At 32.8% G+C, this 58,526-nt stretch overlaps 3 protein-coding genes across 3 annotated transcripts; 1 reads left to right on the forward strand and 2 right to left on the reverse strand.

The window, feature by feature from the left end:
* Positions 1-7,262: 7,262 nt before the first annotated feature.
* LOC133331729 (uncharacterized) lies at positions 7,263-8,429 on the forward strand. The gene has a single exon (XM_061540106.1). The coding sequence runs from the start codon at positions 7,263-7,265 to the stop codon at positions 8,427-8,429; it is 1,167 nt and encodes a 388-aa protein (XP_061396090.1).
* A 168-nt stretch (positions 8,430-8,597) lies between these two features.
* Positions 8,598-12,024, reverse strand: LOC133331730 (uncharacterized). Its single transcript, XM_061540107.1, has 2 exons — positions 11,438-12,024; positions 8,598-11,376 (listed from the first exon to the last, which is right to left on the reverse strand). The coding sequence occupies exons 1-2, from the start codon at positions 12,022-12,024 to the stop codon at positions 9,465-9,467; spliced, it is 2,499 nt and encodes an 832-aa protein (XP_061396091.1). The 3' UTR covers positions 8,598-9,464.
* A 16,745-nt stretch (positions 12,025-28,769) lies between these two features.
* Positions 28,770-51,834, reverse strand: LOC133331728 (homeobox protein Nkx-6.1). Its single transcript, XM_061540105.1, has 4 exons — positions 50,810-51,834; positions 45,909-46,094; positions 35,617-35,813; positions 28,770-28,981 (listed from the first exon to the last, which is right to left on the reverse strand). The coding sequence occupies exons 1-4, from the start codon at positions 51,729-51,731 to the stop codon at positions 28,778-28,780; spliced, it is 1,509 nt and encodes a 502-aa protein (XP_061396089.1). The 5' UTR covers positions 51,732-51,834; the 3' UTR covers positions 28,770-28,777.
* Between the last annotated feature and the right edge of the window lie 6,692 nt (positions 51,835-58,526).

Raw genomic sequence — 58,526 nt, forward strand, 5'->3', positions numbered from 1 at the left:
TACATTCCTTATCAGAAGGATTTTAATGTAAACATTTAAAGGCTTTAAAACGGGCTGAGGCTTGAAGAAATTATTCAGTTTCAGCCAAACTTTTTAAATAATAAAATGGAGTCATCTTTAATAAAGGAACTTAGAAAGCTTGAAAGCTCTGGAGAAAATCAATTTTTATTTAAAGTTACTGCTATCAGTGAAGAAAGGTATGCCAAGGATGGCATCCGGGAAATTCATATTCAACGGGACGATACCATGGACTTTTTCCTGGACGACGTCGACGATGATATTTTTATAACGGCAGGAGAAAATTTTGATAGTATGATGATTAATAGAATTCGGGAAAATTTTCCCGATCAACCAACAATACTTTCTGTTGAAGTAATACATAATCCCGAATTACTAGAAATAATTCGAGATATTGATAAACACATTGAAGAAAATATAGAAACATATTTAAGAATAGTTTCTAAATTCGATAATTGTGAAGATAATAAAAAATTAAAACATTTATAAAGAATAAAGACTAAATAAAAAATAAAAAAATATATTTGTTTTATTCTTTTTTTTTAATTTGGTTGATAGTTGATGATTGAGTAATGGTTGTGGGATAAATGTAATTACTATTATTTTCCAGAGAGAGTGGGAGAGTAAAAATGGAAGAAAAATACAAATTGAATTTATGGGGTAAGGTTTTTGTATAAATAGTGACAAATTTTCATATGAAAATTAGTCTGGAATAAATACTTAAGCAATAATGTCAAATACAAATTTAGTAAACTTGTTCAACTCCTTCAACTACAAAAAAATTATGAGGGTGAAGGAGATGGATGACAGCCAGGAATATATAATTAATGGAGCCTACAGGACACATACGAAATATGGAGAAAGGATTGTCCTGAAATTGGATGACACAATACTATACTTGCCATCGAGGTTTCTATCTTTGGGGGATGAAGAGGTCAAGGAATTGGGATGTGGTGGATATTCCATAACAAAATTACCATTGCGTGATGAATGTGAAAATTCTGCCTACAAATTGGAATTGAAACAAATAAATCAATCCAAATATTTTTATCCACCCTACTTAGCATAAAATTTTTTAAAAAATAAATATTTGGAAAATATTTTTAGAGTTGTTTCATTTAATATGTATTAAGTTTGCTTCAGATCATAATATAGTTTGGTGGAATAACTTGAGAGGGAAAGATGTGTCTACTTAATAGAGAAGACGAACGTTTAAAAACTTTTAACTGTTGGCCATTATCGTACCCAGATCCTAAGATAATGGCAGCGGTTGGACTTTATTATACTGGAGTAGGAGATGTAACTAGATGTTACTTTTGTAAAGTTGCTATCCTTCATTGGGAGAGAACTGATAGTCCAGTTGTAGAACATTTAAGATGGTCATATGGCTGCCCCTTGATGAGAAGGCGAATCACAAACAATGTGCCAATTAAACCCAAAATATTGGATTTATTGATTCCTGAATTGGTTCCAGATGTTTGTGGTAATAGAAGCGTGAATAACATTTCAGCATTATTCATGTTAATATTTACATTTATAACCTTTCATTCTGTAAATAAAATATTCAAAAAATGAAATGCATTTTTTTTTTTTGTTTATGTTTTTATTGAATTATATATTAAGTCTCCAACATTATTCCATTTTTTTCTATGAATACAAATAATTTGAATATATTATTTATGGCACACTTAAAATTACTATTTAAATGTATGAAGCAGTTTGTAGAATAGTTCTGGCATGACTTTAAACTCATTTTATTCTCTAAATTTATAATAGTAGAATCAAGATATTTCTGCAAAAATTTCTTCTTTTCTTTTCCAACGACAAATATATATTTGTAATCGTTTAATGGTTTGAGAACATCTTCGACATCATTGTAGTCAATATTTCCATCCATCCAGTCAAGACCATTTACATATTTCTTGCAATAAGCATTTGTTTTGCGTGCTTCCACTGTCAATTCTCTTGCATTGAAAGGTGGTCGAAAGAAGAAATTATTTGGAACGACAGATGCACCACACATATATGATAGTTCTTTAATAAATATGCTCTTGTGATTTCCGTGACAATACTGAAAATCCACCAGTGCTATATCAGTTCGATCAATATCGTGCATCTTCTTGGGTGTGTAAATTTTTACTGGATGAGTTTCTTTTCTAAATATTATATTTATTCAAAAATGTTCACTCATTTTCAACAAAAACTTTAAACAAAGGTGGCCACAATTGTAGGTAGAATATTGATCTCTTCTATAATTATAAGTTACATTTGTTCCCAAGTAGTCTAATATTTCTTTTGGAGGTTGCAGATTTCCGAAACTATCATAATATTCAATCATATTTTTGTTTTTGTAATATGCCACCCAATGAGTTCCAGCTCCACTATAAACATCTAAATTTATAATTCCACATTCTTTTATATATGGTTTTTTTGGTAATCTATCACGCATAAAAACACCTCTAAAATGAGGTATATATTTTTTTCCAAAGTCATATACATCTATGTCAGTGAGTGGAGCTTTAGGCAGCAGTTTTATTAGTTTTTTGATGAGTGATCCACATATATACCATATCCCTTCTTGTAAGGTTTAAGATAGAGGCCTTTACCCATTGCTATGGCTTCTATGGTTCTATTATGTCTAGTTTGCTCTTCCAGTTGTTGTTTTCCTTTCTTAGCATTCATAACAGCATTTGCAATTGCTGAACTACCTGATGCAAGGGCACCCAAAGCTCCAAGCCCTGTTAGAATTGGTATAAGTGGAAGAAATCCTCCTTTTTTTGGAACCCTTATCACTCTAGGTATAACCACCTTTGATTTATTTCCATGAAATGACTTTTGAATTTCTTTCTTTGCTACTTTTATAGCTGCATTAAGGTCATTGGGTTTTATAGTTTTTAAAGTTGATGTTGCATTTCTAACAGCGTTTTTAAAAATCTGTTGACCTGATAGTTTTTTAGATTTTTTATTATCCAAACCCAGACCAAGCTTTGTTTTTGCCTTCATAGTGCTCGTAACGAGATATGCACTAAGTTTCTCTCCAATACTACTATCTTTTGCTTTTACTCGTTCCCAGGCCCTTTCAGCTAGTTCTCGATCAGCAATATGTCGTTGTTCAAGATTTGTGTTTTGTGAATAAGCAATATCGTGTTTTCTACACGCTGAATCCAATGGATTAATACCTTTATCTCCCCTCTCCAATCGTTTCATAAGCTTCGTTCCGGGTCCACAAAATTGATAACCTGGTAGATGAAGCTCCACTGGTAAATTGTTTATAAATTTATTTACCAACCCTCCTCCTTTAACAGTTTTATCTCTAATAATCCTCATTTTGTTATAAACAATCATTTTATACTTTTTTTTGCTAAACAAATAAAAAGAATATATAGCCATTGTTTATATAATAATTTGTCAGTTTTAAAATGCGATTAGTTGAGCAACAGACTAAAATTTCCGTACAAAATGCGGATTTTACACAAAGGAAGATACCCAGACATAGTACTTTATTACCTAACACTATACGAGCCTTAATTGTTGGACCATCAAATTGTGGGAAGACTAATGTGATGCTTAGCTTGATAGAAAGTCCTAATGGATTAAAGTTTCACAATATTTACATTTATTCAAAATCCCTATATCAACCGAAATATGAATATCTGAAGAAACTTATTTCATTCGTAAATGGTATGGGATTGTATACTTTTAGTAGTAATGATGATGTTATGAAACCTGAAGAGATCAAGCCAAACTCAGTTATGATATTTGATGATGTGGCTTGCGATAAGCAAAATAATATAAAAATCTACTTTAGTATGGGTCGGCATAAACATGTTGACTCCTTTTACCTATGTCAAACATATACACGCATTCCAAAGCATTTGGTGCGGGACAATGCTAATATGATTATTATGTTTAAGCAAGATGATTTGAATTTGAAACATATATACAATGATCATGTTGGAAGTGATATGAATATTGATGACTTCAAAGAAATGTGTCGCGAGTGTTGGAAAGAAAAATATGGATTTCTAACAATAAGCAAAGATGATGAAATTGACTCTGGGAGGTATAGGAAAGGATTTGATATATTTATACAACCATAATGGTAGTTAAAATGTTCCTATTATAAGTAAATCCTGTTAGTATATTTGAAACCATGGAAGAAGAAATGTTGAAACGCCTTGTTCACTCGCGAAATGTATTGAAAAGAAAGTTTCAAAGCATTAAAATGGGTGAGCAGGATAAGGCCGACGAATTGAAGAACACATTTAAACCTATTACAGAACCAATAGAGAAGCTACTAAAATTATCAAATGAAAAGGGATCGACAAACAATACTCATAAAAAAGAATACATGAATCCTTATAAAGATTCTATTATGACTAGTACTCCTAATAAAAAATATAAACCAGATATGCAACTAGAGTCAAATATTTCCAAAGATGTTAAACACGAAAAAGACTTTCAACCAGATTACAGTTATGAGTCAAATGATGACACATTTTTTTCTGAGAATAATGATGAGGATACAATTAACCTTTCTATCTTGAACAATAACAAAAAATTAGATACAATTTATGGGCCACATAAAGCTAATGGAGAATGGAAATTTGGGAATAAATCACTAAAAATTAGCGATCAGAAAATCACTATTGGAAATCAAAGTTGGGCGTTTACACCTGGCCTGTTTGAACTTTTGTTTTATAAAAAACCCTCCAACTACGACTCATCAGAATTAGATATATATAAAAAAATTTTGTTGGACTCCAACGCACATAAGATAAACTACAATGCTGATGAAAGAATTAAATCCAACAAAGGATATAAATACAAACACATTATTAGGAAATTAATGAATGTTACTCACACTGGTAAAGGTCTAATGAGAGTAAATCAAGTTAAATCGAACTATATATACTGGGACGATCCAAATGAATTGATAGAACGATTAAGGCTGTTGATAGCATCGCAACAAGCTGGAAACAATAATCATACGAATGAGATTGTTTCCATTATCGAAGAACTACGTGAGGGAAAAATAATATACTAACTAATTAAACAGCTAATTCATGACAGTTGACAAATTTGGACATCATTATAATCAAAAGTACACCTCGATAGCATTAAGAGGACATGTTTCAAGAATACTTGGAATCAATATTGACAATGATAACAATATTGACATACAAAATAAAAAGATTAAGAACTTGGCTCCCCCATCGGAAGGGACGGATGCAGTCAACCAATCATACGTACATTCACAAAACCAGCACTTACAAGAAATATTAAAAAATGGCATATTTAATGAATGTAGTAATATAAGAGAAGAAATATCACAACTAAAAAAATCCCAAAACGAAATTTTTAAAATCTTATCTCAGCACCCGTTTAATTCACCTGCCCTAATATACCATATAGATTGAAACATGGAAAAAAGAAAAGTAGTAAATGAACTTCACACTCAAGCACGAAAAAATTTTAAAAGACGAAGAGTCATTACGAAAGGCATCGATGATCTATGGCAAGCTGATTTAGTAGAAATGGGTAACTACTCTAAAGCAAACAAGGGATATAGATTTATGCTTACAGTTATCGATACATTTTCCAAATATGCATGGGGTGAAGCACTCAAATCCAAAAATGCCTCGGATGTTTATAGAGCTTTTGAAACAATCTTAAAAGCTGGAAGAATTCCCAAGAATTTACAAACTGATGATGGAAAAGAATTTTTCAACAAGGAATTCTCCAAATTAATGCGAAAATATTCAATTAATCACTACTCCACTTACAGCGTATTGAAAGCTTCAATTGTTGAACGTTTCAACAGAACATTGAAGGGAATGATGTGGAAAGAGTTTAGTTATAATGGCAATTATCAATGGATTAATGTTTATAAAGATTTAATTAAACAATACAATAGAAGACCACATCGAACTATACATATGGCACCTGTCCAAGTTAATTCTACAAATGAGAAAGCTTTGCTTAAATCTGCTTATAATCACATAAAAATTTTTAAGAAACCCAATCTGCGTGTGGGTACTTATGTACGTATCAGCAAATATAAACATCAATTCGAAAAAGGTTATACACCAAACTGGACGACAGAAATTTTTAAAATAAAATCAATACGCATAACAAACCCAACAACATATTTACTAGAAGACTATGAAGGGAATCCAATACAAGGATGTTTCTACAGGGAAGAACTTTTACCTACAAAATATTCAAACATATACTTGATAGAAAGAATTATAAAATCTAAGGGAGATAAAGTTTATGTTAAATGGTTGGGGTTTTCCAACCAACACAATTCATGGATTGATAAAAAGTATATATTATAATATGATAAATAATTTTAAATAAACTATATAAAATATGTATACTCTGTGTTCTTATTTATTCTAAAAGGGGATCTCACAATGTCAAGAACATTTACTTTGACTGGCAATACATCCAATTTACGTTCATATTATTCACCACCAATAGAATTAGGGGATGTTGAATATGAATGTTGTTTAATTGATTTTCAAACGTATAATTCAATACCTAATGTGGATAATGATAATAATTTGTTTCATATTGGTGATAGCGTCATAAAAATACCTGTAGGATCGTATGAGCTGCAAGACATTGCCGACTATTTAGAAGCCGAGTATAAAAGTAGACATACAGGCAAAAGCATTAACATTAAAGCAAACAATAATACATTACAAATAGAAATAGAATCATCTCATGATTCTATATTTTTTAATAAAGATAAGTCTATTTCAAAACTATTTGGTTTCACCGAAAAAATTTTAGAGCCTGGGAAGAAACATATTTCCAACCTCCCAGTAAATATTTTAAAGGTTAATGTCATACAAATACACTGCAATATTGTAGCAGGATCCTTTATGAATAATTCCCCAGCTCACATACTACATGAATTTGCATTGGATGTCCCTCCAGGCTATAAATTAGCCGAGAGACCGTTGAATCTCATTTATTTGCCTGTAAACGTCAAAGAAATAAGTTGTATTGAAGTACAGATATTAGATCAAGAAGGTCGCCTAATAAATTTTCGAGGAGAGGAAATCACACTTCGAATTCATATTAAATCAAGGAAATAATGCTTATTTATAATAAATACAATTATAAACAAATTCCAAAAAACATTTCACAACAGGTTGTTAGACCGACAAGACCTCAACTAACTAAAAAAAGTAGAGAATTTTTAAAACTACTCAAATTAAAAGTAAAGCCAAATGTCGGAAATTCTAAATATTAATGAACGTCCATTCTCAGATGAGAATATTATAAAGAGAGACTATCATAGCTATGTTCCCTATATTCAATCATTTAAAAATAATGATGAGATTCGCATAAGTATACAAAACCAAGACCTTTACATTCTACCATCGGAAAGCTATCTTTATATTGAAGGTTATTTAAGAAAAGCAAATGGCGAAGTTTCTTCAAATGCTAGACTAAGAAATAACTGCGTGGGTTACATGTTTGATGAAATTCGATATGAACTTAATGGAATTGAAATTGATCGCACACGTTATCTGGGTCTGACTACTAAGGTTAAAAATTGGATTTCTCTAAGTGAACCTGAAAGCAAATTTATGAGTAATGCTGGATGGAATGTAGATGATGTGTCAACCAATACCTTCAATTTCTGTTTACCACTGAATCGTTTGCTTGGATTTGCAGAAGACTTTAAAAAAGTAATTTGCAATAGCAAACATGATTTGATTCTATTGCGAAGTTCCAATGATGCAAGTGTCTGTTATTCTACAGACTCAAAAGAAGATATCCGTCTTACCATTACAAACATCGTGTGGAGAGTACAACATATTAATTTGTCTGACTATAGAAAAATTAGTTTCCTTAAAACAATAAAGGATGGAAGGTCATTGCCAATAGCATTTCGTAGTTGGGATTGCTATTTTAACCCCACATTTGTTGGCGGAAGACAACATAGCTGGAATGTCAAATTGTCTGCAAATCATGAAAGGCCACGATATGTAGCTTTTGTATTTGAAAAAGATAACAAATTGTTGCATTGTGATCTTCAAAACATTAAAGTACATTTGAATTCTGAAACGTATCCCTACGATGATCTAAACCTTAAGTTTGGAGAAAATCGTTATGCGGTACTCTACGATATGTATGCCAAGTTTCAAGAAACATATTATATGCGAGAACCACAACCACTTCTTTCCTACATAAGTTTTAAGGGTAATCCAATCGCTGTCATTGATATAAGCAATCAAAATGAAGCCGTGAAGAATGGACCGATTGATTTGAAAATACAATTTGAAACCAACACACCAATACCTCAAAACACCTCAGCATATTGTCTAATAATCCATGATCGTCTGGTGGAATACATACCTTTGACTGGAATTGTTCGAAAAGTAGTATAAGATATTTATACTTACATATTATATTAAACATTGAATTTATTTAAATGAAATAAAACACATTTTTACAATGAAATAATTTACATTGGTTTATTTTTTATTTACATTATATATATTGTTTATTTACAATGGAAACTTAATTCAAATAAACATTCAATTCATCGTTGTCTATAGATGGAAAATCTAAATCCATTGGAATGGAAAAGTTAAAGTTTATATTATTCAAATAGTCTTCATCAATATTTAAGTACCTATCTAGCTCATCATCATTAATACTACTACTAGATAAATCTAATTCCATATCCAATGGTATAGAAAAATCAAAGTTTATACTATTCAAATATTCATTTTCAATATTCTTATGCCCCCACGCATAAGTATGTATTTTATCAGCTTTGATTTTTCTTTTAGTGTCTTTACAACTTAAAACTATCTTAGACATTTTATTTGTATATACTTGATGCATCTTAGATCTAAAATTAATCATAACATCCCTACTTATTTTTTCATTTAGTAAACATTCTTTATAGTCATTTATAGAGTATTTTGAAATAACACACTTTTTAACGCCCTTTGCTTTCTTAATTTCTTCGCCATCTTCTACCTGGAAGGAATACATTTTGGGTCCTAATCCAATAAACATAGTCATAATTTTCCCACAGTTCTCATCCTTCATCATTCCAATTATTTTCTTATTTTTTCTCGGAATTTTATATATGTTATCTTCTGGATAATCGGACGTATCAAATTGTAAATCAATATCAGATTTTATATCTTCGTACACATCGTCCGTTTCTATATCTAAAATAAATGAATCTGTATCTGTATAGCAAAGAGTAGCACGATTGCCATATTTTTTTTTAATGTATCCGTAAAAGAAATCATACATTCTATATTTTGAAAGTTCTAAAATACAAAAACCTAAATAAATAGGTTTATTATATGTGACGTTTGTTTTATTCATTTGAATTGCCCATAATTCATCATCAAATTGAGTTGCACTATGAAAATTTGGTTTTGATATCAGTTTTTGAGCACCTATTCTACGTCTATCTCTATAATCCCAATGATTAATTTAATGTTCTTCCGTTTATCGACATTTTCCATGGTTTTCCCAAAAACAGAATTATTATACAGTTTATATAAATCTTTAAGAAATGAATTAGATGCCTTTTGTCGTTCAGATGTATTTTTATCTATATATGGTGCTAACCATGGCGATTGTCGAAATGAAATTACAAAATGAACTTTTGCCAATTTTAGCCCATTTTCCAAACACTGTTTTAAAACCATGTAATGTATTGCATAGTTTTTCTTTGGGCTAAAATCAGCAATAAGCTTCTCATATTTTGAATCCCCAACCTTTTTATTTTCTGCACAAAAGGGTAAATCATTGTGTAGATCATGCAATTCTTCCGGATACTCAAGGTCTACTACGTATATGTATCCAATGGTAGAATTATGCATGAATTTAAGAATTTCTTCAACATCTGTTATTGCCTCTTCAGGTTGCAACCATTTAAAATCTCCTTCTGGAAGATACTGTTTCATTGCCCAACCATACAAATTATTGGCATCTAAATATAATAAATAGTGTGATGGTGAATTTTTATCATAGTCCTTCATATACTTGTTATTTGCTTTAGCTAATCTTTTGGTACATTGAACTAATCCTCCCCTGATACCTTTTTTAATAACATTGAACATGTTCAAATCTCTTAGAAGATCAAGTGTTATTTTTGTAAAACGCAGCATCGCATCAAAAGACAATCCTGGTGCAGTATAGTACTGACATGGATCAAGTTTATGAACCCTTTTACAAGATTTTCTAAAATTTTCAAATACATCTGTTAATAGGAGCACATCTGTCTTCAAATATAGCTCCATATAGTCTTTTAATGACTGACAATTAAATGTCTCCCACACACGTTTTGCATGCTCATAATCATCTATACTACAACTGGTATTATATAAATTACTATAAAATTTTTCAATGGGTGGAAGAATTGTATCATTTAGTTTATCAAAACTGTCTAAATATTCATAGCAAAATATTCCTTTCCGCCTCATTAAATTGAATTGATTATCAATGGGGAAATGTGCTCTAACTGATTTCAAATCCGCATCTTCCAAATTGTTGGCTAAGGTTTCTAAACTTGCCGCCATGAATCTGAAAGAATCTAAAAACCTGTATTCAAGTTCCCTACCATTACCCATATCAACAACATGTGATACTGAAATATATAATTCTTTATTTTGTGGAATTATATTAGTTTTCTTACTAGGGATGTATTTAATTAGTTCTTTTATAAAAAGATGGCAATCGTATCCAGAAAAATTGTGGAATAAAATTGGAATGAATGTTGGAACTGTATAATTTATATTGCACTCTTTGTGTGCAGCTCCCCTATACCGACCCGTTATATGACAATGATCATGAACCTTATCACTACCCAATTCTTTGTCGCAAATATGACAAATTTTTGCATTTTCAAATTCTAAAATTTGAGATGGCGTTAATGGCGTCATTGGTTTTTTAACACTCAAATACGTATTAAAAATTTCCCTACACTTAGAATTTAACATTTCAACAAATTTTTCTGCTGCATCCCTACCTGTATATATAAATAATTCATCTAAGTTACTATCAAAATTACATTTTACATTAAAACTAAAGGCACAAGGTAAATGCTTATTAATAACCATATCTAAATTGTCTACCTTTTTTAAAACACACTCAAAATCAGCATATATAACAAATGGAACATTCATTTGTTTATGAAAGTTCTTAAATGACAACGTTGATTTACCTTCTTCGGGCATTTTTGCAATAACTTTACTACACAAATCCCGATGACGCTCCATAAAATCATATTTGCTGGTGTAATATAAACACTGATTGCAAATGTGTAAACGCCTTCTGCAATTCGTTAACTGATTATTTACCAACCTAAAATAAAAAAATAATTAGTATAATATTTAAAAATTGTTTATTTAAATGTAAAACTCACCTAGATAAAGATTTGATTAGAATGTAGTGAGATTTTCCATCGTTTTCTAATAGCAGCAAGTTAACATGTTTGTCCTTTTCTTGTTTCGTAATATAATAAGGTCCAACGACTGATTTTGAAGAATACTCATAACCAAAAACGTTTACACTAATGTTGGGATTTTTTTCTTCAAACAATTTTATATACTTTAGTTCCATCGGAAATTCTATTCCTTCAAAGTTTAGTGTTAAACCATTTTGCAACGTAATAATAGATGAATTAATATTATCTATGGCGTATGAAGAACATTTTGATGGATTTAATGGTTGTGAAGTTTCCAATGCCGCTATCAAACACCATTTGAAACAGTAAATGTCTCCATTATAAATATTGATACAGGCTCTTTTATTTTTTAGTTCTTTAGGTGTGGGTATATATTGGGAACCTCTTATGGGTGAATGCTTGTTAATGTTGATTTTCAAACTGAAAACCTTTAACAGGGCCCAACCGGAATCCCGTTCTTGGAACTCGGACATCTTCGTTTTTATGTAATCAAAATGATCATTTAATATATTGTCAATGTTATCAGCTCTTTCAAGTTCCATCATTTTTGAGTTGTGGTATATTTTTTTAATTATTATGTTCTCGTTACAAGGTTTAACATATTCTCCACCCAACTCTAAATTAAATTTGATTCTGTAATGACGATTTAGTGCTTCTTGAAGTTGATTAATAAGGGATGCTTTTGCCCCCTGAAATATTAAATCAACTTCTATTGTATCTTCTGTTATTTTATATTGAAAGGTTTGGATTCTATTATTGAATCCACTCCTTACTAGCATCATATCGCTATTTACACCAGAAGTCGTTCCTTGTTTCATGCCTTCAATTTTATTTTGTTGTTGGTTTGATTGTTGTATCTGTTGGTGTCTCTGCCATGTTCCTGAAGGTAGTTGATTCACAGCTTCATTTTGCAGTTGATAAAAATTTGGGTGATACACTTCATAATGTAATTTTAAAGCCCACTTGTTTGCCAACATTTTCTTACATATTTCACAAACTTTATGTAACATCAAATGCTTTTTAAGTGCAGCTTTAGAACTCAACGCTTTTGAGCAGAAATTGCATTGGAAGCTTTCCATTGTAAATACGTTTCAATGTTTTTCTCACTTTTAGTCTATTTTTATAACTTTATAACTTTCGTTCACTTTTCACTCTGAGTCTCTTTTTGGTTTTGCAGAAAGTATTGAAAATCACTTATACACTGTAAAAAATCACTTTTACTCAACTGGTTGTGATATGAATAGTTTACGATATGAACTCTCAACTGAAAGTGGAATATAGATTCCTTTTATATTATAATTATACCTCGTATTGACAATATCATGTATTATTACGTTCGTTTATTAAAAGTATCCCAGAATGCAAAAAAAAAATGCCCCCCTCCGCCTTTTCCTCTTGTATCCAAACATTTCGTAAACACATATTTGTTCCTGTCTTTCCCCTTTATACTCCTAATCATAGTTGCATAAGATTGCGAAATTCATTATGCTGTTTATCATATTTCTGTCCAATGGTTCTTATCAACAAGTGTTCGCCTCTTTATTTTTGGCGCCCATCAGTCTTTAAAATCATACAAATCCATGCGCCTGTCTCCTAATACCGCTGACCATTTTTACCGATACAATTGATGCATGTATGTTGTTGTTTGTTGATATTCTCAATAGTCCCTATAGTTTGTTTCCCATATTTGTCCCCCTTCCCTTGTAAACATTTCGGTAAGCTCCGCGCATTCCAACACTCAACAATGCTCGATTTAACATAAACACATTGGTATTGATATGATCAGAAATAAACATAACTGCGTCTGTCTCTTCATGCCGCTGACCATTTATATCGCTAACCATGCTGTTGTTGTTTTTATTCCCTATATTTTGTTCCACATATCTGTTCCCCCTTTCCCCTTGCCACATATTTGCCTCCCTTTCCACGCATGCCCAACACTCAACGATGCTCGATTTAACATAAACACATTGGTATTAATATAATCAGAAATAAACATCAAACTCAAAGCCGTACATATTCCTCTCCCCCCGTTTCCTCTTGGATCCAAACATTTCGTAAACACATATTTGTTCCTGCCTCTTCCCTTTTCACTCCTAATCATAGTTGCATAAGATTGCGAAATTCATTATGCTGTTTATAGTTTGGTTCCCATATTTGTCCCCCCTTTCCCCTTGCCACATATTTGCCACCCTTTCCACGCATGCCCAACACTCAACAAATAAACATAACTGCGTCTGTCTCTTCATGCCCCTGACCATTTCTATCGCTAACCATGCTGTTGTTATTCCCTATATTTTGTTCCACATATCTGTTCCCCCTTCCCCTTGTAAACATTTCGGTAAGCTCCGCGCATGCCCACATAGTTTGCCATCCCTAATATTCTTAAACCGAACGGACACACACACACGCACACACATTGCCATACTCAAGGTCAAGAGCGCGCCCACACACGTCGATCAACACAGTTTGCGAACGGAGACACACACACACAAACACATACTTTGCCATACTCAGAACGGAGGATCACACACACAAACGCACATACATAAATTGCCATACTCAGAACGGAGGATCACACACACACACACACACACTATTTGTAAACAAAAGCGCACGTGTTCACACATACACGGACGGACAGACGATTTGTTTACTGTAATTTGATACTTTAATGAGTTTTTGACCATTTTAATAACTTTTGGCTAATCCTTTGTATTTTAAACCATACATAGTTATACGGAAGGATATTTGTTAATCGACTCTAAATTTTCTAAATCAGATTTAGTTCAAAGAAACATGGTCTAAAACCAGTATTTCGATGAGGCATATTTTCACGCTATAAAAGTGTATATATTATCCATAAGGCTGAGGGTATAAAAAGTAGAAGAACGCAAAATTAAAACCAATGAGCGGAACATCATTATTTTACACACAAAGTTTTGGTTAATTTGAACCGCTAAATACTAAATAAATAGCATTCTCCATTTCATCCCCAATATATCATCAGATTACTACCGAAAACTACGATTTCATAGCAACCGGCGAAAAATGTATCGGAATAGGTAGATCACTATAAATAATTCCGAATGACTTCTACATCCGAGCACATGCAACAATAAATATTAATTCTTGGTTAGATCCCTTTTTCGTGTAAAACTATGTGATGATAACGTTTTTTGTGGCCCTAGTGTGACCAGAAAAACATACAAAAATTAAATTTTTGATCCATTTTACACCCTAAATATTAACCGATCGTTACTAAAAAGGGATCTTCGTTAGCCCCAACCGAACGTACTCGGTCCATAACTGTGTTCTGTGTTTACAAATTATAATGGACGGACACGCATGTCTACACCAACTCAGGTAGTCAAGATATGGTGACGCGTATACTGAAAGTTGGGTCTAGGACAAATATTTCGCGGCGTTAAAAACTTCTGGGGCCACAAAAATCAATAATATCCTTACAAAATAGTTATGTATGGTTTAAAAAATAATTCTTTCAAATTATTAAATATCAAACCTTTATCAATATAAATAATAAGTACATTCAAAGGCAAGCTAACATGTTCGTATTATCCAAATATTGAATACAAGAAATCCCACAATGTATCAGTACGATAGGCTATCACTTCTTAACACCGGAAGTCTGATTATAATTGAAAAGTTATAGAAATTGACTTCACACAAAAACCATCAAGAGCTACTGCATTTTAACTGCAACATGGACGAAGACCAAGTGAATAGTTTCACATTACAAAAGACACATTCACGTCCACAAAACACCAACAACGACAAGTGAGAATCATAAATTAATGTGTGATTGATTGACGAAGTGTCACTTTTACACAAAAGGCATCAAATCTGTGAAAATCCCTAAAAGAAATAAAGAAGCTATAACTTAACAAAATTCAATAGACGAATTAGTGGCGATTTCATTTCATAGCTTATTATTTTTGACGAAGATGGATTTGTATTTTCAATTCATTGAAATGATGCACGGTGTGTTCGTGTGACCATTCCACACTGAACACCAGTCTACTTCAGGTTCAAAACATAAACACATTGTGTACATCTATGAATTGTTATTAAATCCTAAGAAACACACATACACTCACAATTGATTTGGTGTGGTCACCCCAAAAAATATATAATTCAATTATATCGCCTAATGATATTACTTTGGAAAAGGTGTAAATTTATAACTTGCTGACCATTGTTAGCAGCATCGAATGACGTGTAGAGGTAGGTACATTAATCATTCTTTAAATTTAGGAAAGACCTGTAAGCTTAACAATGAACCATCAACCCGCCTTTGGTTATGGTGTAGGTATCAACGGAAAGAGTAATTACCATCAATGAGGTTCAAACACCCAGAAGTATATAGGAATAAAGTTAGCTGGACATCAAGAGATGTATCATCATATTCTGCCTGATAGTTGAATGTAAGAAAATAATTTTTTGTGTTATTGGTAGCTTTTGTAAACTTTTATTGGTTTGTGATTTATTTGATGAGCTTGTTTGCTTTACTTCCAAATGTACTAATGTGCTACTGTACATTGTATGATACATACATACAATTTTTATGAAGGAAATAAAGTTATGCATCCCATTGCATCCGTTTAAAATTTTATTTGATATATATAACATACAATTAAAATATTCCCTGCAAACTTTGCTCAAATTAACTTTTTTACACACGAGCTGTTTATTTTTTTATTAGACGTCTTTAAAAAAAAAAAACGCCAAAAAGCGAACATAAATGTAAATAAATTCAGAGATCTGGATTCAAAATTATATTCAATATATGATTCAATTTTATATTATTACAATATAGCGCTTACAATTGTTTGTACTGTTGTCACGAAATCATACACAGAATAAAAATATTCGTATATTATATGAATAGTGCTCAGAAAGTGTTGCCAATGTCCTGATTTCTGCATTTTAGGACTGCCTTATTGCTCAAATCAACACTTGTTTGATATATTGTATTTGACATTTATATCGAAATAATTTGGAAACCAGTGAGCAGAGCAGTATAGTCGGACGGGGCCGACCATATAATACCCTACACAACTTCTACGAAAATCTAACTTTGCACTATTTGCACCCTCTTGAAACCCGACTAAAGGTCAAAAAATATTACTAATATTCAGTAGACGAGGGCTGTGTCCATATTCTCTTTACCGTGGGTTATGTTGTGATGTTGACCTTCAATTGTGGCCTATAGATCGACTCAAAAAAAAAAGGACAAAAAATTAAGTTTTTGGTCTACTTCATCCCAAAATTTTTATCTGATCGTCACCGAAAATTATAGGCGTTGTCCTTGACCATAACTGAAATCTCATGGAAATTTTCAAAGCGATCAGCGCTATATTTCGGCCCTCTATTGGGGTTTTGGATTATTAAATAATGTCTGAATACGTAAGCACCTGTAAATATTTAAGTGTAACTTTTACACCTGAGTACATACAACCATATAATTGGTATCAATTTAAAGGTCAACCACTCCTCTTGAATATACTATCAACTTTTTGGGTCTAGGTCCTTCAGGGACAAGTATATACGCTATAGAATACAAATTTTGTAATTTTTCACACAAAAGTCAGGGTCCATTTGACCCGCTATATATTGACCGATCTTTATCAAAACAGGCATGCTTATTCTTTGGCCCGACCCTGTGTTTGGGCCATAATTGCGGCCTCTGGAGCGACCAGAAAATCAGACAAAAATAAAGTTTTTGGTCCATTTCATCCCCTAAATATTAACCGACCAAAAACAATAGGGGTCTTCATTGGCCAGAACCCATTTTGCATGCAAAATTTCGTGAAGATTGGTCCATAACTGTGGCCTGTAGCGTGTTTACAAATTATAATGGACAGACGGACGGACGGACACACATGTCTAGATCGACTCAGCTAGTCGAGATATGACGATCGGTATACTTAAAGGTGGGTCTAGGACCAATATTTCGCGGCGTTACAAACTTTTGGGGCTGCACAAAGCTATAATACCCTGACAACATAGTTGTGTAGGGTATGAATACATATGCGAATTATAACACAATGCAGATGCCAGTAAAGAGATAATGGAAAACAAAACTAACCACTATCGACTGAGTGGAGAGACGGCCCACCAAGTGAGAGGAGACGTGGAGGACGATACCAAAACGAAACACTGCTGAAGAATGGAGGGTGTTTGTGTTTATATTTCTTGGTATACCATTCGTTTTTGTCAAAAAGGGAGAGAGTGAGAGAGCAAGGAAAATATGAGCGCAAATAGTGGTAAACTAAATAAAAGTAGGAAAATAATTTTGATAAAGTGGAATAATTACAACAGATGACTAAATCGTCTTAGAATTCCACAATTCGCCCAACACACGGAACAAATCAGCTAACTATTTCAATAAATTAAGTTCGGTCGGGACGAATTTTGGATATCCTCCAACATAGGTATACTGACAGGTACTTGAAATGAAAACATAGGGAACATACGAAAAATTTAACCTATACCGACATTTCTACAAACCGATTATGTAGACCATAATGTACACCAAATACAAATTTCAGTAATTTTTAATACACTTTAATATGGTGAAAATGCGCCTCATCGAAATATTTGTTCTAGACCCAAGTTTCCATGGACCAAATCCGTTTTCATCCAAGCTTTGCACTTCTTACCATATCTTCCAAACTTAGTTTGATGATGGTGATATCGGTCCACTCCTTCTGGTGCCTCCCACACAAAATGGTCAAAATTGTGCAAAAAAATAATTTTATGATATCTTGCGAACGGACTATCCTATTTGAACCAAACATTGCACAACCTATTATACTTACCAAGTCTATATCCCATTATCAATATTTATAAATCCAATATCAGGCGAATGGAATGTCCACTTTGAACCGAACTTTGCGCAATTTATTATAAAGTCTAGATCAGGTCCAAATTTGGGACCAATCTGCCCTCTCTTTTGGTACCCATAAGCCCTCTCTTCTATGTATATATATCTGTCGGCAACGCTGACTGACACTTTTTTATTTAATTTCCGAAAAAACACCAAAAAGTGGACAAACATTGACGTCGCATGATAGGGTGGAACATCCCCAAAATACTGCAATTTAGAAGGCACCGTTACATGAGGCCAATGTTGATTACATCGTATAGGAATTACCTAACATTTTTAGTTATCATTATTTCGATCTATTCGAAAGTAAATTTTTTCAATCAGAATGCATTTTTTACGCTAAATATTAAAATTTTACACTAATCAAGAATATATATATACTTTATAGGGTCGGAAATGAATATTTCGAAACGAGTTACAAACGAAATGACAAAATTAATATATCCTCCATACTATTTTGGAATTCCGACTGTAGAAAAGGCGCAATGTGGTCTAGAGATGCTATTATTTGGCGAAAGGTAGAAGAGTGGGTGATTGAAAAAGTAAAAAATTCAAAATACAGCATTTTGTTGCGGAGGTCAACGGAATAACTGTCTAGTGTCGAGTTGAAGTATTTTTTATTGAATCTATAATTTTTCATAATTGTGACGATTTGTGGCAGATTTACCAGAGATTATCAATCATTATTTAGTATAAATTTTATGGTATTCCATTTTTCGAACACACATGAAGGCATGGACCGATGAATACCATTTTCGGACTTCATCAAGGTTTTATAAAAGTATTACCATTTCCAAAGTTTGGATCAATTTGGATAATCCGTTATCTTTAAATGAGATTTACAAAATTTTGACCCTTCGCGGGGGAGGTACTGGAAGGAGTGGACCGATAAGTCCCATCTTCCACCATTATACAGGGTAGTAGTTTCGCATGATTGTACAATTTTTAGCCAAATTTTAAGTGAGTTATTTATACACTTTCAAGTCGAGCTTAACATGTAAGTTTTGCAATGAAAAGGAAAGCCTACCCACCATTATGCGACGCGATTCGCCTTTTGTTAAGCGGCTCATAAGGCATATTGGGCTATGTGGCTTTACAAAGGTCATATGTTGATAACTTGTATTTATTCCGCCCTGATACAAACTTGCATATGTGAATTAAATTCCAATTTGTCAAGGTTCCACATTTGTCTTCATTCTAGAAACAGTCCTTTTCAAAGCAAATTTTTGTTGTAGCGATGGATAATTAATCCAAACACCTACAATTGCTACACTTCCGTTTAGGAAGTGTATTAATGGCTCAGAACGATAAGTGGGCTGGCAACATTTGTGTTGCTCTGAGGACTTAAGTTCAAACCCAAAACATATTGTGGGGAGGTAACTGAAGGAGTAGACCTATATTCCCCATCTTTGAACTTGATTTAAGTTTGAAATAAATATTACGATTGGGCTTGAATAAAATCGACAGTTTCTTCAAGAGTTATTGCATTTGTAAATCGAAAAAAAATATGGTGGTCATTTTTACCATAACCTTGCCTAATTAGACATTAAGCAATGAATTAATATTAAAATTAATCGTTGGATTATATAATACCGACATAACTAAATTTGAAATTTAGTCGAAAAACGTGCTCAAAATCTCCAAAATGTGGAATAATATAAATGGAATATGTAATTTATACAAATGCATACCCAGAATCTTTAGTCGATATTGTTAATTTTTGGTAGAAGAATTTTTTCTAATGCGAATACTAACTACTAAATTGTAGCTAATTTTGTTGAATGCGATTCTAATAGTACGTTTACATTGTACCGGCAAAGCGTTCTAATGTAAATGCCGTTCAATATCTTCCCATATTATCATCATCATGTTGTAAGATTTCTACCATCATAACATATTATTGGTTTAAAGTTTATAGTCCCAAAAATTAGGATTCCAGGCCCGAAGTGCGTCATTGCAGGAAATTGTCAGTGTAGGTACAGTATTGAATAATGTCCCCATATAACTATTCAACTAATATTTAGTATTTATAGAATTTTATCCACGTCTTCCAAATTAATTTGCTGTATTTTCACATTGTGGGTTTTCATTGGATACAAAATCTGCTCCTAAGCATTATCTGATTCCCTCAATTTTCGACATTTAGAGGATTTCAATCTCTAAGAAAAATTTGCCTATCAGTTGTTTTTAACTTATTGTCGAATCGGATAATACAAATTTCGCAAATTACACATATATTTCAAAAAATATATGCAAAAATTACAATAAAAATTATGAATGAAATTCTCAAATGAAAAGAACAGCAATATATCGTTTAATCGTAGATTAGCCAGGGGTTGTGCTGAACGGAGTTTTGAAGTCAGGTAGTTATGAAGAAAATCTGTTTATAGACTTTGTAGGTTGTAAATCCATTCAACCAGAATAATGGAATAAGGTTTACTATGTTTGTCCGTCGATCTTGTTGCGATGAAATACTTTTTGTCGGGGTGGTTAGGAAAATGAACACTACACAAAAAAACAATAATAAGCAATCATTTTCTGGTTTAAACGATTTACCTCCTCAAATGCCAATAAGCCATTGCTGGTATGTTTGTTTGGCTACCTGACTTTAGAATTCCGTTTTGCAAAACCTCCGTTCAAACATGGATTAAATGATACACTGCTGTTCTTTTCATTTAAGATTTTCATTCATAGTTTCTTTCAGAATTTTGCGTACATTTTTCTTAAAGAATTTGCGAAAAATTCGATTAAGAATGCAAGAAATTTAAATTTTTGTGCAAGTATTTGAAAGAAAACAATGTTGAGTTAATTAATTGAAATTTGCATTTGATGCAGATGAATATCTCATTCATACACTAATTGAGAAGCTGTAGAAGTTCCTTTTCTGGTACCATCCCACAGATGTTAAACTCGTTTATAACAAGTAAAAAAGTGTCAGTCGGTGTTGCCGATAGATATATACCCTCACGCTATAGTTTGCGGAGTAGGCCTTCGGAGGTATACACAGGTTTTATTATTAAATATTTAATATGTTGACCCTTTGTGGGTGAGGTACCAGAAGGTGTGGACCTATGGGACCCATCTTCAAACATGATCTAGGCTTGGTAAAGACAATAGGTTGTGCAAAGTTTTGTTCAAATCGAACATTTCATTAGTCTGATATTGGATTTATAAATATTAAAAATGTTGACTCTTTGTGGGGGAGGTACCAGAAGGAGTGGACAAATGGGTCCCATCATCCTACTTGTTTCGTTAAAATCGGATAGTCCGTTTGCATGTTATTATAAAATTATTTTTTACCACAATTTCGACCATTTTGTGGGGGAAGTACCAGAAATAATGGACCGATATTTCCCATATTCGAACTTTAATTAAGTTTGGAAGAAACATTAAGATAACTTCGATAACTCTCGTGCACACCAGCCAGACAGACGGGCAACGAACGGACATGTGTAAATCAACTCCAAAGTTTCTGAAACGGATTTTTTCTGAAATCTTTGAGCGGAGAGTATATTCGGACTGGGCCTACCATTTAATACCCCACATAACTATCAAGTTTCTGTGAATCTGTATTCCGAGCCTGGGTAATATTTCGCGATATTTGAACTCTCTTGACCGATTGCAGATCAATAGCTCCAGGTTTTTTACGTATTATGTTTCCTGGGAGTAAAAATTTAGATTGAAACTTTGTTATTTTACACACATCTGACCCGCTAAATATTGACAGTCAAATAGGTTTGGCTTTCCCATGGAAAATTTCTAATGTTCGGATTACAATTGAGGGGACTAGGGCGACTAAAAAATTAGACAAAATAAAATTATCAATTCATTTCATACCTAATATATCATCTGATCATCGTCTAACATTAGAGACGTGATCCTTGACCATAACCGGAACCTCATGAAAAATCTCCTAACCATCAGAATATGATAATACGAAGACACCTGTAACTTTTTCAGTAAAACTCCCACATCCGAGTACATACAACAATATAATTGACCCCTCCTGGGGTCAACCCTATTTCGAGTCCATGCCCATCAAAAGTAAATATATACGCCATAGAATACAAATTTTTCCATTTTTCACACAAAAATCTATTCCATTTGACTAAAGAAATATTGATCGATTATTGCTAAAAGAGGCGTGCTTGTTCCTCAACCAGATCCCTTTCTCCGTGTAAAATTTCGTGATTTTCGGGCCATATTTGTTTGCCAAACACAATAGTGGTCTTCTTTGGCCAGAAGCCGTCCTATATGAGACATTTCGTAACGATCGGTTCATAACTATTGATTGGTAGGTCTGGGACCAATATTTCGTGTTGAAACTGTGAGCAACAAAACTATAACACCCTTACCATATAGTTGTGTAGGGTATAAATATATATTGAAATATCTTTCTGAGTCGATATATGTATGCCCATGCATTCTTATAGGAAAATACGGCTCACATTAATTGTCCGAATGAAATACAATTTGGCACAATTCATTTGATTGGTTCGAAGACCGAAGTCCAATAGATATTGGCCAAATGTCAGTGAGACAGAAAAAAGTGTGCTAATTTTTATGCAAATTGGTTCATAATAATTCAACTCTGAACCAGCTTGAAACCGCCATTTCGAAGGTCTTAAGAAAAAACTATATTTAAATACATGGACCCCACACATTGCCTAGAGAACATTGTAAAGTCCGCATCTTATTTTCAAACAAATGAGGGTGAGGAATGGGCAACCACCAATTACCAAAATGAACTCTGTCGCACCCTTTTAAAAGTTGGAAAGGGGCTATTGAATGCTTTTTGGGTTTAGCGGATGAAACTACGAATATTCCCGGAAAGGATTTAGATCCAGCAGAGTATATGACGGCTCGTCTAACGTGTCCGGCAATTATAATAGAGTGCAGGTCATTATTAAATTAAAATTCCCTTCTACAGTAACATTCAGTGTTCATCTCAATGAATATATGGGCAACATTGCCAATTTTTTAATATTCCATTTTCAAAAAATCCGCTTTTTTGTTTTTGTGGCACATCAATGATTTTTGGTATACATATAGAGAAAAATGTTCTGACTCCGAAACCGTTCGCGATCAAATTTTTGGTTGATGCGCGCAAAAGTTATCGAGGTTTTAATTTTGGGCATAAGAAAAAAATCTTAAAATTACGCCGTTTATTATATTGACCAAAAACGTTGATATATATCTTCCCCCGTAAAATAAGAATATGAATATATTATAATAATCACGATAAAGTTGCACATATTCGCGAAATATGAGAAAAATAAAAAAGATTTAGCAGATTACATCAATATTTTCATTATGTTAATGACATACACACACCTAAAAATTAATTTAAAAATATCTACATAATCTAAACACCATGATGAATCAAATGATATCAAAATCACACAAGTCCATGCAGCGGTTTCTAAATCACAGCGACAACAAAACAAGATATTGAGGAAAAATATTTGTTTTTGGTTCGAAAAAATAATGTCATCATATTTATTTTTTAATTGTATACAAGAAATTTCAGAAAAAAATGTTGGGGTTATTCTGCTATTTTACCCGAATTTCGCCGAAAAATTGACATATATAATAATAATCACTTTTTGTGTATAAGTATACGCCTTGCGGATTATATCAAGACCCTTCCGATAAATCTTAGAATTCTATAAATAGGAATAAATCTTAAAATAAAAAAAATATTATGAAATATACATTTTAAATTGCGTGTAAATCGCGTAATTCTCAAAATCATTTGATGCGCATGCGGTTTCCAGGAAGTACTGAAGTTTATCTTCCAATCCATATATATTTTGCGAAATTTCATTTGACGGCTAAGATGTGCCACACGTTACATTGAAGTACCCAAAAAATCGTAAAACGCGAATAATTTCCGAAAACTCCATATGTCATTAACGCGCATCCGATTTCGGTGTGCACCCTAAAAAAATATATCGATCTATACCGATTTCAGTGTGGTCCATTAAGAACCATGGATGTGCCAGCTCACACTATTTTTGAGATAAATTGCGTCTAAATCGCGTAATTCTCAAAATCATTTGATGCGCATGCGGTTTTGAGGAAGTACTGAAGTTTATCTTCCAATCCATATATATTTTGCGAAATTTCATTTGACGGCTAAGATGTGCCGCACGTTACATCGAAGTACCCAAAAAATCTTAAAACGCGAATAATTTCCGAAAACACCATATGCCATTAACGCGCATCCGATTTCGGTGTGCACCCTAAAAAAATACATCGATCTATACCGATTTCAATGTGGTCCATTAAGAACCATGGATGTGCCAGCAAAATCTATTTTTGAGATAAATTGCGTACATCTCTCTTTCGGCTGAAGTTTTTAAAGTTCTCTTTTCGAGAAAAATCAAAATCCGCATGAGGTCATTTATTGAAGCGGAAATGAAACACAGAAAACGCAAATAAATCCGCGTTATTTTCAAAAACATTTTTTGCCAAATTTCGTGTTTTTGGAAGGCCAGTTTCCAGCCGTTCTAGTAGATGGATTTTCACGAAGAAGATTTTATATCATCCGAAACGTAAAAAACTTTATTGATCGCGGGTACCCATATCATTCAGTTGACAGATCTAAAAATTTGGACGGAAAAATAGGTTTTTTAGAAATTTGATCGCACAAAATTCGCACCTTCGGATGAGTATTACTCTGAAGCTGTGCATACTACATACACAAAATACATATCAAATTACGCAGATTCGCGACTACAATAATCTTATAATCGATTTTTATAACTTCCTGTTTGCGTATTAAAGCTAGAAGTAAAATTAAAAAAACACTCAAAATCGAGCTTCAAAATGTCAGCATCATTTAAAGGTAGATGCAGTGAAAATTTTGAAAAATGATACATAAGGGGCGTAGTCCCCATTTTGTTGGCTTCTAGTTTTATTTTGACACGAAGACCGTGCAATGACTGGCGTAGTCACAAATCGATAGAGAACATAAAAAACTGGTTCGCCTCAACGTGTTTTTACACACTTTTTTACATTAAAGTAGACACAGCTTCCACCAAAATAAAGTTTGGAGGTCAATATCATGAACAGTTTGCAACGACAGATCAATTATTATATGGGCAATATTGCCAATTTTTTAACATAGCTGAAGCGGAGGTTCACCCCTTTATAACTCGGGAACTACTTAAGTATATGAAAAAAAGTGAATAGTTTTGGGTTAATTGATCTGTCGTTGCAAACTGTTCATGATATTGACCTCCAAACTTTATTTTGGTGGAAGCTGTGTCTACTTGAATGTAAAAAAATGTGAAAAACAGGTTGAGGCGAACCAGTTTTTTTATGTTCTCTATCGATTTGTGACTAAGCCACTAATTTCACGGTCTTCGTGTCAAAGTAAAACTAAAAGCCAACAAAATGGGGACTACGCCCCTTATGTATCATTTTTCAAAATTTTAACTGCATCTACCTTTAAATGATGCTGACATTTTGAAGCTCGATTTTGAGTGTTTTTTTATTTTACTTCTAGCTTTAATACGCAAACATGAATTTCTAAAAATCGATTATAAGATTAATGTAGTCGCGAATCTGCGTAATTTGATATGTATTTTGTGTATGTAGTATGCACAGCTTCAGAGTAATACTCATCCGAAGGTGCGAATTTTGTGCGATCAAATTTCTAAAAAACCTATTTTTCCGTCCAAATTTTTAGATCTGTCAACTGAATGATATGGGTACCCGCGATCAATAAAGTTTTTTACGTTTCGGATGATATAAAATCTTCTTCGTGAAAATCCATCTACTAGAACGGCGGGAACTGGCCTTCCAAAAACACGAAATTTGGCAAAAAATGTTTTTGAAAATATCGCGGATTTATTTGCGTTTTCTGTGTATCATTTCCGCTTCAATAAATGACCTCATACGGATTTTGATCTTTTTCGAAAAGAGAACTTTAAAAACTTCAGCCGAAAGAGAGATGTACGCAATTTATCTCAAAAATAGTTTGTGCTGGCACATCCATGCGCGATTTACACGCAATTTAAATTGTATATTTCATAATATTATTTTGTTTTAAGATTTATTCCTATTTATATAATTCTAAGATTTATCGGAAGGGTCTTGATATAATCCGGAAGGCGTATACTTATACACAAAAAGTGATTATTATTATATATGTCAATTTTTCGGCGAAATTCGGGTAAAATAGCAAAATAACACCAACATTTTTTCTGAAATTTCTTGTATACAATTAAAAAAATAAATATAATGACATTATTTTTTTCGAACCAAAAACATATATTTTTCCTCAATATCTTGTTTTGTTGTCGCTTTGATTTAGAAACCGCTACACGGACTTGTGTGATTTTGATATCATTTGATTCACCATGGTGTTTAGATTATGTAGATATTTTTAAATTAATTTTTAGGTGTGTCTATGTCATTAATATAAGGAAAATATTGATGTAATCTGCTAAATCTTTTTTATTTTTCTCATATTTCGCGAATATGTGCAACTTTATCGTGATTATTATAATATATTCATATTCTTATTTTACGGAGGAAGATATATATCAACGTTTTTGGTCAATATAATAAACGGCGTAATTTTAAGATTTTTTTCTTATACCCAAAATTAAAACCTCGATAACTTTTGCGCGCATCAACCAAAAATTTGATCGCGAACGGTTTCGGAGTCAGAAAATTTTTCTCTATATGTGTACCAAAAATAATTGATGTCCCACAAAAACAAAAACGCTGATTTTTTGAAAATGGAATATTAAAAAATTGGCAATATTGCCCATATATATATTATTGTTTTATAAAACAAATGAATTTTATCTCAATATATATTTTCTTTAGTTTTAATACGGTGTGCGTCCCTGAACATTTCTATATATTTTCGTTCGATTACTTGCAACTTTTGCTCTAAATAACCAATATTTATCCAAATTATATGAAATCTAGAAATCTTTTCTCAAATCGGTCTAGATTTACATATATCTATAATACATTATTTTGTCAGATTTCATATAAATGACTCTAGGTCTGTTCGATTGATATGAAATATTGCACATTTTGCAGAATGTTCCTCTCCGATCGACAGGAACATTTCTTAAGATTGCTTAAAATAGGTGTACATAGTACTATAGGTTGCTTTGACAACCATCCCGTCTGACTTTTGGATGGAATCCATTTCTCTCTGGCATAAAACTTAAAAAAACTCAAAACACATTTTGTTTATTTAATTTTTGAATAGATTTATTTTGAATCTTTTTCACTTGTATGTTGACACTGTCATCTAACACAATGACAATTGTTTTTAATATTAAATTATTTGCATTTACTCTTATATAGGAATTTATGATAAGCTATTATCAATTATTAAAACTATTAAAATTTACAAATATGTGACAATGAAATGAAAGTTTTGTAAATTAAAAGAACTTATGATCTAATTCATTTATAAGTACAGAAATTCGTTTAATTCTTATATAGGCAACAAAAAGTAGTTAAAAATAAGCATTATTATAGTATCAAATGGAATGTTTTGCATGGGAGAGAATGAACAAATCAAAATAATTATTTTTTGTTTTATAATTTACATATGTTTTTAATTTTAAGCTAATACTTTATAATAGTTGCTATGTTTATTTATTAATCTTTTGTTTTTTATATGAATAGTAAAAGTCCTTTTTTTGTTGTTGTTAATCATTATAGTTAATTGTTATTTATATACAAATTTAGAGAAACCCAATCTGGAATACTATTTCAAGATTTTCAGATTTAAACCTCAAAATTAAAAAGGAGTTTTGATTTATAAAAATATTTTTTTTAAATGGAACGTAAAATTGAAATTTATTTCAAAAAAGATATTGGTTTCAATCCATGAATAAAATACATGATGTGTTCCAGATACCTGGTGGCTATAATTTTTATATTTCTTAATTATTTTTTTTTCTAGCAGAAACAAAAAATTATTTACAATTATTTCAATAAAATATAAAGTGTTTTTTAATTTTTTTAACATAATAAATGTCTTCTAAAGACTTTTAAAGTATTTAAACAAAATAGTATTTGCATATTTTTTTATATAATATTTATTTAACATTTTATGTTGCTGTTTATTGGAAAATAATAAAATAAAACTAAACTTTAAAACAAAATGTATAAAACTAAAACTTAGATAATTACTTATTGGTGAAAATAGTCTCTATAATATCATTTGTATTGGACTTAAATTAATATATAATGTATATAGTTGAAATTTTTCATTATTTTAATATATAAGAATATTTTCAAATTAAATTCGTTTCATTTTTTGTTTTAAATTTTATGTGTGTTTTAATTACTAAAATATTTTAATAGCTTTAATTCCATCCCCTTTGGCTGCTAACAGGGCACAACTAATGGCGATAATTGTCTTCCATGCGATTTCGTTTCCTCTGAGCCGGATTTTCATCGATGTCTAAACTTTCATTATCACTGTCCATGGGTTCGCTGCAATCGTCACCATTGTCGCCACCAATATCGTCCTGTTTACGCTTGGCCGTGGCCATTTCAGCAGCATGACGTTTACGCCATTTGGTGCGACGATTTTGAAACCAAACCTAAAAATATACACAAGAAAAACAGACACAAAAATTAATTTAATTATATTTATATTTTTTGGGGTTTTTGTAGTAGTGTGTGTGAGTGAAGTAATTAGCGGAAAAAGGGATATTATCACAACGAATTTTAGGGGAAAATAATATTTTAAAATTTTTCTCCCTTGGCCTTTAGTTCCTTTTGGCAATATGTGTAAAAAGTCATTAAGTTTTCAAAAATTTTATTTATACTTGGATCAATATATGACACAGATTCTGATTTTTCACACACACACACGGACACAATCATAAACACATGCCTTGAGTTTCCATAAACATCATCAACGCCGGTTAACCCTCAATTAAGAGAAAATAAAACAACCCAAAAACCACAATCTGTGTCCAGGGCCACCAACTGACGTTTTTGGGTCTATACAAACCATGACTAATTTTTTTTTCAGATACAATTTTTTGTTTCCATTTTCTCATTCCATATTTTTTTTTTTTTTGGGGAATTAGCTTTATGTGAATCCTTGCTGTTGTGTTTTTTGTTACACATGTGTTGCCTCCTTGCCTAACAAAACCCAAACAAATGTTCTTGTTGGACTAACAACAACAATTTCCAACACATATTCTTATATACATGTAAAGCACATTGTTTTGGGACAAGTTAAGTTTTACAGAATATTAAAGCTTTATATTTTGTTTGGCTAATTTTAAAGTAAATAAATATGACGAATAATAAGTATGAGTCCCGCCGATTTTATATGACCAAGGGGTTACGAAGTTACGAAGAACAACATTTTGAATATATATCCGATTTTCAAGTGATATCTTCTTGACATTTTATGGAGCTATCGATGTCTTTTGATCGGAGATTCCCTATGGAAGTTGATGGAAATCTTTTTTCTCAATACACCTTTCTGCCAAAGTAAAGACCTGTGGTAGAAATTAGTCCTTGATAGAAACAACTCTTAAAATGGCCACTATAGAAATTAATTTCACACAAAAGTCAGGGTCCATTTGACCCGCTAAATATTGACCGATCTTTATCAAAATAGGCATGTTTATTTTTTGGTCCAATCCCTTTCTCCGTGTAAAAATTCGAGATGTTTGGGCTATAATTGCGGCCTCTGGAGCGACCAGAAAAACCGCAAAAATTAAGCATTTGGTCCATTTCATCCCCTAAATATTAACCGATCTTTACCAAACCCATGCTACTTTCAAAATTTCGTGAAAATTGGTCCATACCTGTGGTCTGTATCGTGTTTACAAAATATAATGGACGGAGGGACGGACGGACATACATGTCTAGAACAACTCAGCTAGTCGAGATATGACGATCGGTATACTTAAGAGTGGGTCTAGGACCAATATTTCGCGGCGTTACAAACTCCTGGGGCTGCACACAGCTATAATACCCTGACGACATAGTTGTGTAGGGTATGTTGTTCACCGATATATGTTCGATATAGTGATTTCTGTTGTTTGGATACTTATAGTGAAATTTTATGGAGAATATTTTTTATGTTATATCTCTAAGGTGAAATTTTGTGGAAAGAAATTTTGAAAATATCACGGTTAATATTTAGGGGATTATGAAAATATATATGTGTTATTTTATTCTCTGAAACCCCTATCAGTCTAACTATTTTCATTTCGGATGAATTTTTAAAATACCGAGATTGGATTGGGTATGCCGAAGCATAACAAAACAGGGACAACAACAAGAACCGCGACATTCCATTCACTCAATTGTGACTAGTTTTGCAATCCAATGTTTCAGACACTTGCACCGACTTCTGCATTGGTGTCACAAAATTCGCATATGCATTTTCCAAATTATTTCGATATAAATGCTGAATACAATATATCAAACCGAATTGTTGTTCTAATAACGCAGAACATAAACATTAATAATAAAATGTTTTTGGGATCTCCAATGAATATTTTGAGATGTTGCTAACGAAATGGCAAATTTAATAATTTAATATTTTGTAAGAAAGGTGTCCGTACAACTAACGACAGAAAAGCATAATTTAAAGACAATTAAAAAACATACGGTTACATACACATAAAGACCGGACATTTACATTGGCCCTAACAGGGTGCTAACCATTGGTAAACGCATCATGTTGTCCTAAAGTATCTTCAGGACATTATCATTCTTACATCGTTGGAATGTTTGTTCTCCTCTTCCACACAAAATAATGTGGAAGGAACAAAACACAGACATAGCCATTGGAGGCAAATTAGTAAGTCACAGCTGTTGCCACAAAAATAATGACCATGAAAATTCTTCTTAATGATGCCAGAATAATGGGGTGGGGACTTCTTGTGTTCTTGTTTTATGTTCGGAGACAGGGAAATAATAGGAACTACAAGTGGATGGTATGTAAGACAAAGTATCAAGTGAATTGTGGAATAAGGAGGACAATGCGAACATAGATTTTCGTAATACATTTAAAGGCAATTTAAATATTTAAATAAATATCATAAAATAAATAAATAAATATATTAAAATATTTAAATTTATATATAAACACATCTTTTAAGTCCGTCAATTATGTAGCCATAATAACACAGTCGTATATCAATTTAATATTTATGTCATTTATTTTAATCCAATATCTAAAATGATAAATAAAGTTGCCGAAGAGGTTATATATTTGTATAGTCCCAGATATTGATATTTTTTTTAAAATTATATTTTCCCTTGAAAATTGAAATGAGGTATAAAAACCAATTTTGAAACTACAAATTTGTGAAGAAACGCAACGTCTTTGAAGAAACCCTATTCTATTTATAAGACGCCTTCAAATTCCCTTTACAATAAAATGTTAAAAATTATGTTTAAGATTAAGAACTCAATAAAAGGCTTATTCGAAATTTAAAATAAAATTTTGTATGCCCTTCCGAATAAATTTACAACCTGATTCGTTGCGAAGTAAGCTATAAAAATATAACAACAAAACCCAAAATTTAAACAATATATTATGTATGACAAATTTATGACATTAACATGTCAATGTACAATCAACAATACATCACTAAAATTTAAAGCAGTCGAACTTTTCTGAATGCTGACTTATTTCCATTTCAGAAAAAAATGTTCTTTTAAACAGTTTCTTTTTATTGCCACACCAATAATGCCACACACAAACTAACCACGCAAAAGCGCAATGGGATATCAATGAAATATATGATGGGTCGGTCCGTCGGTCATTAAACGCCATGAGAAACTTATAGCCATTTAATGACATACGAGTACAAACATATGTTGTTGTTTGTTAGTTGGTGGGTTTCTTGTTTTTATTGGTGGCATCCTAGCACCTTTGGGGTTTCCCGTAACGAGTACAATGAAGTTGGAGTTCTCATAAATAAAATATTGGAAAAATAACTTTAGAAGAAAAAACGAATCTTACGACATGAAAAAATTTAAATTGTTAAATTTTGTGTGAAGTTTTTATTATTATTTGTTGGGGTATTTACATGCTTAAATAGCTAGAAATGTATATGAGTTATGTGTACAAATATATACATAGGAAAAAATTTCAATGAAATTTTTCATAATTTCATTTGAAGTTTAGCTAGCGGTTTCAGGTCTATGGTCCTAAACCCGTCCACTATTCTAGCCCATCAAATTTTCAAAACAACACAAACATAACACTATCACAAGTCACCTGCTTTAATATGCTTTCCAAAGCTTCCCTATCATCCAAATCACTCTCTCATTACCTCCTTATTCACAAACAGATTAAGATATATTTCTTTTTTAAAAAGTGAACTACATTAAAGCATTTATTAATATAAAATGTACAATAAAAATTCCTATTCTTAAGAAATCCATTATTTTTTTCAAATATGTAAACTTTTCGTTAATATCAAAATTATTTTCCTACTTTCGTCTACTTTACCACTATTTGCTTATATCTATCTTTCTCTGTCAATTTCTGACAAAAATAGATGTATGTCTCGATAGAAAACAAAAAACAACAACACCACTCATTGTTGGACATTGTTTTGGTATCGCTCTCCGCCTACCCTGATTGTGAATGTTACTTTTGCAACCGTTTATGTGAATACTGTTTTTGTCGCTATCAACCGGCGACTTTTCACTCACTCGATTGTGACTAGTTTGAAATTCCATTGTTTCTTTATTTCAGACACTCTTACCTCCACATTGGCGTCAGAAAATTCGCATATGCATTTTCCATTTTCTTTCGATATAAATGCTAAATACAATATATCAAAGTGTTGATACGAACACCAACCTCAACGGAATGTTTAACATTGTATATGATTTTTTCTGATAAAGCAGAATATTAACACATGTAAGTAAATAAGGAGAAAAGAGGCAAAACATAATGAAGAAGAAAACATTGAACCAGGTGTGCCCAAAATAGGTCCCATGGGCTGTCGGTGTGTGTCAAAACTCTCTCACACACAATGATAAAAATAAAAACATTTGAAAATGAAAAATATTTTCAAATTTGTCATTCATTCCTTTTTGTTTTCATACACTGAACGAAAAAATTAGGACATTTTTGGCAAAAATTAGTTCAGAAAAAGTCGAAATATGTGACCAATACAATGGGGATTGGCGAAAAAGAAGCAAATCTATATTTATATAGGAAAATATATCATTAACAAGCATATTTGCATTGAATACAAAATGTTCTTCTGTCTTAAAATTTGAAATACAAGTTTTTACAATTTTTCTCACAGTTTAACAAGAGAGAGACATAAATTTGAAAATTGTGTATTTGAAACAAATACAATAAGAAACATTTGCATGTATTAGTGTGGACAGCCCTGCATTGAACCAAACGAGAAGAAATAAAACTACTACAACTACAACTGATTCATAATCGTATTCAATATTTTAACACTCATTTTAACATATCTATACACTTTATAAAACATGTTGTGATAAATTACCAAAAAATTGCTATCATCTTCCATTACTGAATGCCATAAAATATTCTAAGCACATTATATTCGTTGTAGTCCACATTCAGACAGACAAAAAACAAGCAACATTTCTATGAGCTGCAACGACTGACATTTTGATTCAATTTGATGCAACAACTCCATCCATCGCCGGCAATGCCAAACAAATATACTACCCCTTAGGCTGTAAAGAACTCGGCCCCAACTATAAAATTTTATTTCAAATGAAATTTGTTATAATCTGGAAATCTCAACACATTGTTTTCTGTCTACATAGTAACACATGGATGTATGTTGTAATTGGAAAATGTTAATCATAGAATGTCAGATTTTACTTTCGAATTAAGTGGACACAATTTTTATAACATCAACTGAATATGATTATAATGAGAATGTGAATATTTATGCTTAAAATGTTTTAATTTTAAATTTTTTCAAATTATGATTCAGATTTTTAAAGGCTTTTTTCAACTCCATTTGACAAACTTCCAAAATATGGATTTGAATGCTTGAACAGCATTTTCTGGTAAAGAAAATCTCTTGATCACGCAATTTGTTCTAATTTTGTGGAAATAAAAAGTATTCATTGGGTGCCAGGTCCCGGTTGTACGGCAGATGACCCCTACATTTCACGTTTTGGATGATTAAATTGGTGTTAGTTTGATCCGATTTTTGAGAGCTCACATTGCCACATTGTTTTCGAATTTCGCGGAAATCGCACTACATCATTTGAATTCATTATGGTAATTCATAAAAGGTTCTGTCATTAAAAAAATCGATAAATATTTTAACAATACACCATTTATTATAACAAAAATAGGCCGATCACTGTATTTGTGGCTTTTTTCTTCACATTTAATTTATATTCACAAACACACAAAATCCTTGTTGAAATCGTGATTTACATTTACACAGACACAAACACACACCACTTGGGGAGCATCATCATTACAACGGCAACAAATCTCCCTGCTATTTGAACAAATCCTCATCATCGCACCTGAGCCTCTGAGCCATTGTTGTTGAATAAAAACAAACGCCAACATGGGATTTATTTAATACCACAAAAGCACGTGCCTGATTATGGGCGAATGACACGAATGAAGTTAATGTTTATGATGACTAGGAAGGATGGCAATGGCAGATCGAGGTTTACAGGATAGGGAAACGAATTGAAGCGAAAGGAAATTGGGTGGAATAAAATACTAGTCTTTACATGGAGAATACAAAATCATATTGAGACAGCATGGTATAATGTATATCCCATATAAGTTGTTTATTTTAAAAGTGGTTAAAGTCCATTTTAGGTTCTGATAAAAATTTTGGTTTTCTAGAAAAGTTAACAAAATATATTACGTTATATATCCTATAATGTTTAAAGGCACAAAGCCACAAACCAAAATTAATACCACTTACAATATTTCAAAATAAACGACTTATATTAAAATTTATTAATTTTGGATGATCGATATATACAATGTGGGAAAGTGATAATTAGATATCTATGTCAGAAATGATAATTTGATGTCATTTGTCGTCTGGGAAGTAAATTATAATCTTTCAATCTTCTACATTTGGTATTATTAAAGAACAGTCTTTTTCAGAGCATTTTTTGTTGTAATCTCACAACTATATTTGTTTTTTTAAATATCCCTTTTTCGTTTCTAACCAATTTTCTAAAAATAATAATTATTTTTTCAACTCACCTTAACTTGTGATTCAGTCATTCCTAAGGCGTATGCTAGTTTAGCTCTTTCTGGTCCTGCCAGATATTTGGTTTGTTCGAATGTCTTTTCCAGTGCAAAAATTTGTTGACCACTAAATGTTGGGCGGGTGTGTTTCTTTTTGCCATCCTTATCATTTGACTGATGATGTTGATGGGATTGTGATAAATTGGCGGACACTGAAATTAAATATTTTAAAATTAATTATTAAAAAATCGACACAATTTTTGTAATAATAAATTAATTAAAAAATGATCACTATTAGAACAAATCATATACAATGTTAAACATTCGGTTTGGCTTGTTTGATATATTGTGTTTAGTATTTATATCAAAATAATTTGGAAAAAACATATGCGAATTTTGTTAAACCAAAGCAGAGGTCGAGTGTTTGAAATAAAGAAACAATGGAATGCAAAACTAGTCACAATCGAGTAAGTGGAAAATCGGCTATTATTAGCAACAGAAACAGTAGTCAAATAAAAGGTTGCAAAAACAACAACCATCAAGTAAGGAGCGAGGCGGAGAGCGATACCAAAACACATCTGAACAATGTATGGTGGTTTGTGGTGGTGGCTTTTTTCTTGGGAGAAATACATTTATTTTTACCAAGAAAGAGAGAGAAAGAGAGAAAAAAAGATCGCGAAATAGGAAAATAGTTGCGATTTAAATGAAATGTTTACATTATTTGGAAAAAAGTGTGTCTTTCTCATGATCATAAGAATTTTTACTTATATTCAAAACGAAGTACATTTTTTTTCTCTGCACAAGCAACCAAATAAAACTTTCTATATATTTGGACACCTGTGAGGACCTTCTAAACGTCTCTTGACACCATGATTGCTATACTCTTTTCGTGATAAGTCACAAATTGATTTTGGTAGTCGTAAATCCCTAAACACATCAGCAAGGAACTCTGATATCCATTGCGAAACATAAATGCGGATTCTCAAAATGTCACAGAACTAAACGGACAAACGCTGATTGAAAATATGTAACAACTTCGACGAATATTTTGAGGGGTATCAACACCTTTTCATTGTGAATTTTGCCAACCATACCAAAGTAACTGCAATTTGTCTTTTTATTGCTTTCTTTTCATTTGTTTATCTCCCCTGGAAAAAAGAGAGCATTGACATTACCTAATACCCACAGAAAATCCCAAGTGACAATTTTTTGTCTATTTGTTAGCACATCATTTTCCTTTCGCAGCCAGTTCTTTTTCTATTCAATAACATTTGTGTGTGCGTTTCTGTTTTATTGTCCATAATTCATATTACGCTCGGCAGTGGTAGCAGTTGTCCTTTAAATCACCCTATTTATTCGGCTAAATATTACCTTCATATAAATGCCATAAAATGCCAATGTAAGCAAAAAATAAAACACCCTGCAAATTGAATTGAATTCAATACGTGTCAAATTTTATTGAATGACTCGAAGGAGGATTAACTGTATCATCACAATATATTTCGTTCAAGCCATATGAGACAATATTTTTTTGCGGGGGGATTTTGATTATGATAAATAGCAGATTTGCAAAATCTGTCAACAATTTAACAGTTTGTTAGACAGAAAGAAAAAACAAATTACCTAGGCTATCGGGGAGAAGCATGAATTCGATTTTTTTGGAGAATTTTAGATTAGAAGAAAAATTATAAAATCTGGGTTTTAATTTAAAAAAATTATGTTAAACCATATGAAGGAGGAAAGATTGCAATTATGGCGCACAAAACAAATAGAGATTTTTATAAGGATATATAAATCCTAAGTTTTTTTGTTGGAACTGGGGAACCATATACTTTTGGATCTATAAACCTGATATAAAGCCAGGCTATTTTAAAATAACAACGGAGTTTAAAAATTTAAAAGGCAAATACATCAACAGTTTTCTATTGTTGCATTGGCATTTTTGTCATCCCTTTTAAAATGATATTGGCGTCCAATTAGTAAATTACCTACGAACGAATATTTTGTGTTACAAAATTAAATTTCGTTTTAAATTTGTAAAATGATTCCCCCTTGGTAGACAGATGCTGTTAAAAGAAATATGCGTGTAGCAGCAGCATTAGCGCCTTATTTAGTTATAGGGTGACATTAATGGCTCACTCATCGTAAACGATTTTCATTGTGGTCCTTAATGATGACAAACAACCACCATCGTTACCATTCACCACCCCCTGTTCATTAAGGACTCTTAATGGCTGTTGGCCAACACACAAATAGGTATCGTACAAACAGAATATATGATACAAAGGCAGTTGGTGGGGGGCGAAATCATGTCAAGTACCATAACCATTGGGAGGCGTTTTGTTAGTTCCACTAGATGGTGTTTTATTGGCTTCAAACAACCTCCACCCAGAATTTAATTTATCCCTGCTACCTTTTGTCGTACAACAGTAGCAGCAACAACAAAAACAAAATGCTTAATATTAAATGAAAATGTTTTAAATGATAGCTTAGGGAATTTCCTTGCTAAAATAGGAAAGACAAATTACTTTTTTGGATTCGAGTGGGGAAAATGATTGGGATGTTAGCCTAGCTTGCTATGTATTTTCTTTTATATTACTTTAGAGACTTATTTATTTAATTAATTTGTTGTTCGTATTTGGTTAGTTAATGGTCATGATTAAGAGGTTTTCATTGCTACGTTGTGGCCTTGGAAGAGACTGACCGGAACCAGCAACCTGTTTGCTTTAATGAATTTGTGGGCATATAATAGCTTTAATTAGATTTTTTAAAGATTTTAATTTGTCTCTTTATATTAACATAAAAAAATAAACAAATATATTAGTATGTGTTGTAATCAGGCAAAATTATAGTCGTTGATATTTTTTCATCTTAGTAGGAATTGAAATTTGAAAATTAAAAAAAAAGAAAAATATTGTGTTGTGTTTTGTAAGAATTTCTTTCCAAGGCTCATTTTGGTATATTTTCATGAAAAACTTGTATTCAATTTTTGACAAAAAAGTGGTATGAAAATCAGGATTCATTGTAAATATGGGAGCTCCGAGGCGGTACGCTGTTACGCGTATGGCTCGAAATCGTGCAAGGCATTCAATTTGAATATTCTCAATACCAAGGATATTTTGGTGGATGACATCTCCAGGCAACCGATGAATAGAAATCCCTGCAGCATGGCTAAATCCCGTAGTTTGTCCAAACGGTATTCAGTTATGAATGTATGTGTGGTGATTCCATAGCCAGTGACAGTAAATAGTAATGGAAATTCGAATTCGACTTGATCGAATTTCCATTTTTATACCCAACACAAATATGATGTAAGGGTATTATGGGTTGGTGCAGCCCCAAGAGTTTGTAACGCCGCGAAATATTGGTCCCAGGGCCACCTTTTAGTATACCGATCGTCATATCTCGACTAACCGAGTCGATCTAGACATGTGTATCCGTCCGTCGGTCTGTCCATTATAATTTGTAAACACGGCCACAGTTATGGACCAATCGAAATTTTGCATGTAGATTGGTTTCTCACCGAATAAGACCCCTATTGTTTTTGCTAGTGATCATATAGATTTTAAGGGGATAAATTGCACCAAAAATTTTATTATTATTAGTTTTTCTGCCTATTTCATAATTATTACCCGAGCACCACGCAATTTTACACAGAAAAAGGGGTCTGACTAGGGAATAATCATGACTGTTTGTTGAAGACTTTTATATGAAAAACTAAAAAATGTGTATTCTATGGTGTATATATTTAATCCTGAAGGATATTAACCTTTAAATTGATACCAATTATATCGATTTATGTGCCCGGATGCGTTAGTTAACACTAGAGGACAAAAATGTACCGCCTATAATTTTCGATGATGATATTTCGTGGATGAAATATACCGAAAACTTTATTTTTTAGCCTAACAATACAAATTTTCCATGAGGAAGGCGATCTACTAACCTACTAATTCGAGTGGCTGTCGTCATAATGAATGACAATATTTAGCGGGTCAAATAATGCCTCGAGGAGCTGTTAATATCTAATCGGTGAAGAGAGTGCAAATATAGCGAACAATTACCAAGGCTCGGAATATAAATTAGTAGAAACTCAGCGCTCAGTGGTAGTTGTGTAGGGTGTAATATGGTCGGCCCTAATCCACCAAAATGTTTACGACTTAATTCCATATTTCATAAGAAGTGGCAGATAAATGGAGGGTAAAATACCTCCCAGCTGAAAATGTTGAATTTTGATCTATGTTTCGACAGACGTATCATATAACTGATATATCCCATTTCTTTTGATTTTTATTATTTAAATTATAAGATTTCAAACTAACCACAGTTCGTTCCAAATTCGGTTTACAAAAGAAAAAATAATTTTAAAATTATTAAAATAAAAGCTCGCTACTGTATTTCTTAATTTACATAAATTTATATACTTTCCATAAAATTCTTAAATATTTTTTAGAATTTCTATAATTTTTTCCTCAGCTGAAATACATTTTGTAATTTTTAATGTTAAATCAATGCATTTATTTTTTACTTAAATTTATAAGAAACCATTTTGCCAACATAAATTCCAATTCCGTCTATTGTTTTCATATAAAGACGGCGACGTCATATTTCTAACAAAGCTATTTACTTACAAATTGAATTTTATTTACATACATATTCAATAATAATAAAAAAACCTCATGCAGATAATATTTGACTATTGTTTTCACATAGATTGGGACTACAATGCGAAATAGATACGAACACATTTAATATATATTTGGGCATATTACACACACGTGTCTCTATATTCCATTTTCATTTGTATTCGATAGCATAACCCTGAACTTATTTGAATATATGTAAATTAAATACATCACAAAATTTGTATTATATTTTATACATACACATAGAGACTTTGATGGCGGAAAAATATCTGGAAAATTTTAAAACTCACACTACGCAAGTTCATTTTATGTTATTATTTTATTCATGTTTCTGTCATGATTTTCAAAAAAAAAAAAAAAAATCCTCCTAGCTTGCAGCCTCTTCACCATCAAATGAAGAAACCCAAAAAATATATACATTTTATATTTTATGTGGAATAAAAAAATATGTTACCACATCATCGTCATCATCGTCATGCACATCCTCATCAAAATCAAATGAAAAACACTTAGTATAAGGACAAGGCTCCTTCTCTTTGCTCTTGAATTATAAGATAAGAGTTTTACCAATGAGATTTTAGTGGCAATAGACAGAATATCAGAAACAAATTGAGAATATGAAACATATTTCCATTTTGTACAACTTTATGGTGTTCTTATTTTCTAAGCCTTCAGATCGCCACCCAACCGACCATCAATGTTATCCATGATGATGTTCCTGTCATGTTAACAACCATACTAAAGAACAACAGCAAAACATTTCTATGATAAAAGTTGTGATAGAGACTTGTTTCCTTATGTACGTATAGAAATGTGTGTAAGTGTGCCTTGTAAGCATGGCTGTGTTTTGGTTCTCTTCACAGCATCCTTGAGAGGGTTGCTCGTTTAAAATATCTTCTTCAGGAATATGCGACGAGCATCCTTGTTATATACTATATATATAGCAATTTGTTGGCTGAGTGTGTGTTTTGTGATTTGTTTATGTATACGGAATACATTATTTGCCGAAGAAAGCTTTTCACAGACAGTGAATAGCATCACACATTTTGTATGTGTTGTTCTGCAAAAGCTTTTTTATAAACATGAACATGTGCTACAGAGATTTTGTTACAGATAACCATGTATATCAAAGAGTTTTATGTTGGTAGTATATATTTATGTATATTTTGAATATGTGGTTATATACCAATTATAAGAAGGTATATTCGTGAATGTTAACTTTTAATAAATATTGAAAAATATGGAGCACCAAGTAAGGAATATATATATATATATATATATTTCGTTTGATATTCTAGATCAGCATAAAACTCTAATATCTTACATATCACTACGTTGAAATTATTCAAAGTAATTGCTAAAGCCTCGCAAATTTGCACATATTCTTTCAGTTTTAGAATATTTAGTATTTAAGTTGGATAATGTCAGTAAGATTTGGTGTAACCTTTTATTACTAAAAGCTGCTTTTTATACCCTACACAACTATGTTGTCAGGGTATTATAGCTTTGTGCAGGCCCACAAGTTTGTAACGCCGCGAAATATTGGTCCTAGACCCTTTCCTATTAGTATACCGATCGTCATATCTCGACTAACTGAGTCGATCTAGACATGTGTGTCCGTCCGTCTGTCCATTATAATTTGTAAACACGATACAGGCCACAGTTATGGACCAATCTTCACGAAATTTTGCATGTATGATGGGTTCTGGCCAATGAAGACCCCTATTGTTTTGGGAAAAGATCGGTTAATATTTAGGGGATGAAATGGACCAAATACTTAATTTTTGTCGGTTTTTCTGGTCGCTCCAGAGGCCGCAAATATGGCCCAAACACCGCGAATTTTTGCATGGAGAAGAGGATCGGGTCAAAGAATAAGCATGCCTGTTTTGATAAAGATCGGCCAATATTTACAGGGTCAAATGGACCCTAAATTTTGTGTGAAAAATGACAAAATTTGTACTCTATAGAGTATATATTTACCACTGAAGGACATATACCCGAGAAGTTGACAGTATATCCAAGAGGAGTGGTTGACCTTTAAATTTATACCAATTATATTGTGATAGGTACTCGTATGCGGGAGTTACACTTAAATATTTACAGGTGCTTACGTATTCATATATTATTTAGTAACCTATTACCACACTTGAGGGAAATATAGCGCTGATCGCTTTGAAATGTTCCATGTGGTTCCAGTTATGGTCAAGGTTAACGCCTAAAATTAGGTGATGATCAGATAATAATTTTTCGAATGAAGTGGACCGAAAACTTAATTATTTGTACTTTTCGATTCGAAAGCCGAACATCGCAACACAACCCACTGATTATTAGTAACATTTGCTGACCTCTAGTCAGTCAAAAGTGTGCAAATATGGCGAAATATTGCAAATTCTCAGAATATAGAAGCACAGAATGTTAGATTTTCATGGAAGTTGTGTAGGGTATCGTATGGTCGGCCCATCGGACTATACTGCTCCGCTCACTGGTTTTAATATTAAACACAAATTATAAATTTTTATCCGCTTTTTCTTCGATCTGATGTTATTTTTATTTCGGACAGAAAGAGTTCATATGTGACTCCGTTATGAACAAGGATTATTGACTTCGGAACCGATTGGATTAATAGTTGACGTCGCTTGATGCTGACACAATAAATCGGCCACATCTTTAAAACTTGTTGAGATCTTGAAATTTTAATGAGACATTCTTGAGAATGTGGGGTTCCCTTATTTAAGGTCCAAAGGCTTAATGGGAGTATCGATCAAACAGTTTCAGATTTATTCTCGATGGAAGGATGACATTTCGCAAAAAAAAAAAAATATTTTGCTGTTTTTTGTTTTGTGCATTTAAATGGAAGTGGATAAAGAGAAAATTCGATACATTTTACAGTGTTTCTTTGACAAAGGCGAAAATCCAAGCCAAGCGGCTAAAATTCGGAATGGTGTTTATGGTTCCGTAACTGTCAATTATGTGCAACTGTGGTTTTGTATATTCCGTTCAGCAATTTTTGACGTTAAAGATGCAACTCGCAAAGGTAAGCCGGTCGTCGAAAATGTCGATAAAATCGGAGAAATGGTCGATAAATGCCTATAAAATGGCAAAAAATCGTATAACAAAACGGTGCATATTTGGCCCAAATCGGACATTCCGATGCATGTTAAATAAAGTCTTATAGTTCATATAAAAATAATGGATTTCTTTTTCTCCAACCTAATATTACGAAAAAATATCCGCGTAAAAACTTAGATTAAAACCCAGTGAGTTGGCCATAAGAGACCCTACGCAACTACCACTGTCTGCGGATCTATATTTCGAGCCAGGTCAAATTTTAAAGGTAACTTCATAATGCCTCTCTCATAGAAGTCATGCTCTCTGTTGGCAACAAACTCTAGTAGTCGATTTTCACAATCCTTCCTAGGCACAATTTTTTTATCATCAGTTTTGCATTGCAAGAAAAAGATGATAATCGTTTGGTGCCAAGTCCGGACTGTATGGCGGATGTATTAAAACTTCCCAACCAAGCTCCCGAAGTTTCTGGGGAGTCACTGCAGATATGTGTGGTCTAGCGTTGTCCTCTCCTTTTGGCCAATTCTGGCCGTTTCTGGTCAATTGTTATCTTCAAACGGCCCCCTTGATGATAGTAGAGATCAAAATTTAGAGTTTAGCCATATGGAAGCAACTCATAATAAATAAGCCCCTTCCAGTCCCACCAAATGCATAGCAGAACCTTTATGGCCGTTAGTCCTGGTTTGGCCACCGTTTAAGGTGCTTCACCGCTCTTTGACCACGATCGTTTTCGCTCAGGGTTATCGTATCTGATCCATTTCTCATCTGCAGTCACCATCCATTTAAGAAATAGGCCTATCTCATTCCGTTTGGCCAAGGCTTCGCAGATAGAAATTCGATGCATTATTTTTTCTGTTAGTTGGGGTGGCACACAAACATCTAGCTTTGTTTTGAATCCAGCTTTGTGTAAATGGTTTAAAACAGTTTTTAGCTCCTGGGTGATGTTACGACTGCTAACATGCCGGTCAACTTCGATCATTTCTCCGATTTTATCGACATTATCGATAACCGGCCTAATTGATTTATTTTTTCCAAAACCTAATATAAATAAATTTTTTATCCTGGATTCTTTGAAAAATGTATTTGAAAAACTTATTATTGTATTCTATATATTTCAAAAATTTAAGCCGAGTGTCCTTATACATTGAATTAGTAATAGCTGAAATTGTATTAGTAACAACTACATATTTAAAAAGTGTTATTTTCGCTTCAAAACCCCTGCATTTAATAACTAAAAATCCGAAAATAGAGCGAAAGAATAGCTATTCCAAAGCTTGGATCGATATATCCCGTGTACGCTATATTCACCTATTTCTTCTGGTAACTTTCACCCAGAGGTTTTATATTTTCATTTTTACATAAATTGTTCATTTTTGGAATCCTTTATGAGTTGTTCTTTTGCAACTACTTCCACATCACACCATTCCCAAAAATCACATCAAAAATCTCAACAATATATTCATTAATTACAAAATTATTTCACTGCACTAGTGATAATAATAATAATAAATATAACGTAAATAATAAATTATAGCCCATTAATTACACCCCCTCAAAATCATCTTACAAAAACAGAAAATATGTTCATTAATGACATTAACAAATGCCTAGATGACATGGAGACTGATGACAAAACCAGATAAACAATAACAATGACAAACAAATTATTGAAATGCAACCAATGCATTCATTCATTCATTCATATCCCTCCATTCATTGAAAATAATCAAAGAAAATAAACACTTGACCACCAGATGGATGGTTGCTTAACAGAATGGTCCTCCACTTCAACGATTTTATTATCTTCTGGTTTGTCATTCTTGCTGCGGTAGATGTGTCTGAATGAATTTAATGAGTTTTACATTGTTATTGTTTGGTTGATCTTTACAATGATTTATTGACCAGATCATTACATTAGTAACAGCTCATCAGCATCCAGCACAATACCGTCCCAGGGAACATAAACAGAATGTAATTCACTGGAAGCTCGCCCTGTTAAAGAGGCCATTCATCTGATCATTATTTTGCTTTCATTCACACATTTCTGGTTATTCCAAATTGAAGAATTGGAGATTTCACTGGGCAGAGTAATCAATAATCGCTTTATCATGATCATTAGCAAATAAAAACGAAAAAAGGAAAAATCATCAGCTTTTGTACTGCTCTTTTTGATTCAGAAATGTATCCCAGATGTATAATGGGCGTTACCAGAAGCCGAGTTTAAATGAAAGACGCGTGTTATATTAAAAATTAATTGTCAGGTTGAAATGGAAGGAGGGTTATTTTTCAACTCATTTTAATGTCATCAACTGGCTATATTTTCTTTCTTCCATTGATATTACATTTTTAATGCCCTATCATCATTTCCAACCTTTATATTAAAGGTTATGATTAATTTGATTTTATTGTTTTCGTTTTTTTTCTTTCGATGTGTTTATTTTTCTTTAATTTGCTAAGGTTCCGGTTAGTTTATTTATTTATTTTTTTTTTTAATTCATTACGTTTTCCCCCAAATGCCTTTGTGGGTTAATGAGTTGGAACAATTGGTTTTCCTTACATAAAAGTTGTTTTTTTTCGATGTGCCCATTTACTTACTTGTATTCGATAATCGTTCTCTCCACGCCATTGGATTGGCGACCAATCCCTGCAAACCGGGCCAATACAAATGCGTTCTTTCAACCATATGAGCGCCATGAGGTTTCAGTGGAGTACCTTGATTTTGTGACAAATATTGTGCCATGCCCGCCGCAGCAGCTGCTATTGAGAAACGTGGTATGCCACCTGGAAAATTGAAGACAATTTGGAAATAGAATTAAATTATGTTGTAATACAAATTTAAAAATTTTTGTTTTCAAAAAATGTTTCAACTACAAAGTTAGCGTTACATGAACCTCGACAAAAAATAATATATTTGAGGAATCGTTATAACATAAGATGTGATTTTTTGCAAAGAATTTGAATACACTGTGTACCATAAATGCAATTATCGGCCCACAATAAAAGTACTCGGAAAAAATCTATGTCCAAGGCAAAATTTTTTTTTTTTTGAGAAATCGTTTCTTATTTTCCTTGAAGGCGATAATCATTTAACAAATGCACTTAAAAAGCTGAGCTCCTATCTTTAACAAAGATTTAGATTTAGAAGATTTAGCAATTACATTAAAAAATCTGCGATCTCAAAAATACCTCCAATAAAAATAAATTTTAAAAAATAACGTCTTTTGTTAGATATTCCTTGAAAAACAAAAATATTTTAAATGGACCACGCTATTAGTCAACATTCTTGTACAGATATTCTATGTGAAAAATCCAATCTTTTGAACCGGGAAATCATATAAATTTAATACGCAAAAAAAACTAATAAAATCTTCGTCAAGATCAGTCAGGTCGAAATTTCTTATTCTGCACCATGAGGTGTATTTTCAAAATCGAACGGGACCTTTATATGGGGCCAATGCCATGGCAACCGGTTAGTTACTATTATTGGAAAATGTCATCAATATCAAAATGCCTTTAAAAGGGATATATCTAACGATATACCGATATTTATAATTATACCCTGCACAATTATTTTGCCAGGGTATTATAGCTTTGTGTGGTCCAAAGTGTTCGTAACGCTGCGAAATATTTGTCCTAGACTACCTTGGTCCTTTTAGAATACCGATCGTCATAACTCGAATAACCGAGTCGATCTAGACATGTGTGTCCATCCGCCTGTCTGTCAATTCTAATTTGTAAACATGCTACAGTTTCTGTTCTGGCCAAAGAAGATCTGCTTCTGTCCAAAACCCCTACTGTTTTTGGACAGGGTCCGTTAATATTTAGTGTATGAAATTTACCAAAAATATTATGTTTGCCTGTTTTCTAGTCACTGTAGAGGCCACAATTATGACGCGATCACCACGAAATTTTACACCAGGGAGATAATGTGGCTAAAGAATAAAGGATATAGACCAGACGTTGGCAGTATATGATGAAATGAGTTATTGACCTTTCAATAGATACCAATTATTGATTTATGTGCTCAGATGTGGAAGTTATACGTAAATATTTAGAGAGGTCTACCTATACCTATTTTGTTATTGTTTAGCATGTCCATCACCATCATCACCACTAGAGGGAGGAAAGTCGCAGGGATTGCTTGCAATTTTTCATGAAACTGCGCTTATGGTCAATGACTCCATAAGCGCTTATGATGATTTTTAGGGGATCTGATCTGATGATTTTTAGGGGATGAAATAGATCGAAAACTCTATTTTTAACTGCTCTAGAGGAAACTATTGTAAGCCGGATGACTCAAACCGCTCAAGAGGGAGCAAATATCGTCAAATAATGCCTGAACTCGACAGACTCGAAATATAAATCCACAAAAAGTTAGAGTTCCATGGTAGTTGTGTAGGGTATTATATGGTTGACCCCGCACGACTATACTGCTCCGCTCACAGGTTTTGATATTATTTTAATCTACACTTCAAGATTCATGGACTCGAGTTAGAAGGAGGATATGCTTTACAAAAACATTCCTTATTCGATATGGCTGAAGACATTTCATCTCAAAAATAATCTACAAAAGTCGTAAACATAGATATAACGATTTTTCTTCATGATGTCAACGGAACTTTCCACTCCCCAAAATGTGGTTCAAGAGTGTGATAAAGGTCCCGACCACTTTTAGATACTGTTATCCTGTTAAAACCTCTTTAAAAAATATGTTCAAAAATGTGCCTTTATAATAAAAATCATATGTTTCAGAAATTCACGCTTATAGCCTTATTCACGTATATCTAGTTTGCACCCTTCAAAGTACTTTTCTTCAGTTCCTGTCTATAAATCACTTATAAACAGTTTTTTTATTCCTGATCTGCTTCAGCGATTTGAAGTTTAATTCTCGTATTTTATCGTCTCACTTTCTTGAACCTTTTCAGTTTTGAGAACAAAACCTATTTGGCCCATGTTAGGGGGGTGCTGTCCCTGTGACAACTTTAATATATTATTTCTGGCCAAATCCGAATTTTTGGTCACCCGCAAGCCTATACGCTACTGGTGTATTACTGACAGTAAAAAATACTATTCTCATTTAATCAAACATCCTTTTGATGAGTACTGGATATTTCACACCTTGAAATCGGAAATAAACCTACACATTTGTTCGAACCTCTTGCACTTCATTGGCCAGGGCTAATGCAGTTTTTGGAATATGATATGAGTATAGCAGAAAACCGCGGAATACAGGACGCCCTTTGACAAAACCGCAATTCTAAATTCCATTCGAATTTAGAAAAATTTTGCACTAAATTTACAATATGAATTACATATATATATATATATATGATGATACAGTTTGTTTTGCATTAGGTCAAATTGGACAAGATTTATATAAAGTATTTAAGTTTCATTTATTATTTTATACAATAATTTAAATTTTTTATAATCGACCCAATCCGTCATTCATTTATTCCTAATTAACTTTAAACAGATTATTTTAGAACTATTAAAAACGGGTATATAAATACCATAAATTTGGTCATTATAAATTTGATCACTATATATCACATCCAAATAATAAAATATTAAATATAAAAAAAAATTGTAAAAAACGTAAATAACTTATTAAATAATACACCTATCTCGGCTTATTTAATATTTGGTAGTAATTAATTAATTGAAGGTCTTTACCTAAACGATACCATTTGATATGAAAACAGTATTTAATAATAACAACAATAAGAAATATACAACATGATATGGGACAAGGGACGTAGAGATTTATGCCAGTCATGGCTATAAACAATAGCAACTACAGCTCAAGAAAACTAAACTGTCAATCAATTGTCATAAAATCGAATTGTTAATAGTTATCGTTGTCAAATTTGATTTCAACAACAACAAAAATTCCAACTCAAATGCCAAAATCAATTAAATACCATAACTAATTGTCATTAAATAAAGCATGTCAAATTTTTGTTTTTGTGAGACAAGAATTATTTTGTTATTATTATGACTGTCGCACTGTCCAAAATTTTTATAAAGGCCAAAACTTTTTGTTGGAATTTTATTATTATTATATTTATTTACTTTTTTTTGTAATTCATAATTGTGAAGTAAACTTTATTATTACTATTATTTATTTTTTTGATTGTATTATTATGATTTTCCATAGAGTCATTGTTGTCATTGATAATTGTCAAAGCCAGTCAGTCAGCTACCCAGCCCGCCAAAAGGGTGTCAAATATCAAGAAAATTAAATAATTGTTAAAATAAACAAAATTCATTAAAAATTATGTATGTGAAGAGCTCAAATGGTGTCACTTCAATTCAAATTTGACTTTTTCACGTAAAATAAACAGAGGGGAAAAATATTGTGTAACTTTTTTAAAGTTTTTTATTAAAAAATGAGGCTTAATAGGCTGGTTGGAATTTTTGAAATAATAAACAACAAATTGGAAATGAAATTGAAAATTTGTCAATGGAGAATAAATAATAATAATAAGTAATGAAAGTAGTATATACAAATTATTAAATTTAATACCCTTTTTAAAAATTACGATTATTGTTCGAATAAAAAAATCCACATATCCAAAATCTTCTGCGATGTTAAGTTTTCTCCATGCATTAAACTACTCCTAGGACCACAGTTCACAAAAATTGGGATGTTGCGTTCGGTGGGTTATGTCAACATATAGCCCTTTATATAATCTGTTCTACTAAATAGATATTTTATCAAAAATAGGGAATTTTAAGACACTAAAATCAGCTATGTCAAATCATAGACCTATATTTAAAATTTCCAAATTTTGCACACAGCTGCGCATAGGACCATAAGTGTGTCAAGAATGGAACGGCACCTTTACATAAATGGCAATTATAACCACTTCGGTTTGAAAAATAACTAAGAACAATAAATATACTTAAAATCTGGAGAGACCTTCATATGGGAGCTATGTTCAATCATAGAATTACATTGAACACCTTGAGAATTGATACCTTCGATGCTCCAAGAAATCGGAATGCTAAACTGCAGACCGTTCTGTTGGAAAATGCGGACAGTATCCTTATAAGGGGTCAATAAACAAACCGATATTGCAAATTTTCTGAAGTGAAATTTTTCTCCCTCCAAGAATCGTGAAAGCCAATTTATAATCTCTTCGACAAATAACCAATTCCGATTCTCCCTCGAAGTGTATATTTATACCCTACACCATAAAATGTATATTAAAATTATCATTCCGTTTGCAATACCTCGAAATATTCACAGGAGACCTTATAAAGTATTCATATATATTCTGAAATCATTTTGAGAATTTCTGTCCTATTGTTCTCACGTATTTTTCGGTATGTTAAATGTCCTATCATAGCATGAGTTTTCTCCTATGTGCTCCCATTAATTTTAGATATTTTGATCGTTATCTCCAAAAGTTCGGCTGGACCGAATTTAAGATCGTTTTTACTTGTTTTAAAATTAAGTTTCAATATCTCCAAATAACTTCTTCACTTACCTCCGGTTAAAGCACTTAATCCCGCCGACGTCACTGGTGGCGGTTTCGACAATATCGTATCGATACCATGTGGATTTGCTGTACCCTGACTTTGGGTATTTGTTGTTGTACTGTTCGACGACGATGTTGATGACGAAGACGATGTGATGCGATTTTCCGACATTAAATGTGAATTTTGGGCCGACGCATATGAAACCGAATTTGGAACACCATTTGCCGTTTTCATTTCTGTCATTGAATGCAGAGCCGCCAATGGTGGACCCAAAAAACTTAAAGGCAATTTATGATCTAAACTAATGTTGTTATTGTGTATGCCCAATGGATGGCCGGTATTTGAGGAGGTAAATTTACGACTTGATAAATTTTCGGGACTATAATCAGCTGGCGGTGGACTTGATTCACTGTTATTGCCAGCCTCTTCACTGGACCGCTGACTAACGGAAAACGATTTGGAACTATCTACACCGGGACTAGAATTATTATCATAACGTGCTCTTTGATTTAGCGAGCTGTGACAATTATCAGGTGATTCAGACTGCAGGCGGGATGATGTTTGTGAATTTTGATGATGATGATCTGCACCGCTGTGGGGTGGAGGTGTCGACGAATCCTCAGGTGATCGAGGTGACTTTGGTTCCATGTGTAATTTGTCGGATGAGGCATTGTTATTTTTGAGTAACATTAAAGGATGATTGTTGTTGTTCGCCGCATAGGCTGCTGCAGCGGCGGCATTGTGATAGTCCAGTAGCTGATTTTGATAGTCCATTTGTGTGGGATCGGGAAACCCGTTCGCCAAATGATTACTGTGATGATGTAGCGGTGGACTGCGATTCAAAAGGCCAACAGGGCCGGGTGAAGAATTCTGAGATGCGGCTGCCGCGGCAAATGTATGATGCCGCATATAGGGATTAATTAAATCCATGGCTAGATCACGTTCGTTATGCTGGTGTTGATTATAATCTACGCTTTCGTCAAGACGTTCGTTAAAACGATACAAATTTGCCGAAGTTGAACTCAGACCGTTAATACCGACGGCAGCAACAGCAGCTTGAAACGCGTTAATTGAATTCGTCGACGAACGAAAGGCTAAATTAAATGCCGAATTATGAGATAATTGAAAGGATTTGGTTAATGGGTGTGTGGTAGCAGCAGCAGTTGGGGCAAATGAAGCAGCAGTGGTAGAGTTAGCATCAGCAACAGAATTTAAAGAAAGCGGGCTATCCGGGCCCGTGGGCGTATTTTGTGGATATGGACTACCCAGGATGGTATTTTGATAATTTTTTTTATTTACAATTATATTTTTTCTGTGCTATTTACACTTGTTTCACATTCAAGATTTATATTTTTTATAAATATTTGGGTATTTTGCTTATTATATATTTTTTTTTTTTAATATTTGATTAAAAATATTTTTTATTTATTTATCTTCACTTTCTTAATTTTAAATAATTTTTGTTTGAAATTCTTTTATTTGGAAAATATTTTTCTCAATATAGCTATGTCGCGGTATGTGTGTGTTATTTCTTTTTCACATGATATATTTTTGTTTTATTAATCCATCATAAGTTTATTTTTTCATCGACCATCTACTCGTTTGAATTTAATTTTCAATTAGAACCGTTTACGCGTGTCCTGTTGTTTAGGCCTACAGCATAGAAGTGATTTTGAAAATTGAAAATATTTCCTAAAACGTTCGTCACCTAACACCTAAACGACCGTATGATGTGCGTGCGTACGTTCCTGCGTGTTTGAGAGTACGAACACCTTTGTGAAATAATTGTCTGCTGTGATATGAACCCGCCGTTCCAACAAACAATACACAGATGCAGTAACGGAAACCTATACCACTGCCACCACCACCAACCAACATGGTTGCCATATAGAAGACGAAGATGAGATGAACAAACAGCAGCAACAACAACAACAAGAACTCAACGACGACGACGAATTATAATGGCATACCATGAAAATAAGAAACTTCAACCACCACCAACAACAGTAACAACAACAACGACGACTACAACCGACTGCTACCAATTTAAATGAGTATTGTACACCACTGACTGCGATTCCGGCCGATAACAAGAGTATCAATTTGTTGTGTTGCCATTGTTTGGCAGCTAGCCGTCGTGCCATTTGCCTTTAACTCTCGCCAGCACAACACTCACACACTCGTATGCAGTAAATCCGGTTTGGTTGGCAATGCTGCTGCTCTCAATTGGTTTAACAACAACCCCCATAAGTAAGTGTGTGAGTGAAAATATATCTGATATGCACACACACTGAGTCAGCTATACCTTCCCACTACTATGGAGAGAAAGAGATGGCATACATTGTGCCTTGAGTACTAAGTAAATAAAACGGGGAGTAAAATATTGTAGTTGCAACCAACTGCCAAAGTCCTCTTCACTTAAATCTCAGTTGTTCTTTTGTCATTTGTTGTTCTTGTAGTTGTTGCTCCAGCTCTCTATTATTACAAAGGAAAGAGTTTAATACTCTCACATCATCATCATCAACAACAGGACAGAAGAACAGAGGCAACAAAAACGAATGTGATTTTTATTATGTACGTCATTAAAATGTACTAATAACAAGAAGAAGAACATGGTTGGTTTATTCTTGTTTTTTTCCTATCCACTTAAGTCTTGGCCACACAATTTTCTCTCTCTCACTCGGAAGCAGCAACAACAACAACGTTTTATAGTAATTACATTAACTGTGTGACGTTTTTCGAATGTTTAACTCTTAAACATCTCTCGCTCACTCTCCATATGCAAAGAAGAGTTGTAGCACGTCTACAAGTTTGTTTTTTCTTCTTGTTGTTTAGATTTCTATCCAAAGACAATAGACTCATAGAAGTACACACACAAGAGGGCTAGAATAAAAGGAGGTGTCACCTTTTGCAGTGACTACAACAACAGCAACAAATAACATTAACTCTTTGCTTAGCTGTTCGTTTTTTGGTATATGGAATAGACAATTTTCTATGGGACAAAGTTGTTTTGTTTTTGTATTAACGTCAGAGATGGAAAATTAAATAGTTGATAGTATTAACAATGTGTATGTAACTTCTAGTTTTTAGAGCTGTTGTTTATCATCTATATGATAAACTAGTGACGGAATATATCTTCATAACTATTACCAGAACATTGGGATAGGTTATGCTTAAACTCGTAGTATTTAAAATCGAGGGATAATTCTTTGTGGTATTTTAGATTCAAACTATGTTTGGTACACCGTATAACTTTATAATAAACAAGTTAAAACGATGTCAAGTTCCCTCCACCGCGAGGATGACAATCAAAATATCTAAAATTGTGTTATGCCAAGACCTTGAAAAAATTATAAATATGGGTCCATATTTTCGGATAGTTCCCATATAAGGGTACCTCCAATTTTGCGGTATTTTGGGTGTTTTGATCGCATTTTTCTACCGAATTATAAATATAGGTCCATTTTTTCGGGTAGCCCCCATATAAGGGTACCCCCAGTTTTCGGTATTTTGGGGTTCTTGGGCTCGTTTTATAACTGAATTCTCCGAAATTTTGTACATTGGGTTCTTATTATGTACCAAATTGCCTATACTAAAATTTATAAATATAGGTCCAGTTTTTCTGGTAGTCCCCATATAACGGTACTGCCAAATTTTTGGTATTTTGAGGGATCTGATCGTATTTTTCAATCGAATTGACTGTAATTTAGTATGTCGAGTTCTTATTAGATAGAAAATCTCTCCACTATAAATAATAAATATAGGTCCATTTTTTCGGGTAGCCCCCAATTTTCGGTATTTTGGGGTTCTTGAACGCGTTTTCAACCAAATTCTTTGTAATTTGTTTTTTTTTTTTTGTAGTCGTATATGGTAACAAACCTCCCTCCCAAAAATGATTAATATTCGCCCTTCTTTTAGGGGTAGTCCCCTTATAACCCCCTTTTTATACCCTTCACCACACTGTGGTACGGGGTATTGTGTCGTTGTGCATATGTTTGTAACAGGCAAAAATAATCGAGATAGACCCATGGTTCCTTTTGAGAATATGCATAGAATCACTTTCTGAGTCGATTTATGCATGTCCGTCTGTCCGTCCATGTATTTTTATTAACAAAGTACAGGTCGCATTTATGATCCGATTTGGATGAAATTTGGCACAGATCACTTAATTGGAGAAAATCGGTACAGATTTAGATATAGCTCCCATATATATTTTCGTCCCATTTTAGCTTATTGATGCATCAAACTCCCAATTGTGCTCCGATTGAGACAAAATTTTGCACAGAGCATTGAATTAGGTCTAGATAGTTATATGCCAAGGTTTGTTGAGATCGGTTCAGATTTAGATATATCTTCGATGCACAGTTTCGTCCGATTTAATGTAAATAGTGCACCAAACTGCCAATATTTATCCGATTGAGACAAAATTTTTCACAGCGTACTAAATTAGTTCATGATTTATGAATGCGAAGTTTTGTTGAAATCGGGTCAGATTTAGATATAGCTCCCATATATAGTATCGTCCGATTTAATGTAAATAGTGCACCAAACTTCCAATATTGGTACGATTGAAGCAAAATTTTGCACAGCGTACCAACTGATGAATGCGAAATTTTGTTGGAATCGGTTCAGATTTAGATATAGCTGCCATATATAGTTTCGCCCGATTTAAAGTAAATTGTGCACCGAACTCCCAAAATTGTTCCGATTGAAGCTAAATTTTGCACAGAGTACTTAATTAGGTCCCGACTGATGTATGCTAAATTTCTATATCTACAGGATATTGTAGATATTAACATGACTTGCATGTACCCATAGTGGTGAAGGGTATAATATAGTCGGCTCCGTCCGACTTTTGAACTTTCCTTACTGGTTTTGGTATGGATATGTGTTATTCAATGAAAACCCAAAATACTAAATTACAGCCGTGTTGGCTGGAAAATGTGTCCAAATCCCAAAAATAACGCATAGTGGCGTACACAGTGTTATGAGGGATTGCCTGGAACTAGGGTCTATATTAATAATTTTTGGTATGGATATGTGTTATTTAATGTCCAGAATCCTTAAAATACCGAGTATTGGGAATACGGGGGTTTTATTTGGAAAACCTGATAAAAATCACCAAAACCCTAAAACTTGAGTTAATATAAATAATTTATGGTGCAGATATGTGTTAATTAATGATAACACTAAATACCAAATTACAGCCAATTCGGTCTGAAAACCTGCCCAAAATCCAATAATGGGAACATAAACTGCCAAATTACAGTCAATTCGGTTGCAAAACGTGTCCTAAATCCCCAAAGTATTGTCGGATACCGCTATATGGCACCCGATAATACCTAAGGAAAAAAACAAATTTTTGAAACCTTTATCGTTCCACATTGTCCGAAAATTAGGAAGAAGCGTCAAGCTACTGAAGCCAGGCTAGGATACCACAAGAGGTGAATCGCACAGACCGATTACCCTTCTGTAACTAGTATCAATGACGCTTGAGTTACTACTCTTCCCACTGATGAGTAGTAGGTTTCCTTTCGCCCAACATTAACATGGACTCCGGAAGTTGTACACCACATCAACAAAATTACTCGCCATAACCACACATATAACAACAGGACTTAAGCAGAACATGCCACAACAGTTTTATTGGATCTTGACTTATCGAAAGCTTTCGATACCCTCAATCACGCAAAGCTGTTCGAGGATATAGATGAACCACAACCTCTTACCTAGGTTGAAACGCAGAACTGAAATTAAAACTTCCTGTCACAATATTTTCAATTATATTAGGTTGGGGAAAAGAAATGCATTATATTTCGGCAGATGTCTGTACTGATAGATTTCCCATAAAGTATCGATGAAACAATTTCAGATTTATGCTCATTGGAAGGTTGATATTTCCCAGTAAAAATAAATATTTTATTGTTTTTTATTTGGTGCATTCAGTTTTGGGTTACAGTGTGATAAAAATGGAAGTGAACAAAGAGAAAATTCGGTACATTTTAGAGTTTTTTTACAAAGGCGAAAATGCAAGCCAAGCGGCTAAAATTGTGAAAGGTGTTTATGGTTCCGATACTGTAAAATCCAATTATGTGCAGTTTTAGTTTCGTAGATTCCATTCAGGATTTTTTATGTAAAAGATGCACCTCGCACAGGTAGTCCGGTCGTCGAAAATGTCAATAAAATCGGAGAAATGTTCGAAGTTGATCTTTAAAATGGCAATAAATCACACAACAAATCGGTGCATATTTGCCCCAAATCGGACATTCCGAAGCATATTAAATAAAGTCTTATAGTTCATATAAGAATAATTGATTTATTTTCCCCCAACCTAATATTATATTATTTCTTGTGGCGGCCAACCAATAACGTACATTTGAATGATCTCAATTTTCCATCTCTGCCCATAGCCCAAACCATGCATACAAATTATTGTTGTTCATATCGTATACTTTGGAATAATGTCAGGGCATGGCTTGCTTGTTCGTGTTTATTTGTTTAAAATGTTATAAATATTGAGTGGAAGTCAATGTTTTTTTTCATCTTTTTAGTCTCCTGATTTTTTTATTCAATATTACTCTCTTTGTTGTCTTTATGTTTTTTGTTTTTGTTAATATTTTATTTAACATTTACTACATGCATATACATACACACAAATCTATGAATACACAATGTTGTAGATCACGATTAAAGTTGCCTTTTAATGAAGTTCTTCTTTGAAACAATTTGTATATGTGCGTTTGTTTGTTTGTGTGTAGTTGTATGGTTATTATTTATGTGTATATCATAAAATAAATTGATTACAAAGAAGAAGCCAAAAAACAACGACAACAAAAAACTATTTAACATATTTCTAATTGATTTATTTTATAATAATTATCTTTTGCATGGATATTAATAAACATGTCGTTGTAGATGCGCCGCGTAAATTTATTGCTTCGTTGCTCTTTTTTATCATTGTTTGTCGTATGAATTATTCAATCCGTGTAAATGAGAATACTTTTGAAGGCCCAATAAAAAATGCCGTCGGAATAATTGTGTTTGTGAGAAATTTCTTAGAAAAGTTTGTTAAGCGAGATCATATTTTAATACTATTGAGATAAATAGTTGGCGCTAACAATTTATATTTTTCTCTAATAAAATATGAGAAATCTTAAATTGTTTATATCGGCTAAGACAATTTTTTCCTCGATGCATGAAATTAAACTGGTATGTTATTGCAAAGGAATTTTTTATCCAGTGAGGGTGATGGACTTCTTTTAGGCATAGAATGTATTCAGCAAATATTTTTGTTTTTATTTTGAAATACAGACGTTTATAGATCATTACATGGATCTATGCGTATGGGCCCAGAATAGATATGGTGGTTACCGGGTAGATCCCTATCAAATCGGCTTAATTTGGCACAAAGAGTTCTCAATGTGTAGAAAATATCTTGTAGTCCAAATATAAATGTACCCCATATGAACTCATTAACTGCCGAACCACTTGACGTAGGCTGCCAAAATTTGGCTCACATATTTTTTTTATATCAAAACATCTACTTGTATGGAAACTATTGGTCGCCAGTTTATTCTGCAAAACAGGCAAGGGTGAATGTTCCTCTTGAGCAACGTAGGTCGGTCAATTTTGCCTTGACTTATTTTAATTATCTGCAAACAAAAATCAACGATCTCAGAAATATATAGTATGCCTCGTATATCTATATTGGTCCACTTTTTAGGG

The sequence above is a fragment of the Musca vetustissima genome, unplaced genomic scaffold (genome assembly GCF_032173495.1).
Source record: "Musca vetustissima isolate MV318-11 ecotype Yass unplaced genomic scaffold, APGP_CSIRO_Mvet_v1 utg60049, whole genome shotgun sequence".
Classification (NCBI taxonomy): Eukaryota; Metazoa; Arthropoda; class Insecta; order Diptera; family Muscidae; genus Musca; species Musca vetustissima.

Coding starts and splice junctions, on each gene's coding strand:
- LOC133331729 (XM_061540106.1), top strand. CDS start 7,263: ATGTCGGAAATTCTAAATATTAATGAACGTCCATTCTCAGATGAGAAT.
- LOC133331730 (XM_061540107.1), bottom strand. CDS start 12,024: ATGATGGAACTTGAAAGAGCTGATAACATTGACAATATATTAAATGAT. Junction 11,377..11,437: donor CTAATCAAATCTTTATCTAG/GTGAGTTTTACA, acceptor TTTTTATTTTAG/GTTGGTAAATAATCAGTTAA.
- LOC133331728 (XM_061540105.1), bottom strand. CDS start 51,731: ATGGATTTAATTAATCCCTATATGCGGCATCATACATTTGCCGCGGCA. Junction 46,095..50,809: donor ATTAAGTGCTTTAACCGGAG/GTAAGTGAAGAA, acceptor TCAATTTTCCAG/GTGGCATACCACGTTTCTCA. Junction 35,814..45,908: donor AGAACGATTATCGAATACAA/GTAAGTAAATGG, acceptor ATTTAATTTCAG/TGTCCGCCAATTTATCACAA.